This window comes from Anguilla rostrata, chromosome 7, assembly GCF_018555375.3.
Source record: "Anguilla rostrata isolate EN2019 chromosome 7, ASM1855537v3, whole genome shotgun sequence".
Lineage (NCBI taxonomy): Eukaryota > Metazoa > Chordata > Actinopteri > Anguilliformes > Anguillidae > Anguilla > Anguilla rostrata.
In genome coordinates, this window is record NC_057939.1 from 3,921,938 (window position 1) to 3,993,094 (window position 71,157).

Here is a 71,157-nt window from a genome sequence, read left to right on the forward strand (position 1 = left end):
TTTAAAAATAGGCATATGGCAAATATCATTAACAAATTCAGAAATTTATTTCAAAGCATTTTCCAGCATAGTCACTGGTGTAAGGCCCAACTCAGATGAATCATTCTCACATAAAAAGTTTTAGTTAGCCTTGACAGCAGATTTTGTTTTGTAGCAGTTTGCTGGATATTACATTAGTTTACATTACATTACCTTTATTTAACCAGATAGGTCATTGAGAACACATTCTCTTTTACAGTGACGGCCTGGCCACGAGGGTGCAAGAATATCCAAAAATGGTACAGACTTGGTCATCGGGTTGAATGTAATTTTGGAATACAGATGATATATGTTTGAAGTTTGAACTGAACTAATTAAAATTATTATTCCATAGTGGAATTGCCCATAAGAAGTATATATTTCTCTCTGATAAAAGAAAAACGTTATCAACTGCCCATAAGTTTTACCACTGAAGGATTATTTCCACCAAATATTATTTATGTATTTACTGCATTTGACAGATTTATTTTTTACAATCTGTATTTTACTGATGCATGTGCATAAACACAAGCTAATACCAATTTTAGTCAGAAAGAAAAACTAAACACAGTACACAACTCAATCAAAATAGCATGCCATTCAAAAATATAACTTAACTTGATTTAAATTTTATATCCCATAGTTTTCCTGTAACACGCTTGTCACTATTCTTTGTTTCAAATGTTATCTTATCAATATTTGATAACGGCATACCATTGAATGATGTACAAATAATACTGGTAAACATAAGTCTATGAACTGAGAGACAGTTATCTCTTAATGATTGGACTTTTTGTCCGTATTAAAAAAATGAATGTGTGTCTTGCAAATTACTCATAACTGAGTCATGAGCCAGTGGAATAATTTGGCCTTTTTTTTTCTTAATCACTTATTGATTTCTATCAATGGGGGAGGAAGCTGGGCCTAGGTATACTGCAAATGTAACTTTCAAGCTAAAATGTAAGACTTAGCTTATTTGTGTCACTAGGCAGAAAGCTGGCTCGCATGTTTGTTTGTTTTTTTTTTTTGTTTCACTTACTATCCATATTGAGCTCTTCAAGAGAGACACTGCAGTTCCTTCGGAATTTGCAGACGGGTTTTCACTGGGCAAGCAACAAGCATTTATGTCAAGAACTGTGGACATCCCCAGTGCACATTACCTAGCCTGAGAAAAAAAAAAAAAGTCAAGTGCAAAAATAGACAGAAGCCTTCGGTTGGAAGGCTTCTGTCTATTTTTGCACTTGACTTTTTTTGTTTGTTTGTTACTTCATAAGAGTTCGGCCGACCCGAGTGTGGCTGGAAGTTCGCTAAGCAAACAGTGCTCGGTTCCTATTGGACCGTTCGGACCGCGTCTGCGAACGCAGACTCGGCTTTCTCCCGAGCTCGATTCCGGCGGCAGTGTTCACCGGCGGCGAGCTCCTAACTTCCGCGCCGCACGACAACGCCCCGTCAAATCCAATATCGTCTTCTCTCCCTTCGTTTCCATAGAAACAGCTGCCATCGGAGAAGAGCACGAGGAAAGCTCCTTTGAACGGCGAGCGAGAGGGAGGGGAGGGGAGGGGAGGGGAATCGACAGAACTGCTGCTCCACACGAGCGAAGAACGAGGTGAAAATCTGACTAAATTCATTTTGAGAGGGACAAACTGCCAAACTGCGCTTATTTTGCTTTGTAGTCTCTTGCATTTGATCCAGCTTCAAAGAAGAAAAACACAAAAAGTGTCCTTGACACCTTACATATAGGCCGGAACGACCAGGCATAGATTTTCATGTCATGACACTTTTCAACTTTGGTTTTTCACACTGTGGGATGTGAAAGGTTGTACATTTTATCATGTTACCCATGGTGCATTCAGTCATCTGCATCTTTTCATAAACAAAGGTTGCGTTCCAGAATGTTCTTACAGCCACTACTGCCCTTAACAACATTCATCCACAGAGGCCCCAGTCACGACCCAGGATAAAAAATTATCTCAGCTGTACATAATTTCAGTCTTGGGTTTGCAGTAGGTGACAGCATTCACAAACTCGGGCCAAACCGTTCCTTCCTGGCAGGGGGAAGTAATGGTTTGGATCTTTCTGCGTTTTAAGGGATTGGCATGGGCTGCTTTAGTCATGATAGGAAAAACACTCTGTCCTCCTCTTTAATCTCCAAGGACAGGAATCATGGAAAGAAAGTCTCTGATTGGCTCCCATCGCCCACTGGCGGAGTGTCAACAGGCAGCGATAACAGGCCTCCTGGCCAGCGCTCGCTCCATTGTTGAGAGTCATGTGTGTTTTCACATCCGAGCTCCGATTGGTCGGATTCCTCGTGGAAGACCGGTGAGGCCATCTCCCATTGGCTTACTCCTCGGAAAGCGGGCTAATCTACTAAACACCAGCAGGAAGTTCCTATTTGTTTTAGCTGGTCTGGGAGCTCAGTATGAATGTCAGCTGACCTCTTGCAGCTGGTCTCCTTTGATAAGGTTACCGCAGGTGGGTCTGAACAGGGCCAGTCACTTCATTGACAAAGAGCAGAAGCAGAACCTCCCAGGATTCCTGCAAGGCTTCAAGTGGCCAGATCTGCTTCCCTTTCACGGTGGATCGGTGGTGGATTTTATTGCCTGTTGCTGTTGTGCTGTTTTCCTATTGGTCTGCATTAAAGCCGCACCTTCAGAATTTTTTATTTTATAGTTAATAATGTCAGGTTTTCAAATAAGAACGCTGCACTCCCACGTTTGGGGAAACAGGCCTTCGGGGGGTAAAGTTAGCTGTCAAAAAGATGACAGGAGGAAGGGGAAAATTAAACAAACATTTTTGTTTGAGCCGTAAATTGCCCGCGGCAAAGGGTTCACTAACAGTTAATAGCCACTTCCTTCCACCTCCTGGCACGGTGCTCAACGACCAATTGTGGCGCCTTTAGTTACAGTGTCAATTCTTCATCCGTGTGTCGCCAGAATGAGCGGTTACAATATCCTGACCTGTCAGGGTTCGTTCACGGTTGCTACACTGCCCCGACAGACCAACAATACTTAAATTACACACCCGCGGATTCACAAAGAAGCGTTCACCGTTCACAAAGGGCGTCTGCCGCGACGGAAAGGGCGAGTGAGCATTGAAGTCTGTGACTTAGCCCCATGGAATGTTTGCGTAGTGTGTGTTACACGGTAACGGTGTACGTTAGATCACCAGGTTTTGTGCGTCGAGCGTCTGAATGTCACTTTTACATTAGCTGTGCCTGTTACATTATTGGGACAAAAGCCATGCACGCAGTCTGTTGGACTTCATGATTCATATGTTTGTAAGAGCTGTTTGCCAGGAAAAGCTAACTTAGTAGGATTATATGCGAAACAATGAATGTGTTCTGGATCCACACGTATTGCCAAGCTGATATAAATGACCTCCTCGGTTCCATTAAGACTATTGTTCTGCATAGACTGTACAAAAAAAAAAGAGGAATTTTCTTTCACTCTTCTCTGCCAAATCAAACATACCCACTTATGTGTGTGCTTTACTCCATGCTGCCAATAAACTGCAAACCAATATTTCTCCAAACTGTTTGGTTTCTGAATAATGGCCCAGAATCTGATAGAGTGACTCAACTTCCTAAAATCCTATTCCGTTGCACAGATTCACTTGCACCTTTTGGAGTTTTACCCTAAAGATTATTTTTCAGCTGCTATGTATAATAAAGCCCTCTTGCTAAATTACTAAACATTAAGAAGTTCCAGAAATGAATACAATGCTTTGATAGAGCACTAAACCAACAACAACAAAAAATAAAGATCGAAGGTCAATTTTTCAGAAAACAGTACTTGTGATGTACGGTATAAAAATCATGCACCACTAGGATAAATTCAAAGCACATTCTGTACACTCGAACCGTTTGCACTCAGAGAGAGGCCCCAGATGCATCATGGGAATGATAGATTGCCTCCAGCCAGCAACAGAGGAGAGGAGAAAGAGAGAGAGAGAGAGTCAGCCAGCTGGAGAGAATGAGGCCCAAAGACGGGTAAATAAGAAAATAATTCACAGGCGGCGTGCTGCTGACTTTTAGAATCGGTCAGGCTTGGCCGAGCGGCGCTCTCCTCCTCTCGCTGTCAGCAGAAGCCGCTGTGAATTATTTCCCCGCGTGCTGTTTGTGGCCCGGTTACTTTTCCGCTGCGGGCGTCGGCATTACCCATCAGCCCCAGAGAGACCGAGGAGGGGGCAGATAAATCGCCGTGGTGAGCAATGCGCTCGAAAATCATTCCCCGTCTTCTTTTGTGTGTGGTAAAAGAAAAGGGACAGATTTATCACGGTGGGCAAACTTCATTTCAGCCACGTTTGTTTGTTTGTTTGTTTTAGAGCCCTGGTTTTATATTCAGCATAGGCAACACATGCTGCAAGCACAGCTCATCGCATTGTTTTAAATGCCAACCCCCCCCCCCCTCCCGAGGTTGCTGCAAAAGGGATACAATAATAAAGATGTGATTTTAGGGTTTTTAGAAGTGAAAGGAGTCCCAACATTTTTATTCAGTGTGAGGCTACTTGTATTCTTGTGCATGTAATGGGATTATGTTCTGCAAAATGCACAATTTTCATGCATGGGCTGAAAATGTGCATGCATTACTTTCAGACGGCATGCTTTACAAATATCATTTTGACACGTGAATGCATGCAGTACATTCTGTGATTGGCATCGCTATTCTAGACGTTAAATGCTTAACAACATCTAATGCAGTTGAAAAAAAAAAATCTTGCTCATTAATCTCACTCATTATCAGAATAATTGTGAAAGGTCACTCTGGGCTGCTTTGGTTTTTAATTAAAGACTGCGACTCCCCAGGTGGATGGATATGTTAGTGCTCTATAATCTGCAAAATGTCACTGGCTCGACTAATTACAGATTTCCTGTCGTGTTCACGGGCTTGCCGATGCTGGGATTCTGACCATGAGCCTGCATGACAGAAGACCGAGGTTATGACTAATCTGCCATTTCTTTGCACTATTGATACAATAAAAAAAATATATGAGGAACTACATTACATGGTAATGCTTTGTAGCAAGCAGTGGCAGACTTACTACTGCTGAGGGGAAATGGGTTTTAGCCTTCATCAAGTGGCGGGAGGTCGAGGGGGGGGAGGGGGGGGTAGTGGCTGATCTGAAGTTCACACATTTGTGGGCATTTCAGGGAAACATCGTAGTGGACCCATTCAGAACAAACGCATATCATATTATGAATGGAGGACAGATTAATATCTTCTTAGCAAGCGCACCACAGTACTAACTGCACTTAAATAGGTCACTGGCTTGGGCACTGTCCAAACATTCCTGTGGCTAAACTGATAGCCAGCTAGATAGCTTCCAGTTTATTATTTTCCGAAAGCCACGACCATAAATTTATATGTGGTGAAAATCAGCATGGACCTCGCCTTTCAGATTGGGTGTGTATCTCAAGTGAGAATGTGTTTATCTCTGAGTGTCCTTTTAAAAACACTTAAATTCCTCAGGATTGGACCCATAATCTCTCAACCCATTCTGGCCCGTTTTATTTTATTTTATTGCTTAGTTTTGCCACAAGCTCAGCTTAATGTAATATTACTCAGGACTCATGACATATCATATGCTCTCCTCCCCTATTCAAGTTTACGCATTTTAGATATTCAGAATCATAACTATAACAACAGTATGCACACAAGAAAAGTACTTATGAGAATACTCGTGCTGTATGTACATAAGAAAAGTCTGTATGAGAATAATCTTGCTGTATGTATAAAAGAAAAGTCTGTATGAGAATAATCTAGCTGTGAGAGGAGGAGGACGTGAGCATTAAAACGACGAGAGGAGTCTGGGATTGGATAATCTGTGCTCCAGGTGTGTTCAGCCTCACGCTCTCTGTGACCTTGAGCGCTAGAGGTCTGGTTTGCTTTGGCTCGGTGTCTAGCCTGAGGTACCCTGATAACCCAGGACAGAAACACCACCTGTCTCAATACGGACAGACAATGTGGATTCATACACAAAAAGAAAGAAGAAAGAAAGAAAAAAAACAGCAGGAAAACAGCTCACGCTGTTTAAAAAATAATCTCCTAACACTAGCGTTCTTGTGTCAACTGTACTGATTCAGCAGTTCTATGAACAGAGCACAGAAAAAAAGAGCTTCCTTGGTGAATGGCTGTGTGGGTTTCTTCCCCCCCCCCCCCCCCCCCAACAACACTGATATGGCAATGTTTTCTTTTCCCTGGTAAAAGCCTAACTGTTGCAGTTTCTGGAAGACCAGCTGTCAGATATGGCAGCACAGTAGTCGTTGCCAAGATCCCTCTCCGGGGCAGACAAATCCAATATTCAGAAAGAAATCCATTCTTTTTTAACTTTTTATCCTGAGACTGTCATTTTGGTGTGGAACACAGGGACATGAACATTATCTTAAGACATCCCGGTTAAATCTCTGGGGAAAAAGGCAACAGGTAAGCTTGCGGACCTCTCCCACTCCTGGGTGGTCTGAGGGTGGTTGCTAAGGACAACCATACAGCACCATGAGTACAGACAGCACAAAGGTGATGGGGTTCTCTCAAATCTTCGTTACAGAGCATTGGTTACTGTGTCCACGTGCTAAGCAGGTGCACTCTTCCATACCAACTCAAACGCAGGTACTGAACAAAAACAGAAAGGTCGCTTACAAGGGAGCTGAACCACAGCTGTTTTTGATTAAACCGGACGTTCTCACCAGGGTGGACCTCTCCGGTCAGCTGATTTGCAGTCACGGTGCCTGCTTTTAGAATTAATAGCACGGTCATCACAATCCTGGATTACGTGCTACCACCCACTGGTAGCCCTTATCTAGCATTATGTCTTTCCCTTGGAGGTCCAAGCTGACGTCACCTTTAGACTTTAGGCCAGAGACCTCAAACTCCATTCCTGGAGGACCTCAGCATGTGTGCAAGTTTTTTTTGTTTGTTTTATTTTAATTAAAACAGCGTCTTCCTTTGAGATTGTCTGCGAGGCTCCGAATCACCAGAACACAGATTTTTCCTGGGGGTGTCCACGCGTTTCACAAGAGAACAGAGCAAAGATAAAAAACCTCAAGGTTTTTTTTTTTCTTTTTCCCTTCCTCCATTTTCATCCTCTGCATGAGAAGAAAGGATGTTTATCCAGTGCTAATCTAGCCACCTCTTATCTTACACCTACACAGGGCTTCACAGGGAGAGACAGCTTGGATTTCAGAGGCTAGTCAAAGGCAGCCTGTGTGGTTCTTTCTAAAAGGAAAAATAATTAAGTAAACTGGATATGTCAACCAAAACGCGCTTGTTGAAAGCCAGGGACCTTATATATGAGTAACGTGTCGATGTAAATATGCTTTCCCCAGCATTCAATTTCAAATCATTTCAGCTAAGCGGCACTCGTCTCCATTCACTTGCAATCATGAAGTCCTGTATTTTTTTTTTTTTTAAAGACAGATGGGTGGGAGTCACACAAAAAATAATACTTGGTTAAATCCTGTTTACAGCAATCATGGTTTTTTTTTTTTTCCAGGGGGTGAGTGTGTTATGTTTATCAGATTAGAAGAACTGAACTTCCCTTTGAGTACTTCCAGTCTGGTAAACATAACTACAACTGATTCGTCTTATGAAACCAAGGTCTTGCTGAGTGTCTTATTTAAATATATATCTAGAATAAACAAATCTGGGAGCGCCTGTTTTTCAAATCCCTACACACACCACAATAAAGAACACAAGGCCTGACAAATACCATAATTCTGAGGATACTTAACGTGCAACAAATTCCTGGAAAGCAAAACGTTAAAAAATATATAAATAAATGAATATTCTCTTTATAAATGAAAAACGCTTTAACATCTGCCCAGTACAGGCAACTGTGTACTCACAGAAATTATTATTTTCAAGGGTATCACAAAAAAAGAGACAATCTACATAGCAGCTAGCCTGTAAATGTCCCTGATGCAATCACAGTTTGTATAAATGCAGTATATTTAACAAAGAATACTGTAAATAACTGGCCGGCATGGAAAAACCACCAAATTCTGTGATACGTTTCTGTTTCCGAGCAACGGACGATTTGGTCGACGAGTTTCCCTCGCTGCCCTAAGAGGGCTTTCCGGAGTACCAGCCCTGCCCATCGAGGTCGTCATCCATGACCTTACGACAGCTACGCACATGCTGCAGTAAAGCAGTGCGTAATTCCGGGCCAAGTCATGGGCCTACTGACAGCCAAATTCAGCCGTTCCCCTTGTTCTTCCACAACGTTCCTCTTTGGCGGAGCTCTACGGAGTGCCAAGCTGCAGTCTGGCACGAGCCCAGGGGTGTCCAGGCGTATCCAAGAACGGCCGGCGTGGGTGCAGGTTTTAACTCCAGCCCATCACCAGTTCATCCGATTCCACTTATCAAGGTCTTGACTGAAGGCCATGATTGGTAAATTAGTTGAACTGGGTGTCATAGTGCTGGGCTGAAACAGACACCTGCACCCACACCGGCCCTTTTCAGAAAAGACTGGACACCCCTGCCCTAGCCTACTATGCTCAACAAAGTGAAGATCTGAATTATAGTTGGCAAAGCATACTCATAGTTTGCCAATAGCCCACCTTAGCCCTAAATAATAGCTTCAGTAAATAGGCTACCTGTAATTAAATTTTTTATATTTTTATCTTTTTGATAGAATTGTCAGCATACACAGTGCTGTGCTACATGTACGCTACACAACATGTGTACAGCGCATGCATAATCACTCGTTCAGGTGACACAGAGTGAAACAAGTTCATATGTTTGGACAAGTAACGGCAAACTGATTTTCCGATTTATTTCTTCCTTTAGCCGAGAGCAGGTGGTTGAATATAAAATGCAATAGTACTGTAAGTTAATGGGGAGAGGGAGAGCGGTGTGAATTGTATTTGTTAATAGCAAATGACAAGAAAAACAATCACGGTACGCCAATTTGAAATGGAATGTATATTTTTAAAAGTATGAAAATAGCTCTCACATTAAAATAACCGAACTCATGCTGTACACCACATGATGATTACTCCGTGAATTAAATGACCATTCTAACGCGGTGCACCTGGCGCAGTGCATAAACCATAGCAGCTGCAGTTCACCGACGTTGTGCACGCTGTGAATCTGAACCGGTGGCATCAATACATGTACGGCCCATCACATTTGGCACGAACAAGCCAGATACACGCAACAGCTAATATAATACACATTTTTAACATACTATCAGGTTTTTGGCGTAACTTTTCATCAAGTCCCGGTGAAAATAGGCCTGAAACAATTTTCCTGATAACCAGTTTTTTTTAAAGTGATGAACAGTGAGCTGCTTTTGGTCTTTGGTTCAATGCACTGGAGGGAAAGCTTGTAATTTCATGTTGAGTACATGATCTGCGTCAAGACATGATACTGGATCAAGATAATGCACATTAATGGGTCACGAAACACAAACGAGTCACACAATACCCTTTCAGTGACCTGCTATCTGCTGTTATGCCAAGAATAGGTCCACATTATATATATATATATATATATATATATATATATATATATATATATATATATATAAAGCCACAGTTTGTAGGACATAACAGCAAAAATCTGCACATCCACACACTCAAACATAATAAAACGTATACAAAACTAAATAAATAAATAAAATACCAGAAAGTAGTTAACAGGCAAGAATGCACAGCAATTTCTTCCGTTCTGTGAACGCCTCCATCAGTTTTTTTTTTTTTTTTTTTTTTTTGTTCATGGTAAAGTCCGCGGCAAAATAAGGTTAGCATTCTCGGGCAAGCTCATGAAGCATTTACTGTGACTTGACAAGTCTTGTTTTTCCTCGGCGAAGGCGATCAGAAATGCCCAGACCACTGATCCTGTCTGCGGAGTGTTCCAGTAACCTGTGGATATAATACATTAAGTTAACTCATATGTCCCAGCACTTATCCGAACACAGTTAGCCTAAAATACTAGAATAGGCCTATAGCAGTATAGCAACCACAGTAAAAAAAATAATAAAACCTGTGTTGGCTTGAATTCGCGGGTTATTATATGATTGGGTTTTCAACAGGGGGTCCACAGACCCCTTGAAGGTACTGAAGGGGGTCCCTGGTCAAACTTGATATGCAATGACTATATTTATATTACGGAAAATTTTCCAAAATAAAAATCTTTTTTCTTTCTTTCTTTTTTTTTTTTTTTTGTAACCCTTGTAACTTATGATGGGGATCCCCGGGATGCCTTTGAACCTGGGTGAGGATCCCTGGATCAGAAAAGGTTTGAAAACCCCTGCTTAAGTGGATTATTAGTCATTGAATTTCAGGTGTGAATGCCATTTCAGACGTGTAGAATATTTCAAGTAGACTAAAAAAACTGTTCTACTGAACATTCCTGAGTGAGTAGCCCATTTATTAGCCTACTCACGCGGGCTCAGCAAGAACGAAACAATCGTAACGTTAACCTATAATTAATCGAAATCAAAGGCTTAGCGTTTTTGAGGTCGTGCGGTTCCTCCATAGGCTACCAAACCACGGACGACTTGACGAATTGGCTCAAGGCTGTAGGTAGAAGATTATTTCCACGAACAGGGGCATCGCTGCCCATTGTGTGGCAACGTTAATGAGCCTACGGGGAACGAAGGATCCGGACAACGCGCGGCTGGCTTACCGCAGATGTGGCTCGTCACGCTCCGCCTCACGCGGCGTTCTGGGAGTTCTTGATGGTCTTGTGTCCTGGAAGCTGCACGACGAGTAGTTGCTGTTTCTGTCGGGTGGACTTTACCGCGAGAATAGCCTGCCTGTTTTTGTACTGCACCATTTGCAAAGTTATCTCGGCGTTCCAAACCTCGTCCTGCGGGCACCTGAAATCGATCTCCTTGCCCTCCGACATGACCACGGTGAAGTAGACGTACTTGCCCTTCCTCTCGACGCAGTCCACGGTCTTCATGCTGGAGAAGCGCAGCTCTTTGATTTTGCAACCGTGGTCCTTTGTCGGATGCTGCTGATGCTGGTTGTCGTGCTGTTTCGGATGGAGGAGAATGAGACCCTCGTCCGTGAGTACACAATGCTTCTTCTTCCACAGCTGCAGCAAGCCGTCGCTCCGTTTCTCCAGCAGTCCCTCTTTAAGCACCTTGCCACCACTGTCCAACATGGTTTTTTTTTTGTTCCGAAAATTGCAAGTCTCCCGGGTGAGAGAAAAAAAATGCCTTGGCTTCTTAACTACACGGAGCGACACGAAGAGAAGCTCCGCTGCCCACTGTTGTTGGCTATATATAGATACTCCTCCTATCTCCTGCAGCGGTCTTGTCAGCGGCGCTCGCAGAAATGACTGATTTCTCTCTTCCTGTGTGACCAGGGTTTTCCCTCAAACTCGCCTCCTCGTGCACCGCCCCCAGCACTGACATCCAGCGGAGACCTGCCTCGGATTGCGGTGTGCGCAGCTGCTTACATGTGGCGAGTGTCAATGGCAAAAGATGATTAAAAGATGCCAGCTTGGAATTTAACGGCTACCGGTGTGACCGACATGGATAACGAAACGTAACCTACACAACTATAGTTGTTCCTGTCGGAAAAATGCGGGAGTTCCACTGGAAGTTCGCTTCAAAAGGACAGTTGTAAGCACTCGTTTGTAGTCTGGAACGCCGCTTCGCGTAAAAAAGCAAATGGGAAACAATTATTTCCACATCCAACAAATATTCCCGTGTCTACATATACACATGTAGGTCAACGCGGATTTACGTTGTGTTCCAGACTCTCAATTCGTATAGGAGCGAAAAGGGGCTACAACCTGAATAGGCCTACATGCAGCACAGTAGTATGCTGCTATACCGTAGACTACCATATGTACAATGCGTTTTGCGAGTCGCATTGCTCAGAGCTAGGCTATAGTAGCCACATCAGTACGATATCTGCAGCACGATAATACATGGCATAAGTGCCGTACCTCTAAGCATGGTTAACTACAGTAAAAGTGAATAAAAGTCAACCTATGCCTTCTAGTGGTAAAATGGAAGACAAACATTTTTCAAATACAACACATTACTTCCGAAAGACACGCTCGTGGCCTCGAATGTAGTGCCCTCCAAAGTTTTTTATACACTTGAAAAAGATTAACAAAAAAGCTGCATAAAAGCAATACAAGTACTGAGCTATGTTTTGATTTTTGAACATAGAAAATATTCGACTTCAATAATTATTACGTAGCAATTCTTGAAAGCAAATATTTCCCCAAGAAGTATCACAAATACTTTGAACCCCAATCGTGAATCGCCTTCTATACCGTTTTATGAGATTTACAAACATATCAGGCTGAAATGACCATTCCTCCGTTAATGTTCAAAGATTTTTCTGATCCTATGGTGCCCACTAGTGAAGTTCAAGTGTGGGGACTGGGATGACCATTCTGTATCAGTAATTGTGCGGTCAATTAACCTGTTTAATTTGAGGTATGCTTGGGATTGTATACTTGCTGAAAGATTCACGCGTGTCCAAATTTGACCTTTCCGACAGCTGGAACCACAGTTTTTACCGGCGCGTCTTCATATTGCTGAAGTTCATGGTTCCACTGGCCTCAGGTAAACGCCTAGAATGTAGAACTTAAACTGTAAATTTGATTGTAGATTTGGACACTTTGGGGCCCTAAGATAAAACGAAATTCTGCAGATCTAACTTTGATGCCTCTGCGCCCAAACCTCACTGTGCCTCTTCCGCCACGCAGATTTACTACTGTTCCAGGGGTGTAACCGGCTGTACTACTACTGGCCTAATAGTGGAAAGTGCAATCTACTCATTTACTGGTTAGTAACCCCCTCCTGACTTGTGAAGGCCCCATCTTGTTTCTCCTGAGTAGCCATCCTCATGGTGAATGGTGCGTAGGTTGTGTGCCACCTCATTTTTACACATGAAATGGGGACCTATGGCCAGCCTCAAGACAGCCCACCAAGACTGAATCAATTTTTTTTTTTTAGGTATCATGTTAATGCTTATTTATTTTCATTGGGATATATTCAACATTGTCAGGGAAGTGAATAACCCATTTAACAACTTTGGAAAAATAATTATATAAAAAAAGATCCTCAAATTGTATTGAAATATTTTCCCCATTTTTTAAGCATACAACATAGTTCCTTACCTCTAATTAGTAAAACATTTTTAAAAAATGTTTATGAAGGGTGTGAATAATTTGAGGGCAGTGGGAACTATACTTGCAAGATTAATGCTTATTATAAAGCAGTTATTACTGAAAGGTGGCATGTTTTTTTCTGTTGTACCTGTTCCTCATACAATAGCATGACTTAATTGGTAAATGGTTAAAAATAAAAAATCAGTTCAACGCATTTAAAAAAAGATTCATAATTTAGGCACGATATTAACTTCAACAGAGGAACCCACAGACGGGTACACGTTTATCCATTTTATTCATGAATATACATACACGTACAATTATTGAGTACATTAGTATTTTGTAGCATAGCATTTTGCTTTGACAACAGCTGCTGGAAAGATCAAGGCAGAATCACTTTAATGTCTTTTTTTTTTTTTTTAATACACTCCCGTGGTCAGACGGTACCGATCTCCCATCGGCCCGTCTGAACCCTTAAATGCTCCCATGGAGAGGGCTGGCTAGTGACCACGGCGCGCGCCAAACGGCAGTTCAGGACCTGAATTATAAAAGGAGTGAGAGAGCGGGCAGTCTGTAGCAGTTCGTCCTGAACACTAAACCCTAAACCCCCCAGCGCAAGAGTACCGTTACCAGGGAACACTGCAAAACATAGAGCCGTCGGGTAAGTATCCACCGCCCGCCTCCTACAGACCCGGTCACCCCGCGTTTCGTAGCATCGCATGAACGACAACTTGGGACGCAGCTGCGTTCCAGGCTGCGCGTTACCAACACTGCTGACAAAAAGTATGCACGAGACCACAACTGGCGTCGAACGCACTTCAGACTGCCCCCGTAAGCCAGCTCGACTAAGGGTTTGGCTAGTTTTTTTTTTTTTTTTGGTTAACCACTCGAAACCTACTCCTTTTCGTAGAAAACAAAGTGCAGACTGAAAAAAGTTCGTTATTTTAGGTTGGTTTAATTAGTGGCGTCATGTGACCCACTCATCTGTCAACACTGGAGGCCGATTCCCAGCCAAGAAATACTGCGCAGGTGCAGAATTTCCCACGGACAATGTGCATCGAGTCGATTAACTTAACCAGCAACGGTCTTTCCGATAAATTCATAACCAAGATAATCTACCAACAACACAATCTTTATATAGAGGAAAGGACCGAAAATATTGTATAGCGTCCAACTGAACGCACAATGCAAAGGAGGCAACAAACGAAGATGCACATTTTATAATGTCCGTGTAAAACGTCCGCACATTTCAGTCAGATACTTGGACATGCATTTATTAATTTTTAATTTTCTGTTCAGGGAAAAAAAATACCAGCAGCTCATCTCTCAGTCACCACCTTCTCTCTGACGACGGTCTATGAAATTCTCTGGCAACCCTTCTGCCTGAGAACCGAAGTAAAATGTTTAGCAGGCTCTCCTAGTTTGCAACCACTTTCAAATAATGATTTGGAATGTTAAGGGGTCAACTAGATCACATAAGCGGAGTGCGAGCTAAACATTTTTTATTTTTTTCTCCACGAATTAAACCCGCCCTAATCCAAGAACGCAAGGAATTAAATTAAACTCATTTAGCAGCTTCGACATGATTCAGTCCAAACTGAGCCAGGTCCAATTCTGAACGTCACACCTGTAAAACTGGAATGTTTGTTTACGGACGCGGGGGCACAGCTCACTTTCGAAAGCACAGCTACAACACCCACGTACGCAGGTACATAGTCCTAGCAGTGATTAAAGAGGTCCAGCGTGGCCGCTGTCGGATTTAAACCTCAAGGCATCAGACCACGTGGCTGATGTACGCATTATATTCCTCAAAAGAGGCAACCGCACAGTTCCGGTGAGAAGATGCTATAGTTCTATGAAAGGGGTGAAGAGGATATACTCCATAAACTACCGGCATCAATGATCAGCTGTGTTTATTATTTATTTCTTTTGCGCTTGTTTTAATTTATTGTCGCCCCCAAACTGTAATCTTTCCACAGCTGTTGTCTAAGAGCAATACAACAAAAGACTTCACAAGACCCCAAACTACTCAGCAGTGTGGAAACAAGTTCATGCTTTTTTTTTCTTTTTTTTTGGGGGAGAGGGAGTTACTGCATTCTAACTATTTGTACAGAGAGGTGAGGGTGTGGGGGGGGTCAGAGGGGAGGGGGAAGTCTAGTAAAATGCTATGCAGAATGAGCCGAGACATGGAACCGGCTCCCTGATGAGTTCGGAGTAACAAAAATCTGTTGAAACTTCTTTATTTTTAATTCCTACCAAGAAAAATACAAAACATTATAAGGCGGTAAGTAACTATGTTTTTTTTTTTGTTGTTTTTTTGTTTTTGTTTCAGAAGCCGTTACAGTGCGGTTGATCCTCAAGGCCACAGGGTCCAGGCTTCACTGCTGCTTACACTCAGCTGGGGGGTTCGCGTCCTTCTGCGGGGGGGGTGGGGGGTGGGGGGGGGGGGCGTGGGGACGGAAGGAGAGAGAAGTCTGTTATTGCTGTGTGTGTGTGTGTGTGAGAGAGAGAGAGAGACTGCAACGCGCACGCATTGTCTGCCCAACAATATCTCCTTTAGTCTCGGTCTTGAGAATTAATTTAGATGTTTGTTTCAGCGCAGGTCTAAAAATACATCATGGGAGCTTTATTTTTAAAATGATCAATTAAGCCTTCAGAAAATTTAAATGAAGTTTGTTTTCACTTTATTTTTTTAGGGAGGTGGGCTGGGGGTGGGGTGGCGTGGGGGTGTAAATAATCAGTAAAATACTTTAAATCCTCCCCCTGGGCACGGTGCGTTTGAATAAACCAAAAAAAACGTCCTCAGGTGGATTTATACAATAACACCAAGCCAACACACTCCCAGAGTCGTGCATCCACACAGAACCGCCCATAGACTCCATTAAGGACCCGAACTGCACTGCACCTCAGCCAGAAAGGCTCCAGCTACATTTCTACATTGGAGCTACATTGGGCGGCAGTGCAGCATAGTGGGTAAGGAACTGGGCTTGTGACCGAAAGGTCGCAGGTTCGATTCCTGGGCAGGACACTGCCGTTGTACCCTTGAGCAAGGTACTTAACCTGCATTGCTTCAGTACATATCCAGCTGTATAAACGGATACAATGTAAAATGCTATGTAAAAGTTGTGTAAGTCGCTCTGGATAAGAGCGTCTGCTAAATGCCTGTAATGTATTTCAGCCTGAAATTGATTCATACCTTTCTTGGACACCATGAGGCCCACAGACATTTTTGGGCATCAATGTAAAAGCATCCCACACTCAACTACTCTCTAATGTGAGCGCACACACACACACCACACACACACACACAAAAATAAATAAACCATCGGGGGCTGTGTCATTATGACATGAAGTGGCACTTGCACGGGAGATTACACACGATTATTCTGGAAGGTTCCGGAACACAGAGGAAAATCGTCCCACAGACACAGCGCATAAAAACCAGAAACCACGGGACGAGTCCAAAAGGTCGGGGCTGGCGATAAATGCACAAAGTAAATTTAAAAAAAGGGATGAAAATATTGAATAAAACCGCCTTCCAGGATACCCGGGAAAGATGCAGAGCGACATCCCGCTCGAACAACAAAAAAACGGAAAAGAAAAAACAGAACACATCAACAAAGATTGATGTCAAGACTTGATTTTGTCCAGCTTTGCATCCTTAAAAATCCCAAAAGCCTGAGGTATGCCAATTACTGCCAAATAAGTCTTTTGTCAGATGTAGAAATCCAAATATGGAACAGACACTTAAGAGAGGACCGACTAAAGCTTCAACATACAGAAGAAATACAAACGTAGCTGCAAAGCGTACTGTGGATCAAACAAACCCGCTGTGTTAGCACAGCGTGGGGGGGGGGGGGTGAGTAAGGAATGGGAGATGAATGAAATGAAGGGGGTCGGGGGGGTGGAGAGGAGGACAAGCGCAGGGATGCATGAAGCCGAAAATTCACACAGGCTGTACCTACCAGGATAGGGTTATTTCTACAGACACCACTTAAACCTAAGTGAGGAAAAATTTAGAGAGCAGCTGACAAAAATGTGCCAAGTGATCGAGATGAGAAACATTAACAGATCTGATTCAGAAAGCAGCGTTCAGCAAAGAGACGCCACTCGCAGGCAGGCGGACATTTAGTACACAGAAGGCAGGAAAATTAATCGTGCATTCAGAAAACATAATAAAACTACAGCTAAGGATTTGCATGTATATTAAAAAAAAAAAAAAAAAAAAACAGCCTTATACGCTGCAGGAAATGAAGAAAAAAAAACAATCTAATGGAATTGAGTTATGGGGAAAAAAATATATATATATAAAAAAAAGAAAACTTTTGGTTCAAGTCTATTTAAACTGATTCTACGCCCTCCAGAAATGTGGGTACCCCAAAGGCATCTAAAGCGTAGGCACGACCCACGCACCGCCTTAAATTTGACAAACGAAGAGGCGATGCAGATTAAGCATGCTTCCACAGCTATGAAAGAAAAAAACTAAACAAAAAAAAAAAAGTATTCCCTCAAAGCTAATTCAACAAAGCGGAGAAAACTGGCTGTAGCTCCCTGCTCCAGAAGCACTTTCTCCTGAATAATACATCAACTATAATTCAGGAAAGTTGCCAAGTCAACTTTGCCTCATTTCATAGCACTCTGGCATTAAGGCTAAAAAAAAAAAATAAAAAACTGTCCTTATTACTGCAACCCAACCAGAGTTATGAGTAAGTGAGACACACTGGCTCAGCACAATGAGGCTGTGCATGTGTGAGCATTTATAAAACATGCACACAAAATGGTATTCGTTATCCATATTGGAACAACTATATGGCCCCAATTTACACAGATACCTTTAAAAAAAAAAAAAAACATTTAAACCTTCATAAATCACATCCAATCTATTTAAGAAAGACATTATAGAAACTAAAACTTAAAATTCAGTTCCAAATAAACCTGTGTTCTGTAACCTAAGTTCTCTAATGCAAGCAGGTCTGCTCCACGTCTTTCAACAAAAAATAAATAAAATTAAGTTACCCCAATACCCCAACATCCCCCTGCCCCCATCAAGAAACGAAAGCAATGGTGTTAATGAAATGCATTCGACAGTATGTATTCTGTATGTTGAACTTGTATATATACATTTTTTTAATTTTTATTATTTTCTCTTGCAGTCTGAGACTCGAGTGCAGACAGTGAGGGGTTTCCCACCTTGGGGTCGTATTCAGGGTCGTTCTCCTCGTCAGCTTCCTCCTCCCCCTCCTACAAACGGGGGGGGGAAAAAACAAAACAAAAGAACAATGACTACAGGGTCTGCACCTCAAACACATGGGCTTTTCGTCCCAAAGGTTCAGAGTTCCCCAAGGTCGTCAAACAAGGTCGTTACCTCATCGTCGGCCTCCTCTCCCTCCTCGTCGTACTGCGGAGAAGGAGACAAAAAGGCGGCGATTAGTTCGCTCAAAACAACGGCGCCCACCCCGCTGGACCGCACCATTTCAGCAGCATCCGCGTTCTCAGGCGTCACCAGCAGAGGGCAGCGCAGCGCTAAACCCCGCTGGACCGCACCACTTCAGCAGCATCCGCGTTCTCAGGCGTCACCAGCAGAGGGCAGCGCAGCGCTAAACTACAGCGGACAAACAGTTTCCCTTCAGGGGCACTAGAGACGCCAGATCAATGAAGGGGGAACATGTAGTGGGTGGGTTTTGGGAGCTCAGGAGAGTGACCCACGGGGGGGGGGTCACAGTACGGACACCACTAGCTCTGCTCGCGGTGGCGCAGGGAGATGGCGGGGGGGCGGGGGGGCACTCACATCATCGTCGTCGTCCTCGATGGCCTCGCCCGTGAAGTACAGCACCGCCCGCGGGACGATGCGCTCGCGCAGGAAGTGGCCGATCTCGAAGTCGGCCGCCAGGATGGCCTCGGAGTCCTCGTCCTGAAACAGCCCACATGATCAGACTCCGCCCCCCGTCCAGCATCGCCGCCACGCCCCTTTCCGTTTGAGCACACTTACTTGCACGCCACTTGGCTACATTTAGCATACTATTCATTTCGTTTAACATGTAAACACGGCAGCGCAATTTCCACCAAACCTCCGCAATAAACACACACCAATTACATTATACAAAGAAATAATACATCTGAATTTTACTCACCAACTCTCCACTTTCAGGGACTGCAAATGAGGGAGAAAAAAAAAAAATTTGTATCAGCACAGGGGGTGCGGCAGTGGGCGTATACCTCACAAAAAGGCAAACACCATCCAAACAAATTTGCACAATACCAAACCCCCCCCCCCCCCCCCCAAAAACACCTGTGTCACAGACTCCCCTCAAACGACCGGCGCTCACCTTCGGGGGGGCTGAAGAAATTGAAGAAGGAGTCGTTGGGGACGGTTTTGGTGACGGTCCGGACCGTGCCACGCCCCTTGTGCTTCTGCTTCTTCTTGATGGTCTTCAGTGTGACGTTCTTCCCCTTCGTCCAGTCGATCTGGCACCTGCGGGGGGGAGGGGGGGAGAGGAGCAGCTGTGGGACGAGCTGAGATGGGGGGGCGGGGCCAAGTTGGCTAACAAGGCTGAGTTTAAACCAAGGCCCCTTGCGGCTCTGCCTGAACGCCAGTTCTGCCCGTTTTGGGCGCTCCCACTCCCGTGCCCATGCCCGTGCCCAGGGTCCTCACCCCGTGCAGCCCATGATCTCCGGCCCGTCGAAGGAGAAGGGGTCCGACTCGTCCGGCTCCGACCTCATCTTGTAGGTTTTCGTCAGCACTTGGTTTGTGAAGAAGTCGTTGGGCTCGAAGTAAAACTCTAACGTGAAGCTCTGCGAAATGGGGGAGGAGGGAAGGGGGGACAGCACTAAATACAGCATTTTTAAGAGACACTGGCAAAAAATTTGAAAAAGTAAATTATTATTTTTTTTAATTCTAAAACTTTCAGTTTACCATCGGCTGGCCTGGGTCGGAGAACTTGACTTTGATGTCTTGTAAGTGCTTCAGAATCGGTTCGTCGTGTTCCTGGAAGAAACGCGTCAACATTTGGTTACCGAGCAGCAGTGATGTGCAGGTGTCACTGAGCCCTGAAACACACGTGACTCAGTACTGCCGAAACAGGAGTTCATACACGAGTATTACTAAAAGAAATTTAAAGAATGACATGTTTTAAAAATGCTGTGTGAGTTGAGTAAGCATTTATAAAAGTGCTCTATAAGACCCACAGGGTCTCGCATCAGTGTTTGGTACAACTGCACAATTGTAGCTTTTTTTGTACAATACAAATAGCTGTTTGTTGGGTAAATATCACACTTATCGATCAGAAAGGGGATTTTGGGAGACAGCATGTTTGCACTCCTGAGTGTGATGTTCTGAACTACTGTACACTACACTGACATACAGAAACACACTTATTTGTTAACAGTAATATCATTTCTCAGAACAGTCCCACATTCGTATTAAATTTATATATAAATAAATGTAATAAACTGACACGGTACTTCACGCCTATAAAGTACACAGCCTGTGAACACAAGCCTACATCCACTTCCTGTTCTAATGGTCTTAATACACCAGCAGGTGGCAGTATTCGCAAAGTTTTCCCCCAACAGAGCCCTGTATTTCCCTCCCTCAGAAAGCCGTGCTGTGTGACCTATATTCCAGAACATTCTCCTCGCTACCTGCCCCCCCCCCCCACGCCCCCCCCCCGCCGGCCCAGCCCCCGCACCTGCAGCATGTCGCTGAGCAAGTCCACGTTCTTGAAGACGGTCAGCCAGAACTCGGGGATTCCCTTCGGGTCTTCCTTCTCTTCGTCCTTCTTCTCCTCCTCCACTTTAGCCTTTTCCTTCATTTCCTCCTAAAAGAAGAATAAAAAATAAAAAAGGGAACAGAATCTGAATTTGGGGCTTGGGAGGCTATCGGCTCACAGACCCCACGTCCTGTTGTTGATGCTCAAACTTGCATTTGCTAGCAGGGACTACGTTTGGGGAACTGGTACGCCTGCGATAAGAACAGAAATCTGTGGTTCTGCAGAGCTTCACAGGCTCAACCAGGCGGTGATCCTGTGCTTCACCAGATCATAAAATAATCCCATCGTTACGGGCATTATGGGAAATCCCAAAGCGTGCATTCTTAGCGGTAAACCCCCCGCCCCCCACCCCACCCCACCCCACCCCACCCCACCCCACCCCACCCCACCCCACCCGTAACACAGAGCCATGCAGGTAGGGAGGCCTCCTGTACCTGCGTACTTACGGTCAGCTCTTCCTCCTCGTCCGCCTTCCACTCGCACTCCTCATCCGTGGGCTCGTACGCCGCCTTGACGATGTCGCTTCGCTGGGGGGGGGGGAGATGGCGCACACACAGAGTTAACGTCGAGCAAGAGAGCATTCTTTACGCAAATACACGTTCCGTTAACCATTTATTAAGCTGCATGCTAACAGAAGGCTGGTGACCAGCATTCAGGAGTGAGGGAATCTAACAGGCAGCCTTAGGGTCTCAAACACTGACCTTTACTGCAGCCCCAGCCCTCCTTCCCATAATACACCTGGGCATTTCAGTGTATAAAAGCAGCTTGGTGATCTGCACTGATAGACACCATAATAATTTAAGCTTGTTGCTTAAATTCCCATTCCAACTATTTATTTTACAGTTTTGTCCAGTGTGTCATGTTTTGACAAGGCACTATATAATCATAAAATGTATACTAAAAAAAAAAGTATACAGGCAGGCACAGGCAAAGAGCCAGAGTCCCAACTGATTACTCTAAAGGCCAAACAGAGGAACACAAAAGAACAAACAGTCAATCTACCACCAACGGGTGAAAAACCAATTCAGTGACAGTTGCCCTTCTTTATAGTGTGCTCAAATAAGGACAAAGTGTACCCCACTAAAAAAATCTTTTAAAAAACCCACACAGAATCCATTTATGTGGCTTTCAGGAGAGGAGATTTACAGTTTGTCTTATCAAGCTATAGTTGGAGAGTCTCCTTTCCAGCACCCACACAATGTCCTGGGCATACAACAGCAGTCCAAAGTCATTTTGGAAAAGGGAAGAAAGCGTGCTGGATAAAGAAATACACGGCACACTGTGCCAAGCCACAGACTGGGCCCCCCAAGATGGCCGTTTAGCAAGCCCCCCCAAATGGCTACTTTAGATATTTCTGTGCACCTGCTGGATTCACGGAGCAGACTCAGATCTAGGTTAGGAGGCATTTCTGCACAATCCTGACGGAGCACCGACTCAGCCTAACTGCACCTTTACACACAAGCTAGGCATTCAGGCCATGAAAAGATGAGGATCCATAAATCCCATAACTGCCTCCCAACACCTCCACCCCCCCCCCCCCCTTTGGGACAGGGGTCCACATGTCTGACACGAAACGTGAAACTACTCCAGCGCACCTCACACCCAGCGGCCTTCCCCGGATTGTCTCCCTCCACTGCAATCCCCCGCTCCAGTACATTAAGTTTTAGGTGCAATTCTGAGATGTTTTTTTTTTCCACAACTGGAGACTGCGCTGCGTGGGGCGGTGTGAGGGTGGGGGCGTTTACGGCCAAAGCTCCGCTGCCGGAGACTCCTGCGCTACACCGAACTGTATGAGATGACCTCGTACCAATCGCTGTATTCCTAATAATACGGCTGTATGACGTGAACGCTGCAAGCATTTTTATTTATTTTTTTTAAAGGGAAGTTTTTCATTTCTCCTCCAACCAGGAATTTCCGATCAGGAATGTGACTGCAGGCCCTTCCAACCGCAGTTGATGTGGTTAAAAGGTGGCACACGGATACACAAGCCTCCATAAGGAACAGCAGCACAGATGCTGCCGTCCACACCGCAAAGAGCCAGCTCAGCTGTAGGGCAGTAGCGCTGGAGGACTACACTGGCACAGCAGGCCCCCCCCCCCCCCCATCAGCTTAACGCTCCCCCCCCCTCCCAGGGTGATGCTCCGGCCAACTCAAGTCCAATTCCGACTTTCCCCACAGAACTCCCAGAGAGACGGCATCGCCATACTCAGGCTTTGATAAGAGTCCCGTAGCCGCATCGCTGCACTGGAAACCAATTGCCTTGTGGGAGATGGTGTTTTTGAAGTTATTCCCAGATCCTCAGCGCATGGAGGACGGGGAAAAATAAACTATTTATCGAACACACTCAACTTCAACTTTGGTCATTTTCAGTTCGACAAATCCACTGAAAGGAGGGGGGGTGGGGAAGATAAATAAATAAACAAACACACATTCATACATAAACAAATAAATACCACCACCAACACCCCCCCCCCCCACTCGAGCAACACACAGATACAGGCTCTGGCAGCAAAACATCACCAGCTTACATCCCACTGTAACCTGCCAACTGAGGCAGATGCTGAAAATAATAAAAATGCTAAAAATAATAAAAATTTTATTAATAAAATAAAAATCTACCAGCAGGGGGCGCAGACAGCGTTTCGGGGCGGCCTCACCTTGTCGAAGAGGGGCTGGTACAGGGCTGCGTACTTCCTCTCCAGCTCGTGGACTTCTTCGTAAAACTTGGCCTCGATCTGGGCGCACTTCACCTGCAGGTTCTTCAGGGCATTCACTCGCCTCTTCACTACCTTGGGCAAACTGGGGGGGGGGGGAGAGGGAGTCACTTGCCTGTTTTTTTTTTGTTTTTTTCCATCTGTCTCTGAATAGGCAATTTCCCCAGCAAAAGTGATCAGAGACTGTGGCAACGACCCAATTTATTTGCAAAAACACCTAGGGTGGGGAACAAGGGCTCCAACGACTATGAACCCAGCAGGACCAAAGCGCACAGTTCCCAGCAGAACAGGTGTGCAGCAGATGCACTCCCACGCTACACTACGAGGAGAACGCAGGTGTGTTCAGCAATACTACTGTACAGTGCCGGCATCTCCACAGACTGGCAGACCAGTTCAACCAAAGCACATGCACAACAGAACCTGGCACCACAAGGGCCTATATTCAGTTAATGCCGACTGAAATCAGCTATTTGTGCATTTAAAGCACTTTTTCTAGGTAGTACAGAGCAGACATCTGTAAATGCGTTGAGAGGATGCAACAGTAATAAGGTGTTGGGTTTACAGAATCTTAAAAACAAATGAAAAGGTCAAGAACGGTTTCCTTTAATAAGAACAGGAACAAGGCAGATCACATCTTCTCACCTATTCTGTTGCAATCTTCAAAGGGAAAGCTCTCTCTGATGTTTGCAGAGATGCGGTCAGATTCTAGCCGATAACGTGTCACTCAGTCATTGTCCAGTATTTATATCTGGCATGATTTGGCATCGTTCCAGCGCCACTGGAGCACGCTAGCTTAGCGGCACAAAGTTTAAGCCTACACCAGCCTGGCCAGCCCACAGTCAGCCAGTCCACCGGTTTGGCCACCCGCTGACTCCAACACCTTAACCAGCTCTGTCCAGCTGGAGACCAGCTTTGACAAGGTGGAAGTGACAGAAACCAGCCGGCCTTAGCTGGCATTTTCAGCAGGGCGCTAGCACACGAGCGCACGCTAGCAGCCTACCGGGAGACGGGCTGATTTCTCAGACCTACGGCTGCTCCGAGAAGCGAGTCTTCTTGGAACGTGCAACATAAGCACTAGAGTTCCCTCAGCCAAAAACCCAAGAGCGTTAGTGGAGCAGGACCCTAAACTTTCTTGGAACGCAGAAGGGTACGCAGGTCTACCCTCGGCCCAGAGCTCTCTCTCTCTCTGCTCAACACGCGTCCTGCCTGCGTGCAAATTTAAACGTCCTCGGTGGGGGTTTGTTCCTATTGGCGCCAGGACGGGTAGCGCATAGTTGTGCTAAATATAGACGGGCTATTCTACGCCGCGCGCCCGTGCCCACATTAATCACCACGCTGCCGCTCCTCGGCGCGGGCACGTCACCGCGCACACACAGGGAGCCAGCTCCACAGACAGCGTCGCGGCCCGAGAGTCATCAGAGCAGGGGAGGCAGAATCAGCCAAGGGCCCCGCGCTGAAGCAGAACACAACGTGGGAGAACGAGCGCTGCTCGATACGAAACACTGGGGAATAAATATCATCTCTGGAAAGGAGATCGGAGCATGGATGCCATTCTGAAATCTGACTGAATAAAAAAAAAATAAAAAAATAATATGAATATGAAAAATGAATTTCAACTACTTATTGCTTGTTTTCTATTAACTTAAATCAAGATTTATAGCTACAAAATAAGTAGCTCATGTAAACAGTGGGCATTCCCCGACTTCACATTCAAAATCAGGAGAATAACAGTTCCAAACTGCCAAAAAGCTTGTATTCCAGACATCCTGCTGTATACTGAAACACCAATCGGCCGCCATCTTGGCTCTGGCCATCAGCTGTGCCGTCAGCTTCATGTGTAGGGCTGGGGTACACGGCGCGCGCCATCTTGGCTCTGGCCATCAGCTGTGCCCTCAGTTTCCTGCCTGAACCTGGGGGCCTCTCAGTCTTCGCCGGCCTTAGAAACAACGCTCAGCCCCCCCTGCTCATTATTCCGCATGGTTACCTGCTCGACGCCGCCTGCATGTAAATCAGCCCGTCGCTAACCCAGACAGGCCTGCCTGCATCCCAACGGCGGACACGTTAGCCGGAGGCAATCCGAAATATGCGCCAAAGGCCAGAGGAATATCACAGAGGGGAGTCAAATATAAAACCGTCCCTGCCCTTTTTTATCATTCATAAAAAAGAAAGAAAAGGTGCATCCCCCTTTTTCAGTGAGGCTATGATATCATGAAACAATGCGAACCCGCTAACTCACTTCATTTATAAACGGTACACCCCTAACCTTCCCTAACGATCGAGTGTGGGGACTGGCCGTTCAGTCAATGCTGCGTCTCCAAAACCCTCCTCACCTCATTAAAACAGCCTGAGGGTGTGAAATCAGCACCAGTCACCAGCGGGAAACTTTTTACATGTAGCTTGTTTGTTTGTTTGCCACTAACCACTTGGGCAGGTAACCACCCATCGTTCGGAGGTGCGAAATTGGCGGGTGAATTTTGGCATTTTGCACCAGCCACTGATGAAAACGTCAGCTTCCCGCCCTGCAGCCTGCATGTCTGAACTCCCGATTCGGAAGACCGGTGTTGCTGGGTAACAGGGGTGCGAGCTCAGGGTTGGGGCAATGACATGAGGACAGCACCCCCCCCCCTCTCAGACCACACCGCGGGGCGAGCGGACAGCAGCGCTGGGACCTACCTCTCCATGTAGCCGGACGGGGACCCCACCAGCCCGTCCAGCCTCTCCTGAAGGGCCGCCAGGATCTGTGGGTTCTGCATCATCTGGGCCGTCAGCTGACGAGCTGAGGGCAGAGAGACACGAGTCAGGCATCGCCAAACGAGCGCCGATGCGGATTCAACCCTGCAGCCCCCCGAAGCCAGGCCAAACGAATCGATCGCCCAAACTTCCCACGCTTCTGAAACGAGGTTTTTTGACAGAAACTAGTCTCGTCCAAATGTCAAGGAACTCCATCTAACCTCAGAAATGACAGATTTATCAAAACGCACCAGAGGTTTACTGGGGAAGTAAACTCACCTGGTGCTACGAGAGCGCACTCCTTAAGCCCAGAGCCAAGCCAGCAGTAGCAGGAATGCTAACTGTCCCAGACCTGCGTGTACCAATCTAAAAATCACACTGGCACAGAACAGAAGGAGCATCGCTGGAACACCGATCACCTCAGCGTTCTTCTACCCAAAGCCATTCAAGTCTAGCAACCAAAATGGCTGCCAAATAACCAATGGGACCCCTCAACTTAATGAATAACAGGATATTAAACCACAAGCGGGTTTGGAGGACAGAAAATTAAGCGCACAGATCTGCTTGACCAGGGACCGATCAATCAGCAAGGCGCATTAACGAATGATTAAATGCAAAGGGAGAAGGCCTGGTCTGATTAAGCTCTGCATATTAAATAAAACCCAATCAGGCTTCTCCCACTGGACAATAACATTTAATAAACTCCCACTCTGCGTTAGCAGCGCCAGGGGAAGCGGCGTGCCGTTTGCAGAAATAAATAATTCCAGCAGGAAAAGCCAGGAATCGCTTTTGCATTTTCATCCCCGGGCGATTCTCACAGTCGCGCTCATAGCCACACCCACTGCGGAGAGAGCGAGAGAGCGAGAGAGAGCGAGAGAGCGCTCAGCTTCACGAACCAACCAAGAGGTAGAGACACCGTTCCACACCCAGCAAGGACACACACATCATCTCTCCCCAGAATAAACCAGCGAATCCACTGTGACCGTTTTGGTGGTCGATGGGAAGTCGAGAAGGGCAACCCCGAAAAGACCGTTTCACAAAGCTAGGTTACCGAGTTAGCAGGATAACTGCACCCAGAGTTACCCAGAACCCTCCCACATCTGGAGCATGGACTGAAGTAAAAAGAGCCGTTTCGGGTTTAACTCAATAATCCTGCTTTGTTAAACCCCCCCCCCCTCCCCCAGGTGCTCCTACCTTTGCTGTTGACGTCCTCCCCAGCTTCCTCATCCTCCACTTCCTCCACGTCCTCCATATCTGCCATGTCCAGCTCTGCCTGGTCTTTGCTGCAGAGAGGAAGAGGCACAACGTTTCCAACACGGACTCTTCCCACAATCCCACAGCTCATTCATTAGCCTTGCGATAAGCCTCCATCGATTGGCCAGCGCTGTTGCAGGCACAGAGGTGGCTTTGCCACTGAGCCACAGCAGAATCAGCACAAATTCACCATTCAGATTCTTATTTATTTATTTTTAATGTGGACTGCTTGTGCTGCTTTGAGTCATCCGCCATTTGCATTTGCATGTCGAGCAGACATTGTAGGAAAAGGTTGATACAGGGCACTAACTGCACAACACCATCACAGACCAGCAATGCATGGATGGATTTATGCAGACACACAGGCAACCATCACACCATCAGTCTCACGTCAGCATTCTTCAGAACCAACCGCAAATAACGTCACTAGGACCGGCAAACACCCCAGTCCAGACGATGGGGAACGCTGGTTTGAACAACGCGCCAAATGGGGGCCGGCCAATCTGCCTTTGATTGACAGCTGCTAAATGATGGGGGACCAATCATGTGGATGCTCCCAAAATGAATAAATTTGGGGGGGGGGGGGAACGAAGGTGGTCCAAAGTTTCGACGCTTCATCGATTTGCGCTATATAAAGCCCCTAAACTCGACCTTGGGAACTTGAGCTAGATAGGCTTTCATGGTCAGAAATTTGACGGTTATTTTACCTCTCAAAATCAAGTGAAATGAAATGCTCTCGAACGGGAAATCTGCCCTCCAGATGCCCACCTTATTAGCCACCACTCCAAAAAAATAAAAATACATTTTTATATGCAAATATTTTATAACCTGCAAGACACTAAGCATACGCCCCGCTTCTCACTCAGGCAAGCTCATGAATTTTGATGGAATTTAAATATGAAAATATGATATTCTCAGATGCAGATCTGTATGAAATGGCTCTCCGCTCAAGATTAAGTGATGCTTTCTAAAAGGCAAGCGAAGCCGACCCTTCAGTAGCCCAGCAGCCCAGCAGTCTCCAAACGTGCAGGGAAGGAGCCGGGGGCAGGGGGCTCCTCGATTAGCCATCTCCGCTCAGAGCTAGGAGATCCGAGAGCTGTTCAATCTGCCTGCATCCGTCAATCTTAATCAGCATCAACCGTAAGCCCCCCCGTCCCCCTCCCCCCCCCCAGGGGAGGCGCAGAGCGCTCAGTCCTGAGGTCTCGGACGCCGCGGCCCTCAGACCGCAGGAGGAAACCCCATCCTGGCGCTCGGCGACCCGCCGCGCCGTATATCCTCCCTGACAGCCGACGGGCCGCACGGCGGGGCGAGCGGGCTGGCGAGGGGGCGGGCGGGGTCGTTTCGGTCCACGGCGGGCGTGTGGAGTGAGCCGCCGACCCCTCTCAGCTCGGACCGGGGTGGGGGGGGTATAAATCAGACTCAGGGCGGTGTTGCGTGGCAGCGCGGACGGTCGTGCCCCTGGGGGGGGGGGGGGGGGGTGAGTGTTGAGAGCAGCTGTGAAAACAGGAACTCCCAGAAACCCGAGCTGTGGCATCCGAACCAGCCAGGACTGCACAAACACTCGTCTGAAGGACACACTGGAAACGAGGGGGGGGGGAGACGGGGGGGGCACGTCTTCCTCACTTGCGCACAGAGCAGACCCACGGAGAGCTTGAATCAAGACAGACAGCACTCCAGTCACACGTGGAGAGGGAGAACATGATCCACCACAGGTTCTCTCACACAAGCACTTCCATGACACCTAACCAGAGATGACATAACTGACACATCACTGTCGAGAGATCTTCACACACATGCCAAGGGCTTTATCAATCATCTGGATGGAACGTAGGCAAACAATGCATGTGCAACCAGCATATGGTTTCTCTATTCAAATTTTGCACCCTTTAAAAGAGGAAAGCAGGAAAGCAAAGAGAATAATATTATGCTTAAATGACACTGCAATATAATATATGCACGATGTATGATGTGTACCTGATTCTGAGCAGAACGTTCTGACGTAAAACAAACACTGGAGGGCAAGCGTCAGCAGCAGAACTGCTACAACGTTCCGGATCCCGCAGAAATATTAAATCAACATGCACGTGCGTCACTACCAAACAAACAATATCCATTTTACAGCACATCCAATAGTTCGACATGCCAGGAAAGTTTTAATCACCCTGGATGAGCTAGTGAAGTACAGTGATAAGTGTGCCAGAGGACCTGCCCAGACAAACCAAAGTTTATTACAGGGTTTTCCCACATTACATTTAAAAGTCTAGCGTACACAGAATTTAACTGGGCCACACAACTGAGCTCTTATCTCACCAAGAACTCCAGGCGGGGGGAGTGTGAAGATCACTCCCGGGCATCCTCAGCAGGCGAATGAGCTTAGGGCTGAGTACACACACACACACACACGTTGTGTATACTCAGGTCCTCAGAGCGCGGGCTAGCACGGTGCGGTAGCACGGCTAACGTCGTTAGCATCGTCACACAGCCCAGGGGATAGATCAACATCGCATCAACGTTAACGAGCAGGGCCCTGGAGGGGAGCGCTCCTTCAGAGGCCCGGGGACGCCATCCGAAACCGCTCGGGGGAAACGACGGGACGGGAACGTCCGAAGCCTTCCCCCCAGCCGACGCGTTTTTCCCAAGTTCCGCCGTTTCCGAACGTGCCGAAGCTTATCCGGGCCGGGCTGCCGGAGGGGAAAACGGACCTCCCGCGTGCCGACGCCGGACCGTGTCACTGAACGCCGTTACGCGCGACTGAGCTGCAGTCCGCCTGGAGAAAAACCCGCCATTAGGGCGCTGAGCGCACTGGCGAAACGGACAATGCCGCAGGAAGCACGCCATTGGCTGACGTTGACAGAGCAGAGAGTTGGTGCTGGTGGGGGGGGGGGGGGTGGGTTGTGAGGGGAGAGAGAGAACAAACTTACTTGTCGATGTCTGCCATCTTGGTTCAGTCCAGGGAATACCTAGAGAGAAAAGAAAAATAAATAAAACAGGAAGGACAACATGAACCAAACAGGAAGACGACTCAATAACGGCGGACTCCTCGATGTCAGCCGCGTGCCAGCTCTCCAGGAGGAGGAGGTCGCGCTGAAATTGCAGTATTAAATCTCCAACACCGCTGGGGGTCTGTTCACACTGACACGCCCGGCTGGGTATGAGAACACCGTCTGAAGACCACGGCGACTCTGTCGCAGTTACTTCTCTTAAGTATTATAACACAAGCACCCGACCGTCTCTGGATGATCCTTCAGCAGCCGCAGATAAGATGGGAGAAAAAAAAATGGAACAAAATAAATCTTTCAATCGTTTCCATATGCTTGTTAACAGCAGGAAAAAAGGTCCCCCAAAAGAAAATCCATAATTCCCATCCAACCCGCTCGTCACAATGGTTGCTCATACTCAGAACACGTTTAGGCGAAATCCAACAAAAAGCATATAAACAGAATTAAAGCCGTTCCACTTCCTCACGGGAACAGAGTCCAGAGCGGGGCAGCGGGTGGTATCGGGGCCGTATCTGGGCAACCAGACAGCAGAGCAGCGGGCCTTTGTCCACTGATCTGGGGCGGCCAAACAAAGCGCCCGGCCCACGGCTGGAACAGAACCACGGGCTCGCCAAGGTGGGACGGCGTGATGGCGATTACCCCCAGTTACACTCTCACCGCTGCAGGGGGTGGGCTGGGGGGGGGGCGAGCGTAGTGTAATGGCTAAGGAGCTGGTTTTGTAACCTAAACGTTGTAGGTTCAATTCCCAAGTAGGACGCTGCCACTGTGCCCTTGAGCAAGGTGCTTGCTTCAGTATATATCCAGCTGTACAAATGGATGCTGCGTAAAAGTTGTGCAAGACGCTCTGGATGAGAGCGACTGCTAAATGCCTGTGATGTGATGTAATGCACTGTAATCTAATGTAATGTTATGTAATGTAAAGTCACGTAACAGCAGACCCATGGGGTGGACAGCAAAAACACAGCCCGGACACAGACAAAGGGGCCAGATTTAGATCACCCCCACCCTCAGTCAAACGGGGGTTCACATCGATGGAGGTTTAAAGATGCTAAAATGGTACCACATCAATGATCAGTGGCACTCCTAATGGTGAAAGGCAGGATAGAATTTCCAGGGAGGTCAATGGGATCCTAATAAGAGGCACAGCTGGATTATTGCATTAATCAGGATTTAAAAGAATTAGCAAAAATAAAAACAATTTTAAAAAACCCATTCAACCCCATACATCAGGTTTTACAGTTATCTTTAGGATAATCAAAGGATTCTTGGGTTTTAATCGTTTTGTCAGATCCTTCCAGCAGTTATCTCCGTCTGAATGTGGCAAGTGCTTTTTCAAAGTGGGGGGGGGGGGGGGGCTTCAAGTTTGACATCTTAAGGAAGGTATCACTATCTCTAGAGAACAGTTCTCCTTTTAACCCAAGAAAGTTGAGCTAAGAGTCTGAGGCAAAGACAGAAGAGCTAAAAACAGAAACGTCTGCTTGCGGTCGGTATTTTTGGCCATTCTGATGGCTTCCAAAGTATTGAGATTCTCTTCAGGTACCTTGGCTAATTTGCACTTAAATGAGCCGGATGTGCATTGTCATCGATTGCAGCATCAGTCACTTTTATTCCGTTCTTCTCACTGAATTTAGATCAACACACGCCGGGGGGCGGGGGGGGGGGGGGGGCTTCGGACTGAATCATTTCTGATTAAAGCCCCATAAACAGTTAATTCCATCAAGAGGTAAATCTTCAAATAAACGCAAGTCTCTCTCCTAGATAAAGTTAGCCATCTAATCTAGCTATTTTCAAAGGGTAACTTAATACCAAATGTGCATACGATTAAGGATTTGAGGCCTTGGACTGTTTTGCAAACTGTTGTGTTACCAGGGCGTTGCTGTACAACAGCATGTGTGCCCAGTCAACCTACCCTGTACAAATAAAGGTTAAAAAATAAACAACATTTATTCATCTTCCTCCACACTCATATTCACTTAATTATTCACCCATACTTATTTAAATAAGCAGGGCTTCAGGTTGCATTATTTATTAGGTGCTGAAAGCAGCTCAGAAACTAACAAGCAAGGCATCAATGCCGTTTCTCCATTGCAGCCAACCTGAGAAAAACACACATTTTTAAAGCAAGCTTTCCCGGCATTTTAAACAGCCGAAAGGGAGTCTGGTTAAAGCCCCCTGCACAATAAGCTCGCCAGTATCGTCCTCACTGCACATAACCGCTTCGTAATTAACGGAACGGAATTAGGACGCGAAACCTCAAGTATTATGCAAATATGAGACTGCGCAGGCCGAGGTTAAATCAAACACCCTTCTGCCGCCTTCAGTAGAAAAACGTACTCGCCGTTCTTCCGCGAGAGACCGAATTAAGCTGGATGAAACGCTCCCGGGAGGAGACATTTCGGGTTGAAGAGCACTGCGGCCCCCAGAACCTTCCGTTCCGGGAGCCCGTCGGAAGAACACCCCGGAACATTTCACAGCTCCCCGGGAGCGTTCCCTCTCCACAAATTATTCATGGTAAAGAACAAAGGCTTTAAAAATAAAAAATAAATAAAATGCCGAAACAAGGCTCTTTATGAACAAACAACGGAGGGAACGACCTTTATCGTCCTTCCTAATTCTGCCGGTTATCAGCGTTTCGCCCCCCCCCCCCCCGATGACTAAGGGCTTCCGCTCCTAACGAACACCACGGAGCAACGAACACGTGGGAAAAGCGGGCCTACAGGTCTCACATCGCAATAGCCAAAGGTCGAAGAACGGCCGACTCACACTGCGCTAGCATCGATCGTTTTACTGCGCCGCCCTGACGCTCGCCAAGCCGAAACTGAAACTTCGGGGTTATTTTCCTCCGAGCAGCGGGAGAGAGAAAGTTTGAATGGTACCCACAGGACCACTCCTCCAGTTCTCTCAACTATTAATAAGCAGTAAAAATAAAAATAAACAAGGGTTCAGATGGAATCCTTTTCCTGCCCAATCAGCACTTCCAATACACCAACTAGTCAAAAAAGACAAATACGGGCACATGCTGCATTCGGTGACGAAATATTGCCAATATAACAGGCATGGGTCCTGGTAACCGAGACACAGTCCGCACCCAACCAAAAAGCGCTTTCCGGGGGCCACAGGCCCATGTCCTAAGGTCCTTTCCGATGCTGGACACTCTCCGAAGTTGTGCATTGAATTCAGACTCGGGTAACATCTGGCAGTACCTAGGTCAACTTTCAGGCATCACCCTGGGAACAGGAAGACACGCGTCCATCACTGAAAGATGACCAGCGACCCCGCCTACGTGACGGCCTCGCGCGCAAACACTGTCCGTCGCACACAAACAGCTGTTCCGCGTCCTTGAACCCGCGACCCACTGGGCGCAGCACTGAGGGGGCAGGGTCGTCCGGACCAGACATTCAGCAACGAGACCACGATTCCCACCCTACTGCATACACGGTAATTAATGGACTGATTTAATAGCGCTTTTATCCACAGGGCTTTACAAATGATGCCTCTCATTCGCCAGAGCAGTTAGGGGTTAGGTGTCTTGCTCAAGGACACTTCAACATGCCCAGGGCGGGGTTTGAACCGGCAACCCTCCGACTGCCAGACAATCGGTCTTACCTCCTGAGCTATGTCGCCCCACAGACACAGCAGCCGCACTTTCAAAAGCAACAAACTCGTGATGTAACACCACATCATTAATCGTGAATCACAATAACTGAGCATTCTCTTACGAAGCTGTATTTCACAACCGTCGTCCCAGACGCTCTGAACGATTAGCCCTCATATGCTACATGTTGTAATGGTCTCTGTGGGATCAGCCAGCTCTGTTAAATCTCAAACAATTTCAGCTGTCAGGTGCCAGTCCACTGCAAACAGACCAAAAGCCACATTTGGCTGCGGCTAGCTCTCTACGAGCTTGCTACTGGCATGTGGGCCGGGGGGTATCCGTTTGTTTAGCACTGTTATTAAATAAACACATCTGTCATCATGTTCAGAAATGCAATAAACCGGTGTTTTATTGTGCACAGTGGATAACAGTTCGACTTTCCCTTTACCGCTCACTTAATTGACAACGGCTTGACAACTAGTTGACAAACGTTTAAAAATGCAACCGCGCTTGAATTCCAAAAAAAAAAGAATGTAGATTATGCATGCCAATTACAGAGAAACTGAAAGGTACAGATCAAGCAATGCGCTGTGAGAATACACAAGGTAAAAAACAAGCTTAAAGCAAATTTGGACGTCTGTTTGCCATGCCATGCCATAAAAAATGCCATCAGCAAAGGTAAAGGTGAGCAAATGTCAATTCATCTTAAACAGGGATTTCCAGTTTCCAGAACTTTCCAAAGAATGAAGAGTAAATCTTCAGAATATCTGGTCAAATCTGCACACCACACATTACCTGTGTATTTCTGAATGTGATTTTTGGATGAATCTCTATGGGGTATTTTCCAAGGTGTACGACTACATTTCATTTGATAGACGAATAACCCCACAGGTCTTACAGTGGCTACAGATAACCAAGACAACGGAATATTCAGTTTATTGTCACTGGAATAAGCAGTTTACATGATTCATGCCATGGGTTAATATCAATAATTTCTAGGTTAAACACCCACGATATGAGGACAGCCGCAACACGTACACATGACATTGTCACACTGTAGTTCTGGGTACACATTCCTCAGCAGCTTGCTGGGAGATTCTTCCCAAGGTAGGAAGTTCTCAGGTCTTATATGAAGTAGGCCAGTGGTCTTCAACCCTGGTCCTGGAGAGCTACAGGGTCTGCTGGTTTTTGTTTTCACCTTAAAATCAGCACTCAATTGAGACCCAAGACACCAGGTGAGTTGAGTTAACTAATCAACTGCTCTAATTGATTCATGAAGTGCAGAGTCACTATGAAAACCAGCAGACCCTGTAGCTCTCCAGGATCAGGGTTGGAGACCACTGAAGTAGGCCAACGACCCACCTTGGTTGCAAGCCTATGGCCTACTAACGCATGACCAATCCCCATCCTAACACCTAGTGGAGAGCAGTCATACAAAGATACCAGCAGTCTACACAGCAATGGCCATTCATAAGAAGTATCCAGCAAATTCATTTTAAAACCCGACACAGGCTTATTGGAATACCTTGCCTAAAGGTTATTATAAATTAGCCAGCTAGTACAGAGGCTGTGCCATCTAATTTTAATGAGCAAGCTGGGTTCATTTTGATTGAACAATAGCGTTCTTAAAATCCGAATGCAACCAGCTTTCTCTAGTTAACCAGCCCATCTTAGAATAGAAAACTTTCCCCAATGACAGGGGGAAGGGCAAGTAGCCAACTTAATTAACAAGGTAATTACACAAGGTGGCTACAGACTGCTCAAGGCCTCGCAGATAAGGGGCAGAATAGATAGCGAGGCAGAAAACGGTAATGAGTCTAAGGAACAAAAAATAAATTTCAAAAACCAAGTTGAAAGCCGCCTTGCCACTGATTTTAGTGCAAGTTGATGCCAGTTAATCATTTGCAAGCCAGCTAAACTTTAAATCCATGCAAAATCCTATTGGTCTGGTTGAAAATGGCCAAATTGGATGGCGGTAACCAGTACTGAATTGATCCATTCTAGGGTCATCAAGCCACTTTTCAATTTTAGCTCATTAAAGTTTTTTTTTTTTTTTTTTTTAAAACTTGATTGATCCAAAAGGTGTTGGATGGGGTTGAGGTCAGGGTTCTGTACAGGCCAGTCAAGTTCTTCCACGTTCTTGACACAACCATTTGGACAGGAAAGGGCCTTCCTCAAACTGTTGGGGAAGCACAGAATCATCTAGAATGCAAATGCATGCAGTAGGCAAAGTGCACGGAACAATGCAGTCTATTGCTTCAGATGTACGGGTCCAAACGCACTAGTGCTGTCAACTGGACCAAAAACATTTTACTTGAATATTGGATTCCAAACATTACACAGATTTGAATATATTCTATTACAAAAAAGTATCTATTGCAAAATTTAAAGTGAAACAATAAAACTGCATCACTAATGCGTGAGGTCACTTCCTGTTACGCACGATGTGACCACAAAGAGGAGCAAGAATGCAGAAAAAATGGCTAAACAAGGTATTTTATCTTTATTTTTACTCAGTTTTGGCAAAACAGATTAGACCACTCATTGTTTGAGCACTGTAATAAGTAATTTGGGTAAATTTAAACAATCGGGCTACTGAACTAATGTTCCTGTCACTACTTCCAAGCCATCAGGCATGATTTTACCTGGCGGGTGAGCATGCTCTTCTGTGATTGGCCAACTATGCACAATTGAACAAAAACGGGTCATTCAAAAGAAAAAGGCAGGCGGTAATATTCTGAAGAAACAGGGCACAATTTTGATTTGGTGCACATGATTACATATTCACTACATTAATATTTAACAACTTGAATGCTTATTTACTTTCCCTATTCAAAATATACTTGAATATTGATATCTAAAATTAGCGGCCCTAAAATACACAAATGAGTGCTTGATGTCAGCTTGAAAAACATCTATGCCAGTTCATTCAGTTCAGTTGATACAAGCCAGCCCAAAAGAAGACATCGCAAACCTACCAGCCTTGAATCCGACCCTGCCCTTCGTCCTGATCCTCATCCACTGAAAGGTTAACTACACTGTACAAAGTCCCCTCTGCAACATGACAACCAGTCATCAAGTCCTGACATCAAGGGCACTTTATCATCCCACGCCAAGCTCCACAGTAGCAATGAATGCACCGACTTCTTGAAAAAGGCGACAGACCGACTAAATCAGCAATAAAATTCAGCAATATGGTGGGCGGCTCCTGATCTTTATTTAAATGTCAATCAAGCATTAGCTGCTGGCAAGTTCCCAGTGTGGAGGTGAGCCTGCAGCGGTGAAAACGTGCAACCCTTTGTACACACAGCTCAGACTTTTGTTTCAGGGAAACCAAAGCACACACAACAAAACAGAAGGCATCAGCATTACTGTGGTCAAAAATACACTCCAAAAACAATCCACAACAGCCTGGCTCTCACTGGACTCTCTGGGCCATCCGATGGTCCGTCAACAATAATCAAACGAACGTCAGTCCCTGACACTTCACCGTGATCTTCCTTTCAATGCTCATCGCCCCATATCCCAGAGACCGATGTAAACAGGTGCAAATGGAGCAGGACTGGATTCCAACTGCCACACGCAAGTTCCAAACAAGAGAATCACAAGGCCGTGGTCATCCCAGTATTACATCATTCCACAGTAGGGGCCGCCTGACAATTGTTCCGGCAAATTCTCAACCCTCTCAATCGGATCATACATATGACCATTTAAACAAAATGTAGATACATCAAGACTGGGATGAGACTCCTGAACTTAATATTCTATTGAATAAAATATGTAGATAATTAAATCTTCAGGAATTTAAAGTGGCAGAAACACCTCGAATGTGGAACTGCTGACAGCATGAGCACATTAAGTACTTCTCATTAATACCTTGAAATTACTGAAGGGATGAGCTTAGGTCTACGTTACCTATAAAACGGACAAAACAGCCATTTTAAAGCACATGATCAAGAGTTATTTTAATTTAAAATAAAATGTATTTTCATCTCGATAGTAGTTGGAATTCACTGGTGGGTATTGCCTCCAAAGGGGAAAAAATTACGGGCCTGGGAGGACTTTAAAAAGCAAGGCTTTTTCGAGCACAAGCAGCACCTACTTTAGTCACGACATGCGGTATGTTACATGTCAACAGCTCGGTGGCGGTGACAATGCCCTATTCATCGTTGAAGTCAAAATGTAGCGCAATTGCATTGGGAAGATGTATAAACATGCCGTTATTAAAAAAAGGTCTCGAAATTAAATCGGCGAAGTGCTGCCTTCCTGACAGTACCTAGCTAGCTACGTTAGGCCTAGCGGTTGAGCTCGCTGCCCTCTTTAGCAAAGCCAGTTAGCCAGCTAGCAATAGCTTTTCAGCAACAGCTACCCAGCTAGTCATCCACCGGGTAACCACGTGTCGGTCCAGTAAAGAAAACGTGTTGCTATCTAGCGTTAGGCAGTTGCCCGCTGCGTGAAATGATACGCAAAAGTATACGATTGCTAACGTTGCTTAGTGGTTTGTGCAATTCGCATCTGAAATAATTAAACGAGAAGGTTTCGACGTTTCAAAAAAATAATAAATTCAACGTAGCTTGCAAAAATAAAAATAAAAACTCAAAGAACTGGCTAGCTACCAACTACACAAGCAGCTAGCCAGCGAGCTAAGTGGTCACAAAATTAAACTTACCAGCTAGCTAGACGCGCCGACTCGTTCAAAAAAGCTTGATGGCTAGCTAGCTACATGCGTGTATCACGAGAAAACTATCACACGTTTGCAAATGACAAACTAGCGTATACAAATCATCGACCAGTACCCGCATCACGGTAAACCACCGCGATTACATTTGCTCGCTTTTTACTGTGGAATTCCATAAATGCTAGCAATCGACTTGCCCTGACAAGCAGCCATGGTTTCCATTCGCTACAACGTGATCAGATCTCAAAAACTCCCTCGCTCACTCGTACTCCCCTCCCGTTACTCAAGAAATAAGGTCAAGTCCAGATTTACCGGGTTGAAATCGCCACAACTGCGTTTGAAATTCAAAATGCAGTCGTTATTACCCCGGTCGCCTCCCGAGACAGGTCTGTGACTTATATGAAAAGCGAAATGCAAAATACAATGTTTTTTAAGCAAGTACTGTGCATAACACATGCATCATGGTGGCGCGTCAGTCAATGGCTGCTGTCTTCTGACTTAGCTAGCTATCGTTAGCTACCAATCTTGCGAGCAACACATTTTAGTCGTTTAGGACACTGAACGGATCTTTCAAGACAGACCCTCGGGCCCAAGCCCCAAAATTCACAACTACATCAACCGAGGTATTGTATTAATTTGTCTGGGCTGAGTTCTTCCGATTTCCAAAATGTTTTTCGCTTACCTTTTCCTGGCGGCTTTGCTGAATGGCAGTGCGCAGTGAAGCGGTCTCAAAGAAAAAAGCTCCGCGCTGATGGCGGTAAAAAGGAAAGAGATCCCGCCGCTTGCGCTCATATACATCCAGCGTCATCACGTAACCCAACAGTCACCAGGGCAACGTTCAGTGTATGGGAGGGGCTCGCAAGAAACATGGTAACGTTTGCTGGCTAAAGGTGTTAGACTAGCGACCAAAACCTACAACATGTTTGCCAGTATCACTCGTTATCTCACAATAGTATAATCATAAAATAATCATAGAAGACATGACAAAGACAATGACTGGTATAAGGATTTATATTCATTTAAGAGAGGAAACAGTGACCAGACACATCGGCAGGTTGTCAAAACTTTGTCTGGTCTGAGGTGAGTGTTGTTAGTATTGTGTCCAAATGCTTGGTGCTTATTACGGTGAAGTTTGTCTGGCATCAGGCAGCACTTGAAACACGCAATATCAGGCATTAGCTTACATCATAACAAATATTTCCCACGAGGGCAGGCATCCTCCCGCCATTTAATGATTCACGTTGTGCCTCTTGTTCCCGCGACCCTGATCAGGAATAAGCGGGTGTACATAATGGATGGATGGATGGATTGTGCCTCTTGTGGATCGTGACCACAACAGGAGGTACACAAAAGGCCTAACAAACAGCTGGCATTTACTCTATAAAGACAATTGGTGCTGTAAACAACACTGAAGTGCTACCTTTGTCGACGTCTAAAAAAAAAAATCTGCCTGAAGTTGTGAACAGCAGTAGCCTACGTGAGTCATAACTTATCCATGAAGCCTCCACTATTGCTCACCTGCCCTTACACTATATCCTGGCTATCTCTCTCTTTTTTTTTTTTTTTTGTGTTCTGGTTTAGAGCCAACACAAGCTAAAATTTGATTCATGGCTGAGTGCAAAAGTCTCTGTCAAGCCTATGTGTGGGTGGCTAAATTTGCCCACACATTATCACTTTGGCAGTGTTCATTGTTAAATCATTCATACCATTTTTTCCATCATTGTATCTGGGCCCTATAAATAGAGATTGTACCTGACTTTGCATGATTTAAAAAAAGCCTTCCTGTGCATTGGTTTAAGCACATTGCTCTAAAGAGTATCCCCGTGGGGAAACCTATTTGTAAGGTACAAAAAAAACAAGAATATGATGTGCTGTCTTATTTTGTGCTTAGCTGTCTTTCCCCTCCATTTTATTTGTTCTTAAGTTTAGAATGGCCAGTATTAATTGTAGTCCATTGTCCTGTCAAATTGTCCTCTGTCAATTTGAATGGTGCACACAAATATCATCATTTTCTGAAACATGTACAAAGGGCTGTATCTTCTTTTAACTCTGAAATCCAACTACATAATGATGTGGGTGTTGTCCTGGAGGACTGTTTAACCTGTGCAATTGGCACAGAAAAATTCAAGCAGAAGCCCCTGACATTATACTGCATTACATGCACAATAGACTTACATTAATTACATCCACTGAGCAGCATGCAGTTGTACATTATGCTAATCCCCAGTGGTAATATAACATGTCATAAATATAGGTATTGTGTGTTTCGAGTGACGGTAGTCCAGCATATACCAGATGAACACGGTTTACAGGACCAGGTAATGATTGGTCGTAATGTCTTCTGAGAAGGCTGGTATTCCCCTACCCTTCTGGTCAGGTGGGCGTCAGAGATGTTCCTGCTCTCACTGCACAGGAAGTGCCACCACCCTCTCCAGCGCAAGGGCGTCAAGCTGAATCCCAAGGGGCCCGTAGTGTTTGTGGGTTTTTGCATTTTTTCTTTTCAGTCAGCTGCCAATTAAGGCCTTGATAACAAGGTGTGTGTGTGTGCGTGTGTGTGGATTCCTTAGCCAGTCAATGACTTGAATGAAACACTTGCTTCGAGAACACCTCAAAAAACCAGCAGACTTGTTGGCCCTGTAGGGCTGGAGCTCCAGCACTATAGCTGCATAGCTCAGTTGATGGACAGCTGGGATATATAAAGAAGCAGTTGGCTGCGTAAGCTTCATACATGCTCGGTAAGCTGTGCTCTCAAATTAATGGAGGACATCAGTGGGACAGGTCTACAAATATGACTGGCCGTTCAGCTTGGGAAGAACCAAGTCTTCAACCTTAAAAAAAAATGTAAAACTTGTCAAACTGCTTTCAATTACTGACTTTTAAACATGTAGTTCATGGCTCTGACTGAATGATGCTCCTGTGTTTGACCTCTGCTCTGCTTTTTAATAACTGTTCCACTGCTGTCTCATTCCCCATTCGATGTTTGTAACCCATTTGTCTACTGTCATGTGTAACTTTGTGTTTTATGTAAGGTCCCCCTTGCAAAAGAGATTTCGATCTCAATGGGGTTTTTCCAGGTTATTAACTAATGGTTAAATAAAATAAATAAATAAGTAAAATAAGGGCTAAAAGTTAATAAAACATAAATGCTCCATAAAGTTATGAGTATACATCAGATTAGAGCTTTACATGGCAGGGCTGTTGAAATGCTGTTGCCTTTTCCCTGAAGCGTGATGTACCAAGTACACAATGACTTAATAGCCCTTACAGGTCTGCCTTGTAAAATGCCTGGCACGTCAGGCCATTTAATTTTCTCCCAGGACCCATAGAGGTGCCTTCTAAAACAGATTTGTTTTCCTAATACAGTTGGAATTTTTTAGTGCAGACCATATTGTCGTCTGGAATGCTAAAAATGAGCCTACCTGCTGTAATGTTTGTGTTTAGACTTTAGCTGAGCCTGAGTGCTGTCAAAAATTATATACAATTACATAGCTGTTAAATCTGAGGGCTAACATGAAGCAGAATGAAAACATAGATTACTCACAGTCTAAGCAGCTAGTCCTGCATAAATATATGATTATAGAATATATTCGTCTGTCACTGGGTATTACCTTTGTTGTCATTAACAAAGTCATTTTCTAAACTATATTATTTACAGTTTGTGGAGTGCTGCATCAGAACATAAAGGTGAGTAATTTGAAGGGGTGAGTTTAGCTGGGGTGATGTGGTATGTTATCAATTGGTCTGGCACCCCCATTTCCTCTTTGTGACGTTTACTGTGTAATGATGCATCATTGCATTTGATGGCAAGCCAGGCCTATAAATAGCAAACATCAGTGGGCTTGCTGCTATTTTTACAGTTGGAATTTGAAAAAAATATTTTTTCAGTTTTTTTGTTTTTTAAACTGCAGGTTTCTGATTGAGACAGGAGGGATGTTGGATGATTTTTCGGGTTTGATTACTGTTACACACAGTATGGGTATAAGTAACATACAGAGTTTAAATGACGCCTTGGATTATTCAATAGGAAAACCTGGAATGTTCCAGAAAATCTCAAAGACTCAAGACTGATGTGGGTGATTGGGCAGACTGTTCCACATATGTGTCTCAGCTACAATTTCTGTCATCTGCATGCAAATTAGTGCTCATTAGAACCCAATATTTGGTTCTCACTTTCTTGGTGCCAGGAGGTAATTTTTATTCATAAAAATATTTTTTTCCCACTTACACAGATTTGAATGGGTGTTTTTTTTTTTTTTTTTTTACGAACCAATGAGGTGAGGATTAGCAGTGATTAAATCAAGTGTGTCAGAAAGGTTGTTGTTTTAATTTGAATACAAATGTGGAATATTCATAACAATATTGTGTAGACACAATTCATAATGTAAGCCTTTGTTTTTGTAATGGGTTGGCTGAAGATTCGTCATGTTGCTCAGAGCAGTGCCTGCTGGGAAAAATATTCTTCTCTACTTAATAATCATTTGGTTTTTGTAAGGTTTATACAAGAAATGAGGTTGTTTTTGTATGACTACAGTTGCTGGATTAATCAGATTCAATTAACAAAGAGGTTCAAAATTGGACTGACAAAAAAAAACTGCCACTTTGGTCTATATTCTTCCCTGAGGAGTTCAACAGCTTTTCCAGTCCTGTTTCTAAGCGATAACGTTTTTGAGTGTTACAGCCTGGCTGCTGAAGTGCTACATCATACTTGACTTAAACGAGTCGCATAGAAAAGCACATTACGGTAATTCTACTCCAGTAGTCAAGACCCACAGCCTTTTTGTAAGGGTACCTTGCTGCCTCTGTCAGACGATTTTTTCAGTTTCAATTAAGTTCAACCTGAACACTCCTTTGGTCGACCACTTTAACTATTTTATGAAACCATTGTATAGTTGAAAGTGTGTCAAAAAAAGAAGGCGATGAAACGATAAGTGGTCCTCTACTCATCCAGAATTTTTAACACCTGTTAAAGAGCTGTTTTCTGCGGTTTACACTTGTCAGAGCAGCATGGAACGACCACAGAAGGTCTGGATAGGTCGCACACCTGTGTGTCTGAAAGGGATCGGTGATGTGCCCTTGGCTAATGAACTGCGGCCACATTTTGGTGACCTTGTCACGCCACGCATTAAAACACGATGTGATGCAGGCCTCCTAAGAATAGCGCCTTCTCTTTGCATAATGTCTCCTGGTCCGCGGTGCGTCTCGCCTGCCATCGAGGCCTAAGGGTACTGCACCCGACAGGCCAGCTTTTTTTTGTCGGCGGTGCTGTGACACCGACCTGGATGTGCTCAGCAGGAGACGTGCACCGGAGAGCACCCTTACAAATGCGTTTGACGTGAAAAACAAAGCCGCCGCCCGGCTCTCCATTATTAACGAAGGTCCTCCTCGGCACCGAGGAGAAACAGGAACAGCAGGGACCTGGGTAATTGCTCCACCGAGCACGGTCCGCGTTCACCTTACACTGGCTCTTGTGAGCCAGTGGGCTTCTGTGGCTGAGCGACCCTTCGCAAGCCGCAACCTGAATTTACAGCCGTGCTTTTGAGTGGTTTGTTTTTACACGGCTTCGCGTGGGCCCCAAAGAAGTGAAAATACCCGAAGATGACGGAAAGAAACCAGGATGCCCCCACGACACGACCTTTGACCTTTAAGGGGGAACCTAACCAACCCCGGTGCCTCACCGCGAGGGGTTGCCTGCAATGTGCCATGTGCACAAATGTAGATCGAATCCAGTGAGAAGCACTGACCTGGAAACAGTGGAACAAATGCAAGCACCACGGGGGGTAGTTTTCACAGACAGGAGATTCTGTGGAGGTGCCCCATTTCTGTTGCCGGCAACGTTCACATTCTAAACTCTGATGTTACCGTAAATATTTAATACACAAATAAAATAGATTTTTATATGCTCAAAATAACTGTTGTGTAACCACCAACCCTCATTTAGTGTCCCTACGGTTATTGTAACTTTCGATGTGTGTCTGTTTAGCTTAACGGACTGATCCCATCCATCTTTCCCAGGTCGACTCCAAATCGTAGCACTTAGTTTCATACTGTATATGTTGACAGGCTAGTTGACTACAAGTGATAGGATAGTTCATTACGCTAACAGTATTGCACTTTCTAGCACCTCCTGTTATACGGTTCGCTATCATTTCCATAGTTACTGCTTCTCTTATAAACATACTTTATGCTTGGTTGGGAAATTGGTTTGGACACGTGTGTCTGCAAAATAAATGTAATGATTATATGTTGCTTATACTGTAACCCACTTGCATTATATTCCCTGAAAATTGTGTAGAACCTGTCCTCTGTGTGATATATATATATATTCTTTTTTTAGTTTTCACACTGGTGTGGGCTCATAAATGAACGAAATATGACAACAACAAGGAAATGGACAAGTTGTACACTCGGGCACCTGGAACATCCACCTTCAGCCTTCATCATGGATCCAAGTGAAAAGAAACTTTGAGCACAGTGCTGACACTGGCGGACAGCGCGTGTCGTATGGCACCAGAACCTGCCGACAGGTACAGCGATGAAACCTTGAAACCGAGAAGGTCTATTGATGGAGACGACTGTCTGTCTGAGGCAAGGGGGTTTTTTTTTTGTCTGCTCTACTGCAAAGACCTTGAGGATATATTTGGCAGAAAGGAACAGGAAGCATAGAGCAATGGTGTTTGAGCCCCGAGCAGAACAGCAAGAGAGGAGTTTAAGAGTATAAATTGTCAAAGGAAGTGGTACAAATTGGAGCTAGGGGTTCTTCTCAGGCCAACAGAAATGGACACTTATGACCACACAGCCTAAGCACTCAGAGCCCAGCACTGGGGCATAAATATCAAATGAATAAGTAATTTGTAGGTTTGAATGACCCTTCAAGCGATTAACAAAGATATGAAAGGAGGTTTAATAACCAGTCTGAGCTGTCCATGGTCATAACTGGCATCTTGGCAACAATATGTTATCTTTGAAAACACTCCTTCTGAAACAGCCAATGAAAAAAATAAAGACTATGGCTAATATTAGCAGAAGGCTATCACTGGGGAGTCTGAACGTGCATAACTGCCCAACTGTACAGCCTGGGAAAGTATCTAGTTTGCCAAAAAAAAGAAAAAACCATGTCCTTTTCTCCTGGTGTTCATTATCTGTGCCAGAACTTGACATTCACCGATGCCTGTTCCGCCATGGAATTGAAAGGGGACGTCCACTTTTGCAGGACACGTCTTGACTGGTACAAGGTTGGCGTGGAAACAAATTTGAGCTGCGTTAGGATAAGAATCGCGAGCCTTCCTCTGACCATCGTGTTGTGCCGTCAGGGAGAGCAATCTTCCTCCGCCTCTCCCGTTGGTCAGCTGAACCTGTGCTTTCACCTGCCACCCACACTTTAAGCCTGACTAGACAGCTTCCTGCAGGCGGACTGTAAGAGGAGACAGCGTATAGATCCCCCTGTAGATTTAAATATTAATGCCTGCCAGAGGCGCCTGTTGACCCTTTCTCTTTCCCTTTCTCACTTTCCCCGATGTCCAACCTGCTACCTAACAATACCCGACCTCCCTGGACAAGTGACCTCTAAGGGAGGTCAGGGGTTGGGAAAATGTGCAGGACTACTGAAATGTCCGAAGAGACGCATGCACACCAACACGATAGCTCAAGGTGCAGAGTCAAAAGAGTTGAAACTCTGAAAAGAATGAGACTTGCACGCTTGATATAATGCTCCCAAATGAAAGTTTTAATCCAGCAAGAGTATGTTGGATACATGATCACTGTTGCTAAAACGTTACGCTTTTAAATGTTCTATTATTTTAAAGAAAATTGATACTTTTATCTGCATGCCTGTGATTGGGGAAATTCACCCAGGTCCAACACATATCTGGTGAGGGGAAACTGTCTACCTGGAGAGTCCATTTTACTTTCAGATATCCATCGGATGTTCCTGTCAACGAATGGCAGCAACAAACTGGCTGCAGATGCCCTATATGTTTTCTAACCCGTAATGCGTGTGAACAGGAATCCCGGCAGCACAGAGACCAGACCCTTGCATCCCGTTAATGCGCTTACAGCACTGTGACGCGGCGGCAGTTGTGGCTCATAGTGGCTCGTGCATTATGGGAAACCCGCGCATCCCCGTCACTCAGGGGGACGTTCTCCTGTGTAAGCGCTGCGGCAGCCATGTTGGGATGCTGGCTACACCCCAGGGGTGTTAAACCACAGGGTGAAAAGAGGAAGGAGAGGACGGAAACAAGCCTGCGATCGCACGCCGCGTCTCTCTATGCTGGGCACCGGCTGGATCGCGGTTGCGGGCCGAATGTAAACGAGGTGGCGCTGCACGTTTCTCACCCGGAAAAATCCGGGGATGGAGCCGGGCACCGAGGAACGGTCGGTCGGTCGGTCGGGGCGGAAGCTTCCGGAAAGGGGGCGAGCGCTGGAGCGGCGGCGCAGGAAGCGGCGACCTCGTTTTTGCCGACGGCTCCAAACCCCGGAGCAGGGATTCCCGCCTCCTGGCGCCACGGGATAATCTGCGAACATCTGGGCGGGCTGGCGGGCTGATCGCCGTCCCCATGGCAACCTGCCCTCTCCTCTTTTTTTAAACGGCGGAACACGCTGTGTGCTACCCCGCGGCCTAATCGCGGTCGGGGTGGAGCGGTCCTCAACCCCAAAGGAGAGGAAAGGAACGTCTTCAGCCGCAGAACAGGGGGGGGGAGGGGGGGGGCTGTGACGGCCTTTTTAAAAATAGGCGCAGGATGATGAAAGGTGGCCGTGCTCTTTCCTCCTCGGCCTCTCCTTCCTGCCGTAATCTGTGTTTCTATCTCAGGGGCGGCTAATAACTTAAATGATCTGCCTACACACAGGAGAGGAAGCGAACGGCTCGCCTGTCCTCGGCGCTGTCGAATAAAGCAGCGGTGCGTCGTCCCTTTTTATCTCACATAAGCTTTTCTGATGTGTACCGTCCAGGAGGCTTGGTAAAGCCAGCAAAACAACTGATTAAGTTACAGGCAAAGAATGGAGAATAAATGGCGTTGTCGTTCATCATGAATTAGTTTATTAATTTATTAATTTGTTTATTCAGCTACCTCCCTGACAGAAAATTGAATATACAATATATTGTAAATATAATGATAAACGTGCTTCCTATAAACGTGTGTTTCAAAAATACCTCGCAATATCTGAAGAAGGCGACAGTTTTGTATATTTGCTCAAGCATTGTGAAGCGCTACAATGTCGGTGCTCTCCGATTTTGACAACGTGTTTCAATTCGGTACTCCGCCGTGTGTTTTATTTCCCTTAGCGCTAGCTCGCAATCCAGCTGGAATGGCGCCGTTCACTTTCATTATGAGGTCTCAGCTGTGTACACCTCTTTCGCTCAGCCGTCCATCTGACAGGGTGAACAGTCTGACAGCTAGTAATCGCAGTACAGAAATTGAGCCTCGTGTTTAATTGTGGCCTGAGTGGCCTTGGCTTTGAGCCCCCGTGAGGGTCGCCCACTGCATCAGAGGGTTTCAGGAATTAAATACAGTTTGATGACCCAAGCTCTAACCGGGCAGCAATGCACCGCAGAGGGCGTGGTAGGGAACAGATGTATTGAATTGCCCGTGTCTTTTTAAAGGGCTGTGCACGTTGACAGTCCCATACGGGAATGGCTTCCAAAAAAGCCGGTGGTTGTGTTTCTAATGAGTATGGCTGCAGCTGCGGGGTGAAGTTCAGATGTGGGCTGCACTATACTTACCTGTAGGACTGCTGGTGGTTTTCTAGGTGCATTAAACGCACCTTTTGTAAATTAAACACACCTTTTGGGAGCTGCTGTGGCTAAAGGTGTCTGCCAAACTCCTAAATTCTCACACTTGATCATCGTCATCCTCGTCTTAATCCTCTGTGAGCCCAGCGAAGGAACAAAAAAGTGCCTGACTGAGCACCTCAGTCGTGTTGAGGTCTTCATCTATATGTGAGGAGACAGGGAGCGATAGCCTACCTCCTCAGGACACACTGGATAGAGTAGTAGGTAGAATACATATGAGATCTTCTCCTGACAGGTGAGGGCATCAAAAGTGCATACATTCTCTCACCCTCTCACCCTCCACACTATTTATATGGATGCATACTTCCCATCCAGCCTTACATAATTCAGTTAAAATTCATACCTGAAAATTGCCGTCCATTTCATTAGTCCACCTCTTTCAACTGTCAGTTTTTTTTTCCCGACAAAATGTTTTCAGAGCTGATAGTTACAGTTCACGGCAAGCTTAAGCTTACTTTTAAAGTAAGGATGTCAGTTATAAGGAATGGGTTCACTTGTGTGAAGCCACGGACAGCTAACCACTGCAGCCATGGAAGAGAGCGGCTTCTGTGATTGCAGCTCCTAATTTCTTGACAGCAGCCGTCTGATTATTCAGAGTAATTAAAGTCTGACGAATATCTATTATTCATACTGACTGACACACACTGAGCCGTTCCCCTCCCATTCCTGTTGTTTTATACATCAAGGATGTCCCATATTCTTGAATGCGGAATTGGAAATGAATTAAACGGCCATAATTTGAGTGAATTTTAATGACACAAATTAATTATGTGCAAATGAGGGATTAGACCTACTTCATCTGAAGGTTGGAAAGCTTGGTGTTGACAAAAACAAACAAAAAAACATTCATATGACACATTTCTCATTATGAAATAATTCATTAAAAATTTTAATTAAGTATTACGGGCCCATAATAAGCCTTGTGGCATTGAACCCGAAAATACTCTGATGTGGCCGAACCTGACTGAATGACTTTTAAGTATCCTTATATGAGGTTGAATTAAAAATGCAGGGTAATTCCCTCCAAAAGTGTTCCCTGGGTGACACTTCCTCGCAGAACAGCCCAAGCTGGCTGCTGTGGGTTTTTTTTTTCCCCCCAGTCATGGCGCACTTCCAGGAATTTTGAAACAACACTATTGTGGCAGAGAAAAAAGCAAACATCATTTGGACGTGGAGTCACATTCACGTTTCAGAGCGGCTTTGATCATGGCGGTCGCCTCTTCGGCCGCAGCGCCTGAATCGCAGGGCCCACTTCCTGTGGCGCTGTGAAGAGGGGAGGGCTCTGGGGCCCTGAGGCCTCCATCGCTGAGGTGGAGCGGAGCGAACTTCCCCTCAGGAGCGCTGACACCAGCCTGAGTGTCTCTATGCTAAAGGCTAAGCCCAAAGAGGATGCTCTCTCACACACACGCACACACACACACACACACACACACTCTCAGTCTCACACACTCTCTCACACACGCACATACACACACACTCTCAGTCTCACATACACTCTCTCACACGCACACCCACACACACACACTCTCTCTCTCTCTCTCACACACAGACTCACGGTGGCTGAGCGCCAGACTCACACACCGCTGAGTCACCTTCCTGAGCTGATCTCAGCTGACCTCATCCCTCTCTCTCTCACATACGATATCCCCCTCCCCCCCCCCCCCCCCGAGAGGAGCCCCAGCCATCGCACAGCATCAAAATATTATTCACCAGATGAAACTCGGCCGGCCTCTGGGGCATAGAGCCAGCAGGTGCGGCTTCACCTTGGCTCCAGGGGACCCCCACCATTAGACCCTGCAAGTCCCTCTGTGGACCCCTGCACATCTTCGCTACCCTGGTGTTTATTTCTCATTGCCGCGCTATGGGTAAAATCCGGGTTAGCCTCTAGTGGCTAAGGCATTAATTTCTGTATTAAACTGCAAGATGACATATTATGGATGTCGATATTTTTTATTTTTTTTGCAAAGTAAGAGATTGCCCTGCCCTGCCGGTTACAATAGGGCTGATGGATGAGAAAGGCTGGACAGATATGGCATGGGGTGATTGAAAAAAGCAGACCAGCCTATCAGAACTATGAGACTGATAATAATAGTGGCTGCAAAAAGTAGTTATTGTCAACTGTGACAGTATTCTCAGCTGTGAAAGCGGTCTAGAAACGCAGCAGCACAAACCACAGTCACACCTATGACTAAGCAAACGCGGCGTTGGATAGGACTAACAGCGGCAGCTGTCACGTCCCCGGCTGTAGCCTACGCCGCCAGGACGACGAGCCTGAGGTCACAAAGCTACGCTACGGCGACCAGCGCCCCCCCATCTCGCATCGAGCCCCTCCGTCGAACGCGAGCGGAGTGAGGCGATATCGGCCCGGTCCTCCGGTACGTTAGCCTTTCACGATGGACGGACGGCCTCCAGACAAGAAGACCTTGCGGTTATGTAGCAGTTTCCTCACTGGCTGGTGACTCAAAGCACTATACAGTGGTGAGGGGGAAAACTCACCTCAGCACCCACCTGAGTGACGCACGGCAGCCATTTCGAACGCTCACCGCACACCAGCCGAGGTGGAGAGGGAGAGAACAATGTTTTTTAGCCAATTAAATTAGGTGGCAGGTTGGGAATTTAGCCAGGACACCCGGGGTCTCCCTACGGTTTGCGATGAGGGTCGCGGGACCTTTAATGACCACAGTGCGTCAGCACCTCAGTTTACTGTAACCTCTCATCTGAAAGACCAAAACCATGGAGCCTCACACTCCCCCCCAACAATATGAAGGAAGAACCAAGCCAGCCAAATGTGAGAAGGGGAGCCCTGATTGGTTTTTGGGTCCTAATACATCCCAAAGCTGGCCACACATTCTCCTTCCATCCCCTCAGATATCCATCCCCCATTTTCCTCAGGCATGCTATCTCTTTACTCCTCATCCCTGTAAAGAGAACAACCCCTTTCCCTGTTGAATTCGGTTCACTGGCCAGGACTGGACTGTGGCCCGGCAGGTTGAGCAGTTCACTGTGCAGAAGCTGGTGATTGCAACACTGCAAAACTGCTCCTGCTGCTTCAGGCAAGTGGCACAGACTGCTATTATAGCCTGGCCGCAGATGCTAAATATATACCAGCTTTATTTTCCGTACAAAAGAAGAAGATAATGGAACAGTCTTTAACGGAACACAGTAAAATAAATCAATAATAAATAACAAGGGCAGTCCAGCCCAGGGGGGCCCTTGCAGAATTGGCAGCGTCAGTGTGATATCCAAAACGTGCTTTTTCAGCAATAAGTTAGAACGCTACGTCTGAAGGACCTATGCTTGAGGTGGCCAACCCTGGTCCTGGAGGGCCATGGATCTCCAATATCAGGGTTGGGCCACCCCTGACCTACTGAATGCCAACCACGTATTGTCAAACTGAATTAAAAGACAGAGTCTTGGTACAGAAGAGTGCCAGAGATGCTTGTAGTTTTTTGTGCCATCTATCTGTGCCACTTCATTACTGTATGATGTTTGGATCGACTGAATAGTTACTTCATCGTCCCGTGACACCTGGAAACCCCAGGGGAATAATTGTGTGGTTTGGGGCGGTGCTTTCCAAACTGGGCGACCCGCTGCGTACGCTGGTTTTCATTTCAACCATTATCGCGACCTCAAGCTGCTAATTGCTCTCGAATAGAATATTTAATGCCGACTGGATATATTAAGGCCATGTTTTGTCAGGAATAGCTACGCACCCTGTGAAGAATAAATGCTCCCAATTTGCATCCCAAGACATTTAGCCCAAGTCAGATCAGCTGAAACTTTCATTCTCGGAAAAGTGCCGTATGAGAAATGACTCCTGCAGGAAGAGGTTACGGTTGATCAAGGTTAACCGATTCACTCATGGACTGGCAGGTGAAATCAGCAGAGCCGTAGACGCTGAATCTCCTGGCCAATGAAACTCAATCATCTGCACAAACTGAAAATGAGTTCAAAGACCAAACAAATGACAGCAAGACAACTAGCACAAACGTGATTTCAGCAACCTTAATCGTCGAATGCGTTGGCTGTAACAAAAACCAACACGTGCGGCGTCGCCCCAGTGAGCTTCATTTGCACATAAATACAGAACGAGTCTTAAAAACACCTGCTCTCTGAGCCATCAAAGCTCAGAAAATAAGAAAATGGAACATTAGCCTTTCTGTGTTCCGATTTTGAGTATCATAGCTCTATACCCAAATGGAGACGGAGGTTGATAACTCAATCAATCCAACACAGGTCACTGTATTCAGACTGACTCTAGACCATGCCGAACATGACGGCAGTGCGACATCAGGGGTTTGGAGATCTTACAGAACTGACTGCTGCATCCCTTGGGCCAGGAACTGAAGCGCTTCAGTTCATATCCAGCTGTATGAATTGATAATACATACTGCCAGCTTTATGAGCCTCTGTAGATAAGAGAGTCTGCTGAACAGCTGTGTGCCGCTATGTACTGGGGAGGGGGGGGGGGGGCGCACAGACGGACAGAGAGAGGGAGATAGAGAGAGGGGGGGACAAAGTGAGAGAGAGAGAGGGACAGAGATAGGGCGAGAGAAAGGGAGGGAGAGAGAGAGACAGAGATGGGGACAGAAAAAGAGAGCGATAGAGAGAGAGAGAGAGAGAGAGAGAGAGAGAGAGAGACACAGAGATAGACAGAGAGAGAGACAGACAGAGAGAGAGAGAGAGAGAGAGAGGGAGAGACACAGAGATAGACAGAGAGAGAGACAGACAGAGAGAGAAAGGGCAGTGTTGTGCTAATCCCGCTCTGAAAGAGAGCCTAGCTGCTGCAGTTCTTTTATCTGCCGGTGATTCTGCGGGGGATAAAGCGGGTGCTGAGCCAGCGTTCCACACCGCGTGCCGAAATTCTCTGGATTACCCCCCCCTCCTTTGTGTGTGTTTAGAGCATTCCTGCTCTTTTAAGGGGGGGGTGGGGCTGTTCGTTGGGGGAGGGGGGGAGGAGGCACCTCTGCACACGATCGGTGGCTCTTTGTCGCCGGGGAAAAAAAAGGGCGTGTAACAGTCATCGCTCAGAAAGGCAGCCCAGCCACGCGTCCCATCCCCCCCCCCCCCCCCCCCAGCATAGTGAACATAGTGAATACTCCTGTACCACTTGTGGGGGATGAGGAGTCATTGTGCAAAATGTTCACTGCAATAAATACTGAGAGAGAGAGAGAGAGAGAGAGAGAGTACTTTTAGCACAAGGAGCGTAACACCCCCACCCCCCCCATCGCCCACCCCCACTCCCACCCTCACCCCCCCCAGAACATAGCTTCTTGATGTTTTTTTAATAAAGCTATAAAAAGTCCTTTTTTTTAAAAGAAGATGGGCACGTCGTGAGTCGAGCTGAAGGATGATTTCGGAGGAGAACATCTGCTCAGCGCTACCTGCCTTGCATCAGGAAACAGGAAACCGTCACCGGCGCTGTCTCGCAAAGCAAAGAGGACGCGCTCCGTAATACAGCAACGGCAAAGCGTTCAAAATAAAGACCCTGCGTTCATCCTTCAGATGCTCCTCTGCTGAGATTGTCTTGCCGTAGTGTCCTGCAGATTCTCTACAAGACCCACGTATGCAAAGCAATATTTATAGTGTGGAAAATGAAAAATATTTCAATTCACTTCTAGTTAATTCAACTCTAACAAAGTTGAACGCTCCTTGTGCTAAAAGTACTCTCTCTCTCTCTCTCTCAGTATATATTGCAGTGAACATTTTGCACAATGACTCCTCGTCCCCCACAAGTGGTACAGGAGTCTTCACTATGTTCACTATGCTGGGTGAGTGTGCCCACTGCTGTTTCCTGAGCAGGATGATGGAGAAGGAGAGCCAGATGTCACAGCACATGTAGCAGATCATTACCTTACATTATATATTACATTACATCACAAGCACAGTGGTAACCGACCCTGTTCCTGGAGATGTACTGTCCTACCTGTAGGTTTCCATTTCAACCGTAATTTGGCACACCTGACTCTACTAATCAGCAACTCAGTGAGATCTCCAGCCGTTGAATGAACTGTGCTTTGTATGGGTTGGAGGGCAAACCTACAGGATGGTAGATCTCTCCAGGTTGGTTACTGACTTAGCACATGGTCTTGTCCAGAGTGGTCGAGACCTTTCACTGCAACAATCCTCCATTTGGTTCATCCTTCTCCGAAGTGAAACATTTAGGTCATGTGACAAAAGGAGGAACCGTGGGCCTCGTCAGTTGGCGGGAGCGAGACGAACGACGAACTGAAACTCTCCGCTAATGGGGAAAAGAAACAGCTTGGAGTCACTTGACTTGCACAGCTTCGGCGGAAGATGAAAACGAAACACGCTGGTCTTTAGTTCAGAACAAGCGTCCTTCTCTGGGTGGGAGTTTGAAAGGCCTGCCGCTGCAGGGGTGAGCTGCTGCATGAAAGGCATCTCAGAAAACCCTTAAGACTGTGGATGTCCGGCTCTATGAACAGACACCACTGCAGCATAGCATGTCACTGTAACAGATGCAACACCAAATGCTAACACAGCCACAGAAAAAAGTAATAATATTGATATAAAGAAAAAATAATAGCAATAATATTTGTTTGTATAGCACATTAGCATACAATAGGCAGCCCAAGGTGCTTCACACAAACGTAGAATAGAAAAAAAAGGAATAAATAATAATAAATACATAAATAAAGAAGAATAAGATTATTTTAGGCCTGATAGGACGTATCGGCATTAGATAGAGATACGCCCCCTCCAAGCTTCCAGACTTTCAAATTGAATCTCTGGCCTGTTTTATTTCCCAGCTCACAGTGATCTAAAGATACCGGAGGGCATTGCATAATAAGAGCAGACGCGGCTTCGGTTTCAGTCAAAAGGAGCGAGTCAGTTATCTGCAGTCGTTTTCATTTATGCCTGAAATCCAAGAGCGCGCTCTCACATTCACCCTGTCAGCACTGCACCGTCGCCTAGCGATGTCCTTTCCGACTGCGGCTGAGGCGACGTCCGGCGGCCACGGAATCGCGGGAGAGACGCTGCGAAAGTAGAAAACGGCCGGTAAGTGTCTTTAAGAGTATCGCGATTATCAACGCGCGCGCTACATTTATGAGCCATTAACCGGGTTTGAACGCTCACGGCCCAGCGTGTCTTGTGACTTAGCTACGTGGCATTGCATAGAAGAGAGCCACAAATTCCAGAGATGTAGACATGTCTGAATGCTAACACTCAGTCTTCAGCAGGGACTTTTTACTCAGCACCATTATCCAGCTAACTCACTAATCCTGATTCATGAAATACCCATCTGGACTGGAACAAAGACCTGCATCCACACTGGCCCTTATTGGATAAGAATGGACATGCTGTTTAAATGTTCATGTTCCAATTTTTCTTAAACAATATTATTTTTTTTTAAATTGTTTCTCTATACCCTCATAAATATGTTAAAAACACAATTGTTAAGTGTTACATTTAATCATGTCTAGGACTACTGTGAATTCAAATGGATGGATAGGGCTTATCCAATTAAGAACATTTTAAGGAGTTTTTCTTTATTCTGGACTGATACAGTGACTTGCCAACGGCACTGATATCTATCAGCCTGCACCTGTTTCAATGCAACAGGAGCTACCGGTATACTGGCAGAGTAAGCTCGGTTTTGGCTGACCGAGCGGCATCCATGTTGTCTAATCCCTGTGAAGCAGACGCAGACTGAATCTAGCTTTTACTTTGTTAGCGTCTGTGTCGTTGCGGGGAATATGACAGACGCTGTAAAACCAAGATGGTTCCCTTAAAAAAATGGCGGATTACTGGGCCTGGATAAGATGAAGTCCTTATTCGCTCCTCCTACAGCAGACCAAACAGAAGCAGCTTACACCTCCACTCAATGCACAGAAAAGCATAATTACAATACCTCAAATTTGGTTCCCTGTTGGAAAAACTGCTCATATTTTTTGTTGTTGTTTCCATTTCAGAAGGCTACACAGCCTTTGTTTATAAACACAGCAGAGCAATGCACTATGGGATTGCAGGCTCCAGGCTCCTTTGAATGGCTCCATTGTGTTTTAAAACAAAGGCCATGGCCTTTTAAAACAAATAACACAAAAGTTTTTGTGTGTGTGTGTGCGTATTTTGAAACATGAAACATACAAGATATTCTTAATTTGCCATTCTCTGTATTTTTAGATTTTTTTTTTTTTTTTTTCTTACAGGTGAGGTTCCCTTTAACAGCAGATATGTAAACAGTTGCAGGTGTGACACTGAATAAGTACGGCCTGCTATGCAGCATAGTTATAAAATATACAGCTTGGACGGGGGATTATACTGTGTGTTTCCATTCTATAGGCAGATTTCTTGTCTGGTAATGAGCAGGGGGGGGGGGGAGGTTTTTTAAGCCTGTGTCTGTCAGCAGTGGCAGCGGACTCTGGGGATTACATCATAATAGCCCAGTCCCAGCTGTTCTCTTCAGGCACCAGGAGAAGCTGCGTGACCCTTTCCTGCTTCTGTGCTGCCTGTCGCCGTCATACAGCACTGCTAGGCCAACATTTCCCGATATACGCTTCTTGGTCTCTTTTGTAAACATAAATTCTTCTTGGAATTAGTATGGAAAGGAGGGCGGGGGGGGGGGGTGATCAATTCAAATTAAGCCCCTTGCTGACAGTACTGTGGATTCGGCAGTTATGCTTGTCTTTGCTTGGTATTGATTAGGCCTTGCTCGGTTACGTGGCTATGATGGATGACCCCCTTTTGCTCGTCATTTCAGCCAGAAATTCAGGCGACAAGGTCTTCATGGTGACATTGGACAAGGACTGCACAGATTTTTGGAATCCTTTTTTTTTTAGGGGGGGGTGTTAAAAAATCCTCAAATCAAATAGGTGGTGGTGAGGATATTTCACAAATGGAAAGTGCTGTATTCACTCCAACATATGAACAAAAATATTTACCTTCCAAAGTATTGCAATTTATAAAGACAAAGAGTTGAATACTGCTGCTAAGACTGTATTTAAAAAGCACCATCATTTTGGACCTAACTATGAAATATGTTACATTTTTTGTATTAAGAGAATCTGATGAGAATATCCACCTCGTGAACAGGAAGCGGCATGAAATGTACGGACATTTCGCCCCCTGATGGTGAGAAAAAGATGGACATGCAATTTTTCAACACAGAAGTAGGGGGCACCAATGTATTGAAGTTTTATTTTGCCAAATCGGAATTTGGGAAAAAAACATGCCATTTACTTTTTATTACAGAATTATTCACTTATAATTTATAGGAGTATAATTTGTAAAGATGATTCATTTTATATTCTGCAAGAAAGTTACTTTCAGATGGGGTCTATTCTATGAGCATATGTTAACCCAAGTGAAATAAACCATTATACTCCAGATGTTTAGGTATTAGTTTGGACAAATCTTGCTTTATTTTTTAAATAAGTTTTTTTTATTTTCACAATTTTCATTCCAAATCGGACTGCCGACTCACATCTGTAGATTTGCATCACGGTTCCTTTGTAAATGACATTGTTCCCCTTTCAAAGGAAAGAATGATCTCACCATCATATCCTCTCGCCATTGGTAGAGGGGGGTGGGGAGCTTTGTCATAGTAGTTATGGAATGTGACACCAGACACTGTCTCTCAAAAGAGCGGGAAAAAGGGGGAGGAAGTCTGAGTCACAGAGGGGACCCAGAAACTGTTCTGTGTGATGTCAACATGTTCCCCATGAACAGATGCATTTGTCTTTAATTAGTTTGTTCACTTGGCTCATTGTATAAATCCCGCTTGTGCCACCAAATACACTTGTCCTTAATCAATAAATATTTAAGTAATATAGACACCAGCAGAGTAATCTTGGCTTCTGCTTGTGGTACAGCTTCCACCTCCATACCTTTTAATCAACCATTGGAATCCAAATGCTTTCTTCTTTATGAGGATGTCGGACTGATATTAAAAAAGCATTACACAATTATCCTGAAATAAATCTTTGTGTAACTTTACTTTGAAGTAGTTCCTGTGGGTTTGATGCCCCTGGTCTAAAGGTTAAAAAAAGATGTGAATAGTCAGAAACAAACATGTCAGTTTGCCTTGTCAAAAAAATTCTTACCAGTGTAACTTTTGAGATGCAGCTTAGGAGAGGCTCGACACTCATGAATATGAACACTTAAATGATTTTTGTATTATGCACGTTGAATCTTCACTTGGTAGAAATCAGCGGAATACAGACTATGAAATAATCCCTTGTTACGGCCTCTGTTGAACTGTAAATCAATAACTGTTAAGTATTTTTGTCTCCTGATGATTTTTTTTTTAAATCAATTTTTAAGCAAATGAAGTGTCCGTGCTTGAGTTTTAATCAAGAGTTTTGGTTTCAAACCAATATGCCATGATGAAAACTTATGAATTATGTCCCTGTAGGTATTATCCAAGACGAAGGGAAATTTCAAAAGTGACAGTCGTGCCATGATCAACATTGTGCCATGATCAAAACAAGCCATGCAATCAAATATATTTCACTAGAATTTATTGAAAATGAATCTACAGACTCATTGTCTAAGTGTGCTTGACAAGTACTGTACAATCCACCATATTAACATGAATATTACATAAAGCAGGCTGCTGAGACCTTGTGGCAGAATTAACGTTAGAATGGATGAGAGACGTGGACGACCCATTCAAAAGACAAACAGGATCCATCGTGATGATCACACAGACGCCAGCGTTTATTTGAGGATATGTTAAAAGCAACAGTGAACTCAGAAGTTGTTGTTTTTTTTTTAATCGTACAAACACAGATCGTGCGGAAAGACGAGGGTCTGACATTTAGGTGAAATGGATGGTCCCTCTTTACTGTTGCGGTCAACAAAACATAATTTCGTTCATAAAATTATACATAAACAAGTTTTAAAAACAACGAGTGATACTAGGAGGAGAATGTGCAACGTATAAAATTCAAATAGACACGAAAACGACAGTGACAAACGGACACCGGGGGTTATCCCCGAATCCCCGCTTTCTCAAAATACGACGACAAACTAGAATAGAAAAAAGAGAGAGGCCGTGGCGGCAGTAACTTAGCTCGAGGGGGGAGACAGACGACGACGCTTTTTTTCGGAATGGGCGCCGCAAATTCGCAGATCTTTACATCATCCGGATCGCCCTCCCCCGCTAGTCGGGTCTAGGACACACGGCGGTCCGAGCGCGAGTTACCCGTGAAAAATCTGCCGGGAGCGCGGACGGGACCGGAAGCCCAGATCAAATCGCGGGAAGCTCCTCTAAGGCTGGATATGGCACGTCCGCCCCCGCGCACCTGCGGTTAAGGAAAGCGACCTCGACCGTGTCCCTGTCCGTCCCGCCCCGTCCAATCCCACCCCACAAGGCACTGGTAGACACATTTATTTTGTGACCACATTCTAAGGTCTGGCTTTCTGCAATGAGCTAAGAGGTACAGGACACATGAGACACAGAGGTCCGCAGCCACCGAGGGAACGTGACAGAGTGACCGTTACAGAGCATTCTGTACAATTATTAAAATTATAACTCCTGGTACAGTACCACTCCGAAGGCTATTTACAGTTTGTGTGCTATTGTACCAACCTACAAATGGTATTTGACTATTGTTTTCTAAAATAATTTCAAAGCATGGAACAACTGTAAGTAGCCACTGCCATTAAAAATAAATGATTCTCCTACTGACTTAGCAAGTGTCACTATTGACAGTAAACATTTAAAAGATATATTACCAATAGTCTATATATTATATATATGTATATATATATTGACCAAACAGTAACAATCAATGACCAGCTCTTTTTTTTCATACTAAGACTACTAACGCTGAAATGAGGCATTCTTCGTTTTCCACATTATTATTTTTACCCAAATTATATTCATACTTTCTGTGACAAAGTAAAAGCCGTTTCCCATTATATTTACACCTTCTTCACGTATACCTTCATAAACTAAAGTCGTATCAAATCATAGAAAACACAAAATTGCACTGGAGTGTGCCCGCTTCCTCCTTCCCCACGCCCCTCCTGTCGGACCGTAGGGCCACTCAGTCTGGGGTCAGCCCTCGAGCGGTCCGGACAGGACGAACGGAAGCAGGTTTTCATTAAAACCACAAGGAGAGAGAGAGAGAGAGAGAGAGAGAGAGAGACATCCTGTCGCGCAGGACGTGTGAATGGAGGAGAAACGCTCAGAGAATCTGTTCTACGGCGTGCGGTACTTCCATCGCACACGGCACGCGTGCAGTTCCAGGGTTCGCCGGTCCGTGCCGGGACGTCCAGGCTCCACGCACTGGGCCTTCAGACACCGAAATGCTTTTTTTTTGGACGCTGTAAGAAATTAAATGTTAACTGACCAGTAGCTTTAAGCCCTGCAGGAGGGGGGGGGGGGGGTACGTCTGCAGCTCCACAAGGTGAGTTTATGCAAATCCGTGAAAGGGGGCTCAACCCAAGCGGGGGGGTGGGGGGGGGTGGGATGGTCGAGGCTCCAGGGGGCACCACCCCACCCCCCTAACCCCCCACCCCTCACCCCGAGGTCCCTGTTCAGGTCCGAGCAGGCCGCCCAGGGCCCTACTTGAAGAGGAGGTTGATGAAGATCTGGACGAAGACGAGGAGGGCGATGATGGCGTAGTCGCGGTGCTGCAGGACTCCACCCTCCGACGGCGCCTGCAAGGCCGCCGCCCGGCTGCGCAGCACGGAGATGCTCCTGGTGACCACGGAAACAAGGGGGGGGGGGGGTCAGCACGCAGTCATGGCAACGGCACTCAGACATCCGACATCCGTCTGCGGGCGCAATCGGCTCCGCGTGATTGGCCGGTTTGATTAGCGCACGCAGGCGGTACTTACCTGTTGATGTCCTCCTGCGTTTTCTTTATGGACTCGATGGCGCTCTGAAGCTCACTGAAGTCCGTCCCCTTTTTCCTCAACCGGCTGCTGTGCTTGCTTTTGTGTCCTTGAAAAATGTGCGATACAGACAGGAGAGAAGTCACACTCACACTCCTGCACACACATGAACACAGGTGAACGCGTAAGACTGGTCACTCCTGATAATCTGAACTAAACGTGGCCTTTTCTCGATGGCGGTCAGACGGGGTCTCCGCTCGTGGCGGACAGACTCACTCTCGCTGCCGGAGGAGTCGTGGCGGTCGAGCTCGGGCGAGGAGCAGCCGCTCTCCGGGCTGGCGGGCTTGTCGCTCTGCTTGTGTTTGCGTTTGGGGACAGAGACCTGCCAGGGACAGAGAGCGTCAGAGAGGCGACACTCCCCTCAGAACACACACACACGTGCACACACGCACGCAGTTACACACACACACACACAGTTACACACACGCACATACAAAGTTACACACACACACAGTTACACACACACACAGTTACACACACACGTGCATACATACGCAGTTACACACACATGCACACATACATATACATACACACACAGACACAACTCATGACATACTACATACCCATACACATAACACATACGCACAAATCTGACACAACTCAGAACATCACGCATTCACAAACACAAACACAAAAATGCTCACAAAACCAAAAACCTATAGTACAACGCACATACAGTCACACACACCCAGTAGCCCGACACTAGCTAGGACCAAACACAAGCACACGCACACAGAGCACACACACACCAACGTATACCTGCACGCATGCACCGACACACCAACACCCATAATCACACTTATCTGAAGCTTACACAAGCAGTGGTCGCGCTAGCAACACACACACACAGACACACACAAACACACACACCCGCATATGCGCATATACTGTGCACACAAACACACACCTGGATGCTAGCTCCCACAAAACAAAAACACAAATACCACACAAGAGTAGCGTCGTGCTTTGTAGCATGCTGGCGTGCCCGATCGATGACATTCAACAGAAACCGCTGCACAGATAAATAAATAAAACACGCTAACAGACAAGCCTGGGTTACCAAGCAACAAACCAAGCCAAAGAAAGCTGATACAATTTTTTTTTTAGAATGACAAAAAAAAACAGGACCAAAAAAAATAAATAAATAAATAAATAAAAAAAGGCGTAAAAAAAACAAAACGGGCCGCAGCAGCAACGGAAAAGCAGCCGGTCCGCGGTGGTTTTGGTGAAGGGCCGGTACGTGGAGCAGGCGGTGGCGGCGATGGCAACGGCGAGACGAGACGCGGGGTGGAGGGGGGTGGGGTCGGGGTGGGGGGTGGGGCAGGGAATTCTGGGAGGATCCTCGGGGGCCAACCTACCTGCCGTTTGCAATTGTCCCTCCGGGAACCCTGGTTACTGAGACTAATTACACTGGCAGAACGTACCATCGGGGTGCGGTGGCGGACCTGCGTCTGGATGCAGCCGTCTTTCTCGAACTGAACCATGTCGTTCAGCGGGTCCCACGGCCGGGTGCTGGGGACGGGGGGGACAACACAGTGTGACCAGTCAGATCGAGGATAACCGATCGGCGGTGGCCAATCCCGGTGTGGGGAGAGCACAACCTGCACCATGGCACTCCTGGTACATGACACAAACCACTGCTAGGTGCCTTCCACAGTATATCGGCATTTCATTAATAAAATCTGTGTTTGTTTGGATTGCTGCAATCCCCTAGATATCCACTAGGTGTCAGTCTCTTGTTGAGCATGCGAGCAGAGCTGAGCAGTCCAGTTTAACGTTCCTCCTCGCCCTGTTTTTAACAGCCCCCTTTAAATACTCACGCCAGCCTTAACAACGTGACACATTTTCTCTGGTGTTAACGAGGTCTAAATCAGACAGCCCTCCCACGCAGTTACACGCTCATTTCCCCCCGTTGAAACCCGAGCGAAAGCGTCGTTATTCAGATCGCGCTGGACCCTTTCTGTCCTCCTTTCCCACCTGCTAGCACATCGGCTGTTTAGTTTCCAGCAAATTAGATTTTTGTGGGAGGGCATTGTTCAGATTCCATTTCCATCAGTCAGCTGATGAGGAGGCCGTCATTAAAAACTAAGAGCGGGGCTGTGTGTGCGCACGTGTGTGTGAGCGTGTGTGTGTGAGCATGTGTGTCTGTGTGTGTGTGTGTGTTACGGTCTCCTTCATCATTTGCATGAAGGAGACCATAATACACCTTCATTAGTTTATAACAATGGCAGGTTTTTGAAGGAAATCGATATTCATTCGACCATTTCGAAGCTTCTGCGAAAATATAGAATTTTTCACCTTAATATTTTCCAATTTGTAATCACTAATTACAACTGCCTGCAATAGGGCAGCAGCATCTTTGAGCACACTAGCATGCATCCACTGATATGCATGCACTCAGCAGCTACTTTTCAGTGTGAAATACACATTTCTCCCCCAGTGACACAACTGCAGGCTATGATTTCCACCCACAGCCTCGCGTAATACCCCCGGCTGGCCAGCAGGCGTCTCCATTTCTCAGGGGCACTCACTCTGCGTATCTGTAGTGCCACTCTCCGGTGATGGGGTCCTGCTCGAACAGCGCAGAGGTCCACTCCTCGCCCTTGGACTTGCGCTCGCGCGCGGACTTCCTCTGCGCCTCCTCCAGGACGAACTTCTCATTGGTGGCCTCCGTCTGGTCCTTGTTGTTGATGGCCCGCGTCACGTGCTGCCACAGCCTGGAGACAAGGACACGGGAGCGGGGGGGGTCACAAGCCGACCATTTTTTAATGGGAACAATACTGCGAATGCACTGTTCTCTTTACTGAAAAAGCAGGGAAAATGAAGTTTCTTTCAATTTCATAGATTTCCCTTTGGGTAATGTTATAAGTAGCCTAGGCCTATGGATGTGTAAGACTGTCTAATCATACCTTCTGTTGTTCCAATACAAACTGTTAATAGCCACATTTGGGTAACAATATTTCACTCTGGTCGTTCATACTCTGGGATTAATGAGCACATAGGTGCGTTATGATGCAGCTTTGCTCGTTAGCAAGCTGAGCTTGCGGGCGTTAGCAGTGAGCTTGCGGGCGTTAGCAGCGAGCTGCTCGTAGAGTGAGCTGCTTAGCATTCGCTTAGCAGTGAGCTCTGCGGGCGTTAGCAGTGAGCACTGTGGGCGTTAGCAGTGAGCTCTGCGGGCGTTAGCAGCGAGCTCTGCGGGCGTTAGCAGCGAGCTCTGTGGGCGTTAGCAGCGAGCTCTGTGGGCGTTAGCAGTGAGCTCTGCGGGCGTTAGCAGTGAGCTCTGTGGGCGTTAGCAGTGAGCTCTGCGGGCGTTAGCGGCCCGTACGGCACCCCCCCCCAGGACTCACTTTTCGGACTCGAAGTCGCCCTGCTCTTCGGGCGGGACAGTGCAGCGGGTCAGCCGGCTCTGCCGCAGCTCGGGCAGGGGGTTCCAGAACGTCTCCACCACGCCCGTCTTCTTATCGTTGATGAAGATCTCGCTGTCCTGTGGAAAAAATAACGCAGAGCTTGTTCAGACCTCACATCTTTTATACATTACGTGACATTAAAGGGAAACTCCACCACAAACTGACATTAACTAATTAACTCTCTCTCTGTGGCTCACCAAATCAGTCTCTGCACAGAAATAGCAGTAGTAGCGAATTTGGTAGAGCGGTACGTCATAATGCCGTGTACCTCCACCCTTGCTAACGTTCAAAAAACTACAACGAACGGGTAATTTGAATTTGGAGATACAGAACCTCCCCTCAACCTCCAGAGAACAGCGAAGGGGGCGTTGACTGAGCTCACAGAGAGAGACAGACGGTAGCTAAACAGCAGTAGCTTGTGAGCTAGCTAGTGTGGGGGACCTGCTTCCAAGAGTTCCACCCGCCGCCCACATTCTTCAAACACAACGATTCTAACGGCTTTGCTGATGACACACCAGATCATGACACCTTTCGAGAGGTTTTACTGGAACAGGGGGGCTGAAGGCTCCCGTCCTAAGCCGGAATACACGACCGCGAAGGTGACACGAAGGCGTGAGACGCCGCTTTCTCACGCTGCTGCTGGAGCTCACAGCGTGCGGCCTGACCTGGGCCGACCTGGGGCCGCCTCGGGCGAGCGATGGCTGGTGGCGGAGGCGGGCGTAGACACGGTAACTGTGCCGCAATGCCCACTGAAAAATGTAATGCGTTTGCTGCAGTGAGTGTGCCCGGGCACGGTTTTTATGTGCCATCTGTGGCTCCCAGGCTAAGCAGTACCGTCCAGTCCTAAATTTCCCCCCGATACTGAAAAGTATTTCTCAAAATGGGTCCCGATATGAAAAAGACTTAAGAACCAGCGATTTAGAGGCTTGGAGATATGCAGCAACAGGCACTGATCCAGAGTAGCTCACTGCGACCACTGACACAGAGTAAAGCAAGACTGGGGGGTGGGGACACACTGCTAATGCAGCCCTCTGCAGAGCCTGCACAGCTCACAGGAACGTGCGCTGAACAGTTTATGTCTGAGCGTCCACAGGACACACCCCGAGAGGGCAACGGCACGCAGCCCAGCTTTCCGGACTGTTCCTTTGTGTAACAGACACTGGCAGGAGTGATTACCCCAGACCTGAAGCGCAGTGCAGTGGAATATTGATGAAGAGACGGCGGCCATCTGAGCGCTGTGCGACGAGCCAGCCTCTCTCTTTGTGAAGCGCCATTTTTCAGAGCGCCAGATAGAGAAGCCCACAACACGAAACCAGGGACAGCATCTGCCACCCCTTCTACTCTGGTGATAAATGGAAAAGAAAATCTGCTCCTTACACCCACTCCCCCCACTTTGACTGCATTTCCCAGAGTGCATCTAAAAACCGAAGCCCACTAAGTACAGGGAGAAAGAAAATCAAGCTTTGGGACTCAATTTGATCCCCTTTAAACAAATATGTATACTCACATATAATCAAAAATATTATATCTCACATTGGAGCAATAATCTCACATTGAGGTACTGGAGCAATCCTCAGTTAAGAAGGCTTCTTGGCGATAATGTACTTGAATGTAGAGGGAGGAGGTTGTGTGAGAAGGTTCATTCAAGACTTTTTATTATTTAAAACAGGCCTAGTCCAAAGATGTCTCCGAGCGTTGTTTATATCTGTGAGGTCAGTAATATCAGAGGTATGTAATCATCCTGTTTTCTGCCTTGGTGTTGTTGGTCCAGTACAAACAATGGCAATCCAGCTGGTCTCACACAATGAAAGCCATTTTGGCTTATTTCACAGAATATGCCTGAAATCCATTTTGTTGTCCCTTAAGAGTGTGAAACCAGCTGGGCTGCTATTCGTGCCATTGTGCTGCACTGAGCCAGAAAACACAAGAAGGAACCAGAACAGTTTACATACGTAAGCGTTCGCCATGTGCAGACTGATCCGGCAGCTTAAACAGTACAACAGATACCACCGCAGTTTAGTCTCTGGGAGACGTGTCCTGCCGAACACAGATCCGCCAGCTCACCCAATGGCCTTCCAGAGTGGCCAGAACCTCCTTCCCCAGTTTGATCTTCCCTGCGATTTGATTGACGCTGTCATCGCTGCCTAAGAACGGCTGTAGAAAGAAAACAAAAGCAGGTCAAACGGAAGTAAAGCTAGTATTTAGTAAAAACTAATATTTATGTTGCAAAAGCACAGAGAATCTGAGCACTAGTGTCCACTTCACTACATGTAGAACTTGTGGAGATTGGTCTTATTTTCAAGGTCCATTCAGTTCACAATGAACAGAACACACTTGGCTAACTCTGAACGTTCTCACAACGTTGCCGTTGCGTTGCGTTAGCGTTACGCTGACCCACCTTCAGCTTGAACTCCAGCTGAGAGCTGTAGCCCGTCTTCTCGCAGGCGATGGTGATCTGGCCGGCCAGCTCCAGGGTCATGGTGCCATACAGGATCCCTACGAGGGGAGGAGCCAAAAATAAAGGAGGAGTGAAGTCACTCTTGACACCGTACAGCATTCTGGGAAAAACACACAAGCGCTCACAAACTGCCTAAATCTTTCCCCATTACCGTAGAGCTGCACCTTTAAAAAACTTCTTTCAAAAGGTCAAAAGTCAGACAGGGAAGTTTATCCAATCAGACCAGACTACAAGGAAACTGAGGCCTACCTTTACAGTGAGCGTACGGCATGTTCATGACGTAGTCCTCCCCTCTGTTAAGGAACGTTAGCCGAGCTTCTCCATCCAGTATGGCCGACAGGGAGTTTCCTGTTGGGTAAAATAAAGGAGGCATCTAGTCAACATTCAGGAGGGACATCAGCCACTAGTCAGTGAAAATGTAGTAGATCGGACAATGCAGTTACATTATTCAGATGTGTTACTTTACGCGGCAGGAATTGATGCCATTGTGATTTATACGCGATGGAGGGGTGGAGGAGATTAACTACGGTCCAGGCGTGATTCTGGGGTCTGGGTGTCGCCTCGCTCACCATAAAACTTTGACTTGGCCAGGATGCTGCCGCTGAGGCAGAAGCCGTCCTTCCTGTTGCTCACGTAGAAGGCCGACACCGGAGGATGATGGGAAACCTGGCAGGGAGAGAACGCGCAGCTTGAGTGGCAAAGGGGATGACCATGAATGTGATACACAAAAGGCCCATTTCTCTTCATACACTAAATAGCCTTGCAGAGTAAGATAACCTCTCCGTGTACTAAGGTGTAACTGTACACAGGCTTTGGCGAGGACGAGCACCTCACACAGAGGGTGGACTGAACTGAACTCCACCCCTGCGAGCAGCGGCAGGTTTACCTGCTCAGAGATGTAGAAGGTCTTGCTGTTGGTCTTGGTGTGGAGCCACATGCAGCGGAAGGTCTCTCCGATGATGGGGTTGTACGGCTTCTTCAGGCCCTGGGGTGGGGGGGGCGGAGCAGAGGAGGTGTCAGAACCAATCAGCAGGGGAAGGAGAGGTCAGTGCATAGTGACGTCATGTAGCGGCTGTAGCTGGGCTAGTTTGCTAGTGAAGCAGTGAGGCGCGGTAAAGCGAAGGCTTTGTAGCAGGTTACCATGACAACACTCTCTGGTGACATAACCGTCAAAGTCAAAATGATGACATTGCCCCGAGCTAGAGGTGATGTCACCTTTAGCTGACTGGTAACGCCGTTGTCTTTAGAGTTCTTGGGCAATAGAGAGGCCCGGGTTCAAATTCCACCGCTAACTCGTAACAGTCACATGACATTACCATATTGGGAAGGGTGCTTTTTTTGCTTACCTTCGGCTTTTTGTAAAATCCAGACAGGTACCACTTCACCACTTTCTTCATGCGGTTGTAGGGGTTCTCCTCCACGGCGGCCCTGGTCAGAGAGGCCAAGACAGCCATTTAGCCCAGAGAACGGCGCACGTGGCCATGTAGTGTACTAGCAGCACTCCTAATTCAGCCAGCCGGGGAAGGGGAAAACGTGATGAAATCTACTCTGCTCCGTACCACTTTTACCGGTCCCGGCCGTGCCGGTTGGTGGGGAGAGCGCACGCACCTGGGTTGCGTTAAACAACCAGCCGAGACCGGGAGCACACACTGAGAGAGCGGGTTTTTATTTTGTTTTTGTTTGCGTGTTTGTCTGAGAACGACGAAGAATGAAACCACCGCTGAAAAGCAGGAGGAGCTGGTCAGCTGAGAAGCTGTCACTCCGTTTTACCTTCTTTTGTCCTCGTTATTTTAGTTTGTTGTTTTTGTTTATTGTTTTCGGCAGTGAGGGAGAAGGATGAAGGTCTTTATTAGATTTTCATGTGCGAGGTGCGTGTGCGCTCTCTCTCTTTCTCTCTCTCCGTGCAGCAACCAACGGTCCAATCCCGGAACTGCCGCAACACCCTCACAGGGGTGTCGCACTGGCGTGCGACACAGGCATGGTAACACGCCTTTAAATACCCAGTACCAGAGAAGAAGAACATTGCAGGCAGACTAAGTCATTGCGCACCAAGCGATTATGAAGAACACTCATAATGTCGGGGAGATGGGGAGCTATTTCATTAAGAAATGGCAAGTCCAATGATGTGTTCTCATAAATTAAGCTGCTGCAGTGCTGAATATTCACATTTTCCCCTGGCCTCCATTAGTGCAATCACTGAATCACGGAGACTTCCAAACGACTGTACGTTAGAGCTGGAACACCAGCGAGAGGCTCGTGTGGTTACTGATCATGCAGCTTCCCTGCTGCACTCAATGACTGAGTCAGAGGGACGAAGACCGGACTCATTCGGACAGGAAGTCAGCATGGCGGTAGTAGCAGTTACTCACTCGGACAGGAAGTCGGCGTGGTAGTAGTAGTGACAGTAATAGTAGTTACTCACTCGGACAGGAAGTCAGCGTGGTGGCAGAGGCAGTTACTCACTCGGACAGGAAGTCGCCATGGTAGTAGTAGTGACAGTAATAGTAGTTACTCACTCAGACAGGAAGTCGGCGTGGTAGTAGTAGTCGGACAGCTTGTCCAGGAAGGAGCGCGGCTCCAGGATGAAGGTGGGCAGGACCACTTTGGACAGGTCCATCCCGGGCCTGACCTGCTTCAGCAGGGTCCAGATCAGGGACTTGTTCTCCTCCGACACAGTCTCTGTTTGAGAGGCTTCGCCCGCCTGGAAAACACACACGAGCGTGCGCGCACACACACACACACACACAGACACATACACGCACACGTATCATTATTGTGTTCATGCGTTCACACTTACCGAAACAATCTTTCATATGTGTGTATGAAATTGCGTCCACGCACACGCACACGCACGCACGCACGCACACACGCACACACACGCGCAGGCATGCGTTTTGCCGCTGTGTAACCGTGCCCAAAAACCGTCAAACATTTTTATATTTGTCGCATCAGACTGGAGGCTCCTCCCAAACGGGGCGCGTGCGGGGCGTGTCCCCCGCGCTCCCTCACCTCCCCCAGCTCCTCGTGGGACTGCTCCAGGTACGGCGTCTCGCGCAGCGTCTCGTTGGGGTCCACGTCCGCGTACGAGTCGTCCTGCCGCTCCGACGTGTCGCTGTCGCTCTCCTCGCTCTTCTCCGGGCCCTCGTTGTCCGACTCCTCGTGCTCCGGCTCGTTCTCCCGGTCCGACTTGTCCGAGTACAGGTCCGGCTCCTTGAAGTGGTCGCCGTCGCCGAACCTTGAACGGATTGGGGGGGGGCGCAAAATCAGAGAACATCAAAGCAGCACCAACGGACATTTATCACCGAACTGCATCGAAAACACAAAGACAACTGCAGTCACAGTAATGCCTCTGATAAATGACTACACGGGGAAGAAATATCAGGATATATATCAGGGCAACAGAATGTAATTGACCATCTGGCGTGTCGACTGGAATTTCAGAACTTATCTTGCGGGCGCAGCAATCTGAGGGGGCAATCGTCTGGTAATAATCACTAATCACGGACACGCGGCGAACGTCCAATAAAGGACTAATTATGCGGCGTTCGTCATCGCAGAACAATAAAGACGACGCCGCTATGGATAATTGTGGATTGAGTGGAAAATGAAAGCACAACCCAACGGCTAAAGCGATGAGACGGTAAAACAGTGACCTACTGGAACAGCGCATACTGAAGGGTTTTACACACCATGAAGCTCCCATTTAGCTCACAGCCCTTCTGGGTTCCACTGCTGAACACAGGGTTGGGTGATTCTTACAGGAAGGGCACTAAAGTGAGCTGGGATCAGATACATTAACACC

The 71,157-nt window shown here is 46.4% G+C and overlaps 3 protein-coding genes and 2 long non-coding RNA genes across 12 annotated transcripts in view; 2 read left to right on the top strand and 3 right to left on the bottom strand.

The window, feature by feature from the left end:
- Positions 1-8,921: 8,921 nt before the first annotated feature.
- Positions 8,922-11,596, bottom strand: phlda1 (pleckstrin homology-like domain, family A, member 1). Its single transcript, XM_064342409.1, has 2 exons — positions 10,644-11,596; positions 8,922-9,877 (listed from the first exon to the last, which is right to left on the bottom strand). The coding sequence occupies exon 1, from the start codon at positions 11,124-11,126 to the stop codon at positions 10,671-10,673; it is 456 nt and encodes a 151-aa protein (XP_064198479.1). The 5' UTR covers positions 11,127-11,596; the 3' UTR covers positions 8,922-9,877; positions 10,644-10,670.
- A 1,779-nt stretch (positions 11,597-13,375) lies between these two features.
- nap1l1 (nucleosome assembly protein 1-like 1) lies at positions 13,376-39,647 on the bottom strand. Of its 4 annotated transcripts, XM_064342408.1 has the most exons (16): positions 39,519-39,647; positions 30,486-30,524; positions 27,505-27,593; positions 26,254-26,356; positions 23,524-23,665; positions 21,301-21,393; positions 20,786-20,914; positions 20,011-20,082; positions 19,750-19,889; positions 19,424-19,569; positions 19,229-19,248; positions 18,886-19,008; positions 18,463-18,495; positions 18,288-18,338; positions 17,063-17,097; positions 13,376-15,514 (listed from the first exon to the last, which is right to left on the bottom strand). In XM_064342408.1, the coding sequence occupies exons 2-15, from the start codon at positions 30,500-30,502 to the stop codon at positions 17,092-17,094; spliced, it is 1,164 nt and encodes a 387-aa protein (XP_064198478.1). In that variant the 5' UTR covers positions 30,503-30,524; positions 39,519-39,647; the 3' UTR covers positions 13,376-15,514; positions 17,063-17,091. The 4 variants fall into 4 exon arrangements, with proteins under 4 accessions (XP_064198478.1, XP_064198477.1, XP_064198475.1 ...); XM_064342407.1 differs by lacking the exon at positions 17,063-17,097 and having other exon boundaries at positions 21,313-21,393; XM_064342405.1 differs by lacking the exon at positions 17,063-17,097.
- Positions 39,648-39,696: 49 nt separating this feature from the next.
- LOC135258811 (uncharacterized) lies at positions 39,697-47,823 on the top strand. The gene is made up of 4 exons (XR_010331102.1): positions 39,697-39,916; positions 40,109-40,291; positions 42,492-42,520; positions 45,171-47,823. It is a non-coding gene; the product is annotated as an uncharacterized LOC135258811 (long non-coding RNA).
- A 7,445-nt stretch (positions 47,824-55,268) lies between these two features.
- Positions 55,269-55,991, top strand: LOC135258813 (uncharacterized). Its single transcript, XR_010331103.1, has 2 exons — positions 55,269-55,643; positions 55,826-55,991. It is a non-coding gene; the product is annotated as an uncharacterized LOC135258813 (long non-coding RNA).
- Positions 55,992-59,087: 3,096 nt separating this feature from the next.
- The window catches only part of osbpl8 (oxysterol binding protein-like 8), an 87,832-nt gene continuing 75,762 nt past the window's right edge, over positions 59,088-71,157 (bottom strand). For 3 of the 5 annotated variants that reach the window (XM_064342413.1, XM_064342411.1, XM_064342410.1), the window contains 14 exons: positions 70,365-70,590; positions 69,872-70,056; positions 68,702-68,783; positions 68,242-68,340; positions 67,925-68,021; positions 67,605-67,703; positions 67,296-67,393; positions 66,962-67,051; positions 64,838-64,974; positions 64,022-64,207; positions 62,849-63,002; positions 61,707-61,812; positions 61,434-61,539; positions 59,088-61,293 (listed from right to left, as the gene is read on the bottom strand). In XM_064342413.1, the coding sequence (XP_064198483.1) occupies positions 61,158-61,293; positions 61,434-61,539; positions 61,707-61,812; positions 62,849-63,002; positions 64,022-64,207; positions 64,838-64,974; positions 66,962-67,051; positions 67,296-67,393; positions 67,605-67,703; positions 67,925-68,021; positions 68,242-68,340; positions 68,702-68,783; positions 69,872-70,056; positions 70,365-70,590 (1,801 nt within the window). In that variant the 3' untranslated portion in view covers positions 59,088-61,157. The remainder of the gene's footprint in view (positions 61,294-61,433; positions 61,540-61,706; positions 61,813-62,848; positions 63,003-64,021; positions 64,208-64,837; positions 64,975-66,961; positions 67,052-67,295; positions 67,394-67,604; positions 67,704-67,924; positions 68,022-68,241; positions 68,341-68,701; positions 68,784-69,871; positions 70,057-70,364; positions 70,591-71,157) is intronic. The other 2 variants (XM_064342415.1, XM_064342414.1) reach the window with 1 other exon arrangement.

Coding starts and splice junctions, on each gene's coding strand:
- phlda1 (XM_064342409.1), bottom strand. CDS start 11,126: ATGTTGGACAGTGGTGGCAAGGTGCTTAAAGAGGGACTGCTGGAGAAA.
- nap1l1 (XM_064342405.1), bottom strand. Junction 21,394..23,523: donor ACCAGCCCCTCTTCGACAAG/GTGAGGCCGCCC, acceptor CCCCCCCCCCAG/CGAAGCGACATCGTCAAGGC. Junction 18,339..18,462: donor GAGAGGAGGCCGACGATGAG/GTAACGACCTTG, acceptor CCCCGTTTGTAG/GAGGGGGAGGAGGAAGCTGA.